Here is a 72089-nt window from a genome sequence, read left to right on the forward strand (position 1 = left end):
TATAGTAGGTCTCATTATAGTAGGTCTCATTATAGTAGGTAGTTATCATTATAGTAGGTAGTTATCATTATAGTAGGTAGGTATCATTATAGTAGGTAGTTATCATTATAGTAGGTCTCATTATAGTAGGTCTCATTATAGTAGGTAGTTCTCATTATATTAGGTAGTTATCATTATAGTAGGTAGTTATCATTATAGTAGGTAGGTATCATTATAGTAGGTAGTTATCATTATAGTAGGTAGGTATCATTATAGTAGGTAGTTATCATTATAGTAGGTCTCATTATAGTAGGTCTCATTATAGTAGGTAGTTATCATTATAGTAGGTAGGTATCATTATAGTAGGTAGTTATCATTATAGTAGGTCTCATTATAGTAGGTAGTTCTCATTATAGTAGGTCTCATTATAGTAGGTAGTTCTCATTATAGTAGGTAGTTCTCATTATAGTAGGTAGTTCTCATTATAGTAGGTAGTTCTCATTATAGTAGGTAGGTCTCATTATAGTAGGTAGATATCATTATAGTAGGTAGTTATCATTATAGTAGGTAGGTATCATTAGAGTAGGTAGTTATCATTATAGTAGGTAGTTATCATTATAGAAGGTAGATATCATTATAGTAGGTAGTTATCAGTAAAGTAGGTAGATATCATTATAGTAGGTAGATATCATTATAGTAGGTAGGTATCATTATAGTAGGTCTCATTATAGTAGGTCTCATTATAGTAGGTAGTTCTCATTATAGTAGGTAGTTCTCATTATAGTAGGTAGTTCTCATTATAGTAGGTAGATATCATTATAGTAGGTAGATATCATTATAGTAGGTAGTTATCATTATAGTAGGTAGATATCATTATAGTAGGTAGATATCATTATAGTAGGTAGTTATCATTATAGTAGGTAGTTATCATTATAGTAGGTAGATATCATTATAGTAGGTAGTTATCAGTATAGTAGGTAGATATCATTATAGTAGGTAGTTATCATTATAGTAGGTAGATATCATTATAGTAGGTAGATATCATTATAGTAGGTAGGTCTCATTATAGTAGGTAGGTCTCATTATAGTAGGTAGTTATCATTATAGTAGGTAGATATCATTATAGTAGGTAGTTATCATTATAGTAGGTAGTTATCATTATAGTAGGTAGGTATCATTATAGTAGGTAGTTATCATTATAGTAGGTAGGTATCATTATAGTAGGTAGTTATCATTATAGTAGGTCTCATTATAGTAGGTCTCATTATAGTAGGTAGTTATCATTATAGTAGGTAGGTATCATTATAGTAGGTAGTTATCATTATAGTAGGTAGGTATCATTATAGTAGGTAGTTATCATTATAGTAGGTCTCATTATAGTAGGTAGTTCTCATTATAGTAGGTAGTTCTCATTATAGTAGGTAGTTCTCATTATAGTAGGTAGGTCTCATTATAGTAGGTAGATATCATTATAGTAGGTAGTTATCATTATAGTAGGTAGGTATCATTAGAGTAGGTAGTTATCATTATAGTAGGTAGTTATCATTATAGTAGGTAGATATCATTATAGTAGGTAGTTATCAGTAAAGTAGGTAGATATCATTATAGTAGGTAGTTATCATTATAGTAGGTCTCATTATAGTAGGTAGTTCTCATTATAGTAGGTAGTTCTCATTATAGTAGGTAGTTCTCATTATAGTAGGTAGATATCATTATAGTAGGTAGATATCATTATAGAAGGCAGATATCATTATAGTAGGTAGTTCTCATTATAGAAGGTAGTTCTCATTATAGTAGGTAGATATCATTGTAGTAGGTAGTTCTCATTATAGTAGGTAGTTCTCATTATAGTAGGTAGATATCATTATAGTAGGTAGTTCTCATTATAGTAGGTAGATATCATTATAGCAGGTAGTTCTCATTATAGTAGGTAGATATCATTATAGTATGTAGTTCTCATTATAGTAGGTAGTTCTCATTATAGTAGGTAGTTATCATTATAGTAGGTAGATATCATTATAGTAGGTAGTTATCATTATAGTAGGTAGTTATCATTATAGTAGGTAGTTCTCATTATAGTAGGTAGGTCTCATTATAGTAGGTAGATATCATTATAGTAGGTAGTTATCATTATAGTAGGTAGATATCATTATAGTAGGTAGATATCATTATAGTAGGTAGTTCTCATTATAGTAGGTAGTTCTCATTATAGTAGGTAGATATCATTATAGTAGGTAGTTCTCATTATAGTAGGTAGATATCATTATAGTAGGTAGTTCTCATTATAGTAGGTAGTTCTCATTATAGTAGGTAGTTCTCATTATAGTAGGTAGATATCATTATAGTAGGTAGATATCATAGTAGGTAGGAATCATTATAGAAGGTAGGTATCATTATAGTAGGTAGGTATCATTATAGTAGGTAGTTATTTTTATAGTAGGTAGGTATCATTATAGTAGGTAGTTATCATTATAGTAGGTAGTTCTCATTATAGTAGGTAGATATCATTATAGTAGGTAGTTCTCATTATAGTAGGTAGATATCATTATAGTAGGTAGATATCATTATAGTAGGTAGTTCTCATTATAGTAGGTAGTTCTCATTATAGTAGGTAGTTATCATTATAGTAGGTAGTTATCATTATAGTAGGTAGTTCTCATTATAGTAGGTAGTTATCATTATAGTAGGAAGATATCATATCATTATAGTAGGTAGTTATCATTATAGTAGGTATATATCATTATAGTAGGTAGTTATTTTTATAGTAGGTAGGTATCATTATAGTAGGTAGTTATCATTATAGTAGGTAGGTATCATTATAGTAGTTAGGTATCATTATAGTAGGTAGATATCATTATAGTAGGTAGTTCTCATTATAGTAGGTAGTTCTCATTATTGTAGGTAGTTATCATTATAGTAGGTAGCTATCATTATAGTAGGTAGATATCATTATAGTAGGTAGATATCATTATAGTAGGTAGTTATCATGATAGTAGGTAGATATCATTATAGTAGGTAGGTATCATTATAGTAGGTAGTTATCATTATAGTAGGTAGTTATCATTATAGTAGGTAGATATCATTATAGTAGGTAGGTATCATTATAGTAGGTAGTTATCATTATAGTAGGTAGGTATCATTATAGTAGGTAGATATCATTATAGTAGGTAGTTATCATTATAGTAGGTAGTTATCATTATAGTAGGTAGTTATCATTATAGTAGGTAGGTATCATTATAGTAGGTAGATATCATTATAGTAGGTAGTTATCATTGTAGTAGGTAGTTCTCATTATAGTAGGTAGTTATCATAGTAGGTAGTTCTCGTTATAGAAGGTAGTTCTCATTATAGTAGGTAGTTCTCATTATAGTAGGTAGTTATCATTATAGTAGGTAGGTATCATTATAGTAGGTAGATATCATTATAGTAGGTAGTTATCATTATAGTAGGTAGTTCTCATTATAGTAGGTAGATATCATTATAGTAGGTAGTTCTCATTATAGTAGGTAGTTCTCATTATAGTAGGTAGATATCATTATAGTAGGTAGATATCATTATAGTAGGTAGTTCTCATTATAGTAGGTAGTTCTCATTATAGTAGGTAGTTATCATTATAGTAGGTAGTTATCATTATAGTAGGTAGGTATCATTATAGTAGGTAGTTATCATTATAGTAGGTAGATATCATTACAGTAGGTAGTTATCATTATAGTAGGTAGGTATCATTATAGTAGGTAGTTATCATTATAGTAGGTAGGTATCATTATAGTAGGTAGATATCATTATAGTAGGTAGTTCTCATTATAGAAGGTAGTTCTCATTATAGTAGGTAGATATCATTGTAGTAGGTAGTTCTCATTATAGTAGGTAGTTCTCATTATAGTAGGTAGATATCATTATAGTAGGTAGTTCTCATTATAGTAGGTAGATATCATTATAGCAGGTAGTTCTCATTATAGTAGGTAGATATCATTATAGTATGTAGTTCTCATTATAGTAGGTAGTTCTCATTATAGTAGGTAGTTATCATTATAGTAGGTAGTTATCATTATAGTAGGTAGTTATCATTATAGTAGGTAGTTCTCATTATAGTAGGTAGATATCATTATAGTAGGTAGATATCATTATAGTAGGTAGTTCTCATTATAGTAGGTAGGTCTCATTATAGTAGGTAGTTATCATTATAGTAGGTAGATATCATTATAGTAGGTAGATATCATTATAGTAGGTAGTTATCATTATAGTAGGTAGTTCTCATTATAGTAGGTAGTTCTCATTATAGTAGGTAGATATCATTATAGCAGGTAGTTCTCATTATAGTAGGTAGATATCATTATAGTATGTAGTTCTCATTATAGTAGGTAGTTCTCATTATAGTAGGTAGTTATCATTATAGTAGGTAGTTATCATTATAGTAGGTAGTTCTCATTATAGTAGGTAGTTCTCATTATAGTAGGTAGATATCATTATAGTAGGTAGTTCTCATTATAGTAGGTAGGTCTCATTATAGTAGGTAGTTATCATTATAGTAGGTAGATATCATTATAGTAGGTAGATATCATTATAGTAGGTAGTTATCATTATAGTAGGTAGTTCTCATTATAGTAGGTAGTTCTCATTATAGTAGGTAGATATCATTATAGTAGGTAGTTCTCATTATAGTAGGTAGGTCTCATTATAGTAGGTAGTTATCATTATAGTAGGTAGTTCTCATTATAGTAGGTAGTTATCATTATAGTAGGTAGTTATCATTATAGTAGGTAGATATCATTATAGTAGGTAGATATCATTATAGTAGGTAGTTATCATTAAAGTATGTAGTTATCATTATAGTAGGTAGTTCTCATTATAGTAGGTAGTTCTCATTATAGTAGGTAGTTATCATAGTAGGTAGTTATCATTATAGTAGGTAGATATCATTATAGTAGGTAGATATCATTATAGTAGGTAGTTCTCATTATAGTAGGTAGATATCATTATAATAGGTAGTTATCATTATAGTAGGTAGGTATCATTATAGTAGGTAGTTATCATTATAGTAGGTAGTTCTCATTATAGTAGGTAGGTATCATTATAGTAGGTAGTTATCATTATAGTAGGTAGTTATCATTATAGTAGGTAGATATCATTATAGTAGGTAGTTATCATTATAGTAGGTAGATATCATTATAGTAGGTAGATATCATTATAGTAGGTAGATATCATTATAGTAGGTAGATATCATTATAGTAGGTCTCATTATAGTAGTTATCATTATAGTAGGTAGTTATCATTATAGTAGGTAGTTATCATTATAGTAGGTAGATATCATTATAGTAGGTAGTTATCATTATAGTAGGTAGATATCATTATAGTAGGTAGGTCTCATTATAGTAGGTAGTTATCATTATAGTAGGTAGTTATCATTATAGTAGGTAGATATCATTATAGTAGGTAGTTATTATAGTAGGTAGGTCTCATTATAGTAGGTAGTTATCATTATAGTAGGTAGATATCATTATAGTAGGTAGATATCATTATAGTAGGTAGTTATCATTATAGTAGGTAGGTCTCATTATAGTAGGTAGTTATCATTATAGTAGGTAGTCATCATTAAAGTATGTAGTTATCATTATAGTAGGTAGTTATCATTATAGTAGGTAGTTATCATTATAGTAGGTAGTTATAATAGTAGGTAGTTATCATTATAGTAGGTAGATATCATTATAGTAGGTAGTTATCATTATAGTAGGTAGTTCTCATTATAGTAGGTAGTTATCATAGTAGGTAGTTATCATTATAGTAGGTAGTTCTCATTATAGTAGGTAGTTATCATTATAGTAGGTAGATATCATTATAGTAGATAGTTATCATTATAGTAGGTAGTTATCATTATAGTAGGTAGTTATCATTATAGTAGGTAGTTATCATTATAGTAGGTAGTTCTCATTATAGTAGGTAGATATCATTATAGTAGGTAGATATCATTATAGTAGGTAGTTATCATTATAGTAGGTAGTTCTCATTATAGTAGGTAGTTCCCATTATAGTAGGTAGATATCATTATAGTAGGTAGTTATCATTATAGTAGGTAGTTATCATTATAGTAGGTATATATCATTATAGTAGGTAGTTCTCATTATAGTAGGTAGTTATCATTATAGTAGGTAGTTCTCATTATAGTAGGTAGTTCTCATTATAGTAGGTAGTTCTCATTATAGTAGGTAGTTCTCATTATAGTAGGTAGGTCTCATTATAGTAGGTAGATATCATTATAGTAGGTAGTTATCATTATAGTAGGTAGGTATCATTAGAGTAGGTAGTTATCATTATAGTAGGTAGATATCATTATAGTAGGTAGATATCATTATAGTAGGTAGATATCATTATAGTAGGTAGTTATCATTATAGTAGGTAGTTCTCATTATAGTAGGTAGGTATTATTATAGTAGGTAGTTCTCATTATAGTAGGTAGTTCTCATTATAGTAGGTAGGTATTATTATAGTAGGTAGTTATCATTATAGTAGGTAGTTATCATTATAGTAGGTAGGTATTATTATAGTAGGTAGTTATCATTATAGTAGGTAGTTATCATTATAGTAGGTAGGTATCATTATAGTAGGTAGTTATCATTATAGTAGGTAGTTATCATTATAGTAGGTAGTTCTCATTATAGTAGGTAGGTATTATTATAGTAGGTAGTTATCATTATAGTAGGTAGTTATCATTATAGTAGGTAGATATCATTATAGTAAATATCATTATAGTAGTTATCATTATAGTAGGTCTCATTATAGTAGTTATCATTATAGTAGGTAGTTATCATTATAGTAGGTAGATATCATTATAGTAGGTAGGTCTCATTATAGTAGGTAGTTATCATTATAGTAGGTAGTTATCATTATAGTAGGTAGATATCATTATAGTAGGTAGTTATCATTATAGTAGGTAGGTCTCATTATAGTAGGTAGTTATCATTATAGTAGGTAGATATCATTATAGTAGGTAGTTATCATTATAGTAGGTAGGTCTCATTATAGTAGGTAGTTATCATTATAGTAGGTAGTTATCATTATAGTAGGTAGATATCATTATAGTAGGTAGTTATCATTAAAGTAGGTAGATATCATTATAGTAGGTAGTTATCATTATAGTAGGTAGTTATTATTATAGTAGGTAGTTATGATTATAGTAGGTAGTTCTCATTATAGTAGGTAGTTATCATAGTAGGTAGTTATCATTATAGTAGGTAGATATCATTATAGTAGGTAGATATAATTATAGTAGGTAGTTCTCATTATAGTAGGTAGTTATCATTATAGTAGGTAGTTATCATTATAGTAGGTAGGTATCATTATAGTAGATAGTTATCATTATAGTAGGTAGGTATCATTATAGTAGGTAGTTATCATTATAGTAGGTAGGTATCATTATAGTAGGTAGTTCTCATTATAGTAGGTAGATATCATTATAGTAGGTCTCATTATAGTAGGTCTCATTATAGTAGGTAGTTATCATTATAGTAGATAGGTATCATTATAGTAGGTAGTTATCATTATAGTAGGTAGGTATCATTATAGTAGGTAGTTATCATTATAGTAGGTAGGTATCATTATAGTAGGTAGTTATCATTATAGTAGGTCTCATTATAGTAGGTCTCATTATAGTAGGTAGTTATCATTATAGTAGGTAGTTATCATTATAGTAGGTAGGTATCATTATAGTAGGTAGTTATCATTATAGTAGGTCTCATTATAGTAGGTCTCATTATAGTAGGTAGTTCTCATTATATTAGGTAGTTATCATTATAGTAGGTAGTTATCATTATAGTAGGTAGGTATCATTATAGTAGGTAGTTATCATTATAGTAGGTAGGTATCATTATAGTAGGTAGTTATCATTATAGTAGGTCTCATTATAGTAGGTCTCATTATAGTAGGTAGTTATCATTATAGTAGGTAGGTATCATTATAGTAGGTAGTTATCATTATAGTAGGTAGGTATCATTATAGTAGGTAGTTATCATTATAGTAGGTCTCATTATAGTAGGTAGTTCTCATTATAGTAGGTAGTTCTCATTATAGTAGGTAGTTCTCATTATAGTAGGTAGTTCTCATTATAGTAGGTAGGTCTCATTATAGTAGGTAGATATCATTATAGTAGGTAGTTATCATTATAGAAGGTAGATATCATTATAGTAGGTAGTTATCAGTAAAGTAGGTAGATATCATTATAGTAGGTAGTTATCATTATAGTAGGTCTCATTATAGTAGGTCTCATTATAGTAGGTAGTTCTCATTATAGTAGGTAGTTCTCATTATATTAGGTAGTTCTCATTATAGTAGGTAGTTCTCATTATAGTAGGTAGATATCATTATAGCAGGTAGATATCATTATAGTAGGTAGATATCATTATAGTAGGTAGTTATCATTATAGTAGGTAGATATCATTATAGTAGGTAGATATCATTATAGTAGGTAGTTATCATTATAGTAGGTAGTTATCATTATAGTAGGTAGATATCATTATAGTAGGTAGTTATCAGTATAGTAGGTAGATATCATTATAGTAGGTAGTTATCATTATAGTAGGTAGATATCATTATAGTAGGTAGATATCATTATAGTAGGTAGGTCTCATTATAGTAGGTAGGTCTCATTATAGTAGGTAGTTATCATTATAGTAGGTAGATATCATTATAGTAGGTAGTTATCATTATAGTAGGTAGTTATCATTATAGTAGGTAGGTATCATTATAGTAGGTAGTTATCATTATAGTAAGTAGGTATCATTATAGTAGGTAGTTATCATTATAGTAGGTCTCATTATAGTAGGTCTCATTATAGTAGGTAGTTATCATTATAGTAGGTAGGTATCATTATAGTAGGTAGTTATCATTATAGTAGGTAGGTATCATTATAGTAGGTAGTTATCATTATAGTAGGTCTCATTATAGTAGGTAGTTCTCATTATAGTAGGTAGTTCTCATTATAGTAGGTAGTTCTCATTATAGTAGGTAGGTCTCATTATAGTAGGTAGATATCATTATAGTAGGTAGTTATCATTATAGTAGGTAGGTATCATTAGAGTAGGTAGTTATCATTATAGTAGGTAGTTATCATTATAGTAGGTAGATATCATTATAGTAGGTAGTTATCAGTAAAGTAGGTAGATATCATTATAGTAGGTAGTTATCATTATAGTAGGTCTCATTATAGTAGGTAGTTCTCATTATAGTAGGTAGTTCTCATTATAGCAGGTAGTTCTCATTATAGTAGGTAGATATCATTATAGTAGGTAGATATCATTATAGTAGGTAGATATCATTATAGTAGGTAGTTCTCATTATAGAAGGTAGTTCTCATTATAGTAGGTAGATATCATTGTAGTAGGTAGTTCTCATTATAGTAGGTAGTTCTCATTATAGTAGGTAGATATCATTATAGTAGGTAGTTCTCATTATAGTAGGTAGATATCATTATAGCAGGTAGTTCTCATTATAGTAGGTAGATATCATTATAGTATGTAGTTCTCATTATAGTAGGTAGATATCATTATAGTAGGTAGTTCTCATTATAGTAGGTAGTTATCATTATAGTAGGTAGATATCATTATAGTAGGTAGTTATCATTATAGTAGGTAGTTATCATTATAGTAGGTAGTTCTCATTATAGTAGGTAGGTCTCATTATAGTAGGTAGATATCATTATAGTAGGTAGTTATCATTATAGTAGGTAGATATCAATATAGTAGGTAGATATCATTATAGTAGGTAGTTCTCATTATAGTAGGTAGTTCTCATTATAGTAGGTAGATATCATTATAGTAGGTAGTTCTCATTATAGTAGGTAGATATCATTATAGTAGGTAGTTCTCATTATAGTAGGTAGTTCTCATTATAGTAGGTAGATATCATTATAGTAGGTAGATATCATAGTAGGTAGGAATCATTATAGAAGGTAGGTATCATTATAGTAGGTAGTTTTCATTATAGTAGGTAGTTATCATTATAGTAGGAAGATATCATATCATTATAGTAGGTAGTTATCATTATAGTAGGTAGATATCATTATAGTAGGTAGTTATCATTATAGTAGGTAGTTCTCATTATAGTAGGTAGATATCATTATAGTAGGTAGTTCTCATTATAGTAGGTAGATATCATTATAGTAGGTAGATATCATTATAGTAGGTAGTTCTCATTATAGTAGGTAGTTATCATTATAGTAGGTAGTTATCATTATAGTAGGTAGATATCATTATAGTAGGTAGTTCTCATTATAGTAGGTAGTTATCATTATAGTAGGAAGATATCATATCATTATAGTAGGTATATATCATTATAGTAGGTAGTTATTTTTATAGTAGGTAGGTATCATTATAGTAGGTAGTTATCATTATAGTAGGTAGGTATCATTATAGTAGTTAGGTATCATTATAGTAGGTAGATATCATTATAGTAGGTAGTTCTCATTATAGTAGGTAGTTCTCATTATTGTAGGTAGTTATCATTATAGTAGGTAGCTATCATTATAGTAGGTAGATATCATTATAGTAGGTAGATATCATTATAGTAGGTAGTTATCATGATAGTAGGTAGATATCATTATAGTAGGTAGGTATCATTATAGTAGGTAGTTATCATTATAGTAGGTAGTTATCATTATAGTAGGTAGATATCATTATAGTAGGTAGGTATCATTATAGTAGGTAGTTATCATTATAGTAGGTAGGTATCATTATAGTAGGTAGATATCATTATAGTAGGTAGTTATCATTATAGTAGGTAGTTATCATTATAGTAGGTAGTTATCATTATAGTAGGTAGGTATCATTATAGTAGGTAGATATCATTATAGTAGGTAGTTATCATTATAGTAGGTAGTTCTCATTATAGTAGGTAGTTATCATAGTAGGTAGTTCTCGTTATAGAAGGTAGTTCTCATTATAGTAGGTAGTTCTCATTATAGTAGGTAGTTATCATTATAGTAGGTAGATATCATTATAGTAGGTAGTTCTCATTATAGTAGGTAGTTATCATTATAGTAGGTAGGTATCATTATAGTAGGTAGTTCTCATTATAGTAGGTAGATATCATTATAGTAGGTAGTTCTCATTATAGTAGGTAGTTCTCATTATAGTAGGTAGATATCATTATAGTAGGTAGTTCTCATTATAGTAGGTAGTTCTCATTATAGTAGGTAGATATCATTATAGTAGGTAGATATCATTATAGTAGGTAGTTCTCATTATAGTAGGTAGTTCTCATTATAGTAGGTAGTTATCATTATAGTAGGTAGTTATCATTATAGTAGGTAGGTATCATTATAGTAGGTAGTTATCATTATAGTAGGTAGATATCATTATAGTAGGTAGTTATCATTATAGTAGGTAGGTATCATTATAGTAGGTAGTTATCATTATAGTAGGTAGGTATCATTATAGTAGGTAGATATCATTATAGTAGGTAGTTCTCATTATAGAAGGTAGTTCTCATTATAGTAGGTAGTTATCATTATAGTAGGTAGTTATCATTATAGTAGGTAGATATCATTATAGTAGGTAGTTCTCATTATAGTAGGTAGTTATCATTATAGTAGGAAGATATCATATCATTATAGTAGGTATATATCATTATAGTAGGTAGTTATTTTTATAGTAGGTAGGTATCATTATAGTAGGTAGTTATCATTATAGTAGGTAGGTATCATTATAGTAGTTAGGTATCATTATAGTAGGTAGATATCATTATAGTAGGTAGTTCTCATTATAGTAGGTAGTTCTCATTATTGTAGGTAGTTATCATTATAGTAGGTAGCTATCATTATAGTAGGTAGATATCATTATAGTAGGTAGATATCATTATAGTAGGTAGTTATCATGATAGTAGGTAGATATCATTATAGTAGGTAGGTATCATTATAGTAGGTAGTTATCATTATAGTAGGTAGTTATCATTATAGTAGGTAGATATCATTATAGTAGGTAGGTATCATTATAGTAGGTAGTTATCATTATAGTAGGTAGGTATCATTATAGTAGGTAGATATCATTATAGTAGGTAGTTATCATTATAGTAGGTAGTTATCATTATAGTAGGTAGTTATCATTATAGTAGGTAGGTATCATTATAGTAGGTAGATATCATTATAGTAGGTAGTTATCATTATAGTAGGTAGTTCTCATTATAGTAGGTAGTTATCATAGTAGGTAGTTCTCGTTATAGAAGGTAGTTCTCATTATAGTAGGTAGTTCTCATTATAGTAGGTAGTTATCATTATAGTAGGTAGATATCATTATAGTAGGTAGTTCTCATTATAGTAGGTAGTTATCATTATAGTAGGTAGGTATCATTATAGTAGGTAGTTCTCATTATAGTAGGTAGATATCATTATAGTAGGTAGTTCTCATTATAGTAGGTAGTTCTCATTATAGTAGGTAGATATCATTATAGTAGGTAGTTCTCATTATAGTAGGTAGTTCTCATTATAGTAGGTAGATATCATTATAGTAGGTAGATATCATTATAGTAGGTAGTTCTCATTATAGTAGGTAGTTCTCATTATAGTAGGTAGTTATCATTATAGTAGGTAGTTATCATTATAGTAGGTAGGTATCATTATAGTAGGTAGTTATCATTATAGTAGGTAGATATCATTATAGTAGGTAGTTATCATTATAGTAGGTAGGTATCATTATAGTAGGTAGTTATCATTATAGTAGGTAGGTATCATTATAGTAGGTAGATATCATTATAGTAGGTAGTTCTCATTATAGAAGGTAGTTCTCATTATAGTAGGTAGATATCATTGTAGTAGGTAGTTCTCATTATAGTAGGTAGTTCTCATTATAGTAGGTAGATATCATTATAGTAGGTAGTTCTCATTATAGTAGGTAGATATCATTATAGCAGGTAGTTCTCATTATAGTAGGTAGATATCATTATAGTATGTAGTTCTCATTATAGTAGGTAGTTCTCATTATAGTAGGTAGTTATCATTATAGTAGGTAGTTATCATTATAGTAGGTAGTTATCATTATAGTAGGTAGTTCTCATTATAGTAGGTAGATATCATTATAGTAGGTAGATATCATTATAGTAGGTAGTTATCATTATAGTAGGTAGTTCTCATTATAGTAGGTAGTTCTCATTATAGTAGGTAGATATCATTATAGTAGGTAGTTCTCATTATAGTAGGTAGGTCTCATTATAGTAGGTAGTTATCATTATAGTAGGTAGATATCATTATAGTAGGTAGATATCATTATAGTAGGTAGTTATCATTATAGTAGGTAGTTCTCATTATAGTAGGTAGTTCTCATTATAGTAGGTAGGTCTCATTATAGTAGGTAGTTATCATTATAGTAGGTAGTTCTCATTATAGTAGGTAGATATCATTATAGTAGGTAGTTATCATTAAAGTATGTAGTTATCATTATAGTAGGTAGTTCTCATTATAGTAGGTAGTTCTCATTATAGTAGGTAGTTATCATAGTAGGTAGTTATCATTATAGTAGGTAGATATCATTATAGTAGGTAGATATCATTATAGTAGGTAGTTCTCATTATAGTAGGTAGATATCATTATAATAGGTAGTTATCACTATAGTAGGTAGGTATCATTATAGTAGGTAGTTATCATTATAGTAGGTAGTTCTCATTATAGTAGGTAGGTATCATTATAGTAGGTAGTTATCATTATAGTAGGTAGTTATCATTATAGTAGGTAGATATCATTATAGTAGGTAGTTATCATTATAGTAGGTAGATATCATTATAGTAGGTAGATATCATTATAGTAGGTCTCATTATAGTAGTTATCATTATAGTAGGTAGTTATCATTAAAGTAGGTAGTTATCATTATAGTAGGTAGATATCATTATAGTAGGTAGTTATCATTATAGTAAGTAGATATCATTATAGTAGGTAGGTCTCATTATAGTAGGTAGTTATCATTATAGTAGGTAGTTATCATTATAGTAGGTAGATATCATTATAGTAGGTAGTTATTATAGTAGGTAGGTCTCATTATAGTAGGTAGTTATCATTATAGTAGGTAGATATCATTATAGTAGGTAGATATCATTATAGTAGGTAGTTATCATTATAGTAGGTAGGTCTCATTATAGTAGGTAGTTATCATTATAGTAGGTAGTCATCATTAAAGTATGTAGTTATCATTATAGTAGGTAGTTATCATTATAGTAGGTAGTTATCATTATAGTAGGTAGTTATCATAGTAGGTAGTTATCATTATAGTAGGTAGATATCATTATAGTAGGTAGTTATCATTATAGTAGGTAGTTCTCATTATAGTAGGTAGTTATCATAGTAGGTAGTTATCATTATAGTAGGTAGTTCTCATTATAGTAGGTAGTTATCATTATAGTAGGTAGATATCATTATAGTAGGTAGTTATCATTATAGTAGGTAGTTATCATTATAGTAGGTAGTTATCATTATAGTAGGTAGTTATCATTATAGTAGGTAGTTATCATTATAGTAGGTAGTTATCATTATAGTAGGTAGATATCATTATAGTAGGTAGATATCATTATAGTAGGTAGTTATCATTATAGTAGGTAGTTCTCATTATAGTAGGTAGTTCTCATTATAGTAGGTAGATATCATTATAGTAGGTAGTTATCATTATAGTAGGTAGTTATCATTATAATAGGTAGTTATCATTATAGTAGGTAGTTCTCATTATAGTAGGTAGTTATCATTATAGTAGGTAGTTATCATTATAGTAGGTAGTTCTCATTATAGTAGGTAGTTATCATTATAGTAGGTAGTTATCATTATAGTAGGTAGATATCATTATAGTAGGTAGTTATCATTATAGTAGGTAGATATCATTATAGTAGGTAGTTATCATTATAGTAGGTAGATATCATTATAGTAGGTAGTTATCATTATAGTAGGTAGATATCATTATAGTAGGTAGATATCATTATAGTAGGTAGATATCATTATAGTAGGTAGTTATCATTATAGTAGGTAGTTCTCATTATAGTAGGTAGGTATTATTATAGTAGGTAGTTATCATTATAGTAGGTAGTTTTCATTATAGTAGGTAGGTATTATTATAGTAGGTAGTTATCATTATAGTAGGTAGTTATCATTATAGTAGGTAGGTATTATTATAGTAGGTAGTTATCATTATAGTAGGTAGTTATCATTATAGTAAGTAGTTATCATTATAGTAGGTAGTTATCATTATAGTAGGTAGGTATCATTATAGTAGGTAGTTATCATTATAGTAGGTAGTTATCATTATAGTAGGTAGTTCTCATTATAGTAGGTAGGTATTATTATAGTAGGTAGTTATCATTATAGTAGGTAGTTATCATTATAGTAGGTAGATATCATTATAGTAGATATCATTATAGTAGTTATCATTATAGTAGGTCTCATTATAGTAGTTATCATTATAGTAGGTAGTTATCATTATAGTAGGTAGATATCATTATAGTAGGTAGGTCTCATTATAGTAGGTAGTTATCATTATAGTAGGTAGTTATCATTATAGTAGGTAGATATCATTATAGTAGGTAGTTATCATTATAGTAGGTAGGTCTCATTATAGTAGGTAGTTATCATTATAGTAGGTAGATATCATTATAGTAGGTAGTTATCATTATAGTAGGTAGGTCTCATTATAGTAGGTAGTTATCATTATAGTAGGTAGTTATCATTATAGTAGGTAGATATCATTATAGTAGGTAGTTATCATTAAAGTAGGTAGATATCATTATAGTAGGTAGTTATCATTATAGTAGGTAGTTATCATTATAGTAGGTAGTTATGATTATAGTAGGTAGTTCTCATTATAGTAGGTAGTTATCATAGTAGGTAGTTATCATTATAGTAGGTAGATATCATTATAGTAGGTAGATATCATTATAGTAGGTAGTTCTCATTATAGTAGGTAGTTATCATTATAGTAGGTAGTTATCATTATAGTAGGTAGGTATCATTATAGTAGGTAGTTATCATTATAGTAGGTAGGTATCATTATAGTAGGTAGTTATCATTATAGTAGGTAGGTATCATTATAGTAGGTAGTTCTCATTATAGTAGGTAGATATCATTATAGTAGTTCTCATTATAGTAGGTCTCATTATAGTAGGTAGTTATCATTATAGTAGATAGGTATCATTATAGTAGGTAGTTATCATTATAGTAGGTAGGTATCATTATAGTAGGTAGTTATCATTATAGTAGGTAGGTATCATTATAGTAGGTAGTTATCATTATAGTAGGTCTCATTATAGTAGGTCTCATTATAGTAGGTAGTTATCATTATAGTAGGTAGTTATCATTATAGTAGGTAGGTATCATTATAGTAGGTAGTTATCATTATAGTAGGTCTCATTATAGTAGGTGTTCTCATTATAGTAGGTAGTTATCATTATAGTAGGTAGTTATCATTATAGTAGGTAGGTATCATTATAGTAGGTAGTTATCATTATAGTAGGTAGGTATCATTATAGTAGGTAGTTATCATTATAGTAGGTCTCATTATAGTAGGTCTCATTATAGTAGGTAGTTATCATTATAGTAGGTAGGTATCATTATAGTAGGTAGTTATCATTATAGTAGGTAGTATCATTATAGTAGGTAGTTATCATTATAGTAGGTCTCATTATAGTAGGTAGTTCTCATTATAGTAGGTAGTTCTCATTATAGTAGGTAGTTCTCATTATAGTAGGTAGTTCTCATTATAGTAGGTAGGTCTCATTATAGTAGGTAGATATCATTATAGTAGGTAGTTATCATTATAGTAGGTAGGTATCATTAGAGTAGGTAGTTATCATTATAGTAGGTAGTTATCATTATAGAAGGTAGATATCATTATAGTAGGTAGTTATCAGTAAAGTAGGTAGATATCATTATAGTAGGTAGTTATCATTATAGTAGGTAGGTCTCATTATAGTAGGTCTCATTATAGTAGGTCTCATTATAGTAGGTAGTTCTCATTATAGTAGGTAGTTCTCATTATAGTAGGTAGATATCATTATAGTAGGTAGATATCATTATAGTAGGTAGTTATCATTATAGTAGGTAGATATCATTATAGTAGGTAGATATCATTATAGTAGGTAGTTATCATTATAGTAGGTAGTTATCATTATAGTAGGTAGATATCATTATAGTAGGTAGTTATCAGTATAGTAGGTAGATATCATTATAGTAGGTAGTTATCATTATAGTAGGTAGATATCATTATAGTAGGTAGATATCATTATAGTAGGTAGGTCTCATTATAGTAGGTAGGTCTCATTATAGTAGGTAGTTATCATTATAGTAGGTAGATATCATTATAGTAGGTAGTTATCATTATAGTAGGTAGTTATCATTATAGTAGGTAGGTATCATTATAGTAGGTAGTTATCATTATAGTAGGTAGGTATCATTATAGTAGGTAGTTATCATTATAGTAGGTCTCATTATAGTAGGTCTCATTATAGTAGGTAGTTATCATTATAGTAGGTAGGTATCATTATAGTAGGTAGTTATCATTATAGTAGGTAGGTATCATTATAGTAGGTAGTTATCATTATAGTAGGTCTCATTATAGTAGGTAATTCTCATTATAGTAGGTAGTTCTCATTATAGTAGGTAGTTCTCATTATAGTAGGTAGGTCTCATTATAGTAGGTAGATATCATTATAGTAGGTAGTTATCATTATAGTAGGTAGGTATCATTAGAGTAGGTAGTTATCATTATAGTAGGTAGTTATCATTATAGTAGGTAGATATCATTATAGTAGGTAGTTATCAGTAAAGTAGGTAGATATCATTATAGTAGGTAGTTATCATTATAGTAGGTCTCATTATAGTAGGTAGTTCTCATTATAGTAGGTAGTTCTCATTATAGTAGGTAGTTCTCATTATAGTAGGTAGATATCATTATAGTAGGTAGATATCATTATAGAAGGCAGATATCATTATAGTAGGTAGTTCTCATTATAGAAGGTAGTTCTCATTATAGTAGGTAGATATCATTGTAGTAGGTAGTTCTCATTATAGTAGGTAGTTCTCATTATAGTAGGTAGATATCATTATAGTAGGTAGTTCTCATTATAGTAGGTAGATATCATTATAGCAGGTAGTTCTCATTATAGTAGGTAGATATCATTATAGTATGTAGTTCTCATTATAGTAGGTAGTTCTCATTATAGTAGGTAGTTATCATTATAGTAGGTAGATATCATTATAGTATGTAGTTATCATTATAGTAGGTAGTTATCATTATAGTAGGTAGTTCTCATTATAGTAGGTAGGTCTCATTATAGTAGGTAGATATCATTATAGTAGGTAGTTATCATTATAGTAGGTAGATATCATTATAGTAGGTAGATATCATTATAGTAGGTAGTTCTCATTATAGTAGGTAGTTCTCATTATAGTAGGTAGATATCATTATAGTAGGTAGTTCTCATTATAGTAGGTAGATATCATTATAGTAGGTAGTTCTCATTATAGTAGGTAGTTCTCATTATAGTAGGTAGTTCTCATTATAGTAGGTAGATATCATTATAGTAGGTAGATATCATAGTAGGTAGGAATCATTATAGAAGGTAGGTATCATTATAGTAGGTAGTTTTCATTATACTAGGTAGTTATCATTATAGTAGGAAGATATCATATCATTATAGTAGGTAGTTATCATTATAGTAGGTAGATATCATTATAGTAGGTAGTTATCATTATAGTAGGTAGTTCTCATTATAGTAGGTAGATATCATTATAGTAGGTAGTTCTCATTATAGTAGGTAGATATCATTATAGTAGGTAGATATCATTATAGTAGGTAGTTCTCATTATAGTAGGTAGTTCTCATTATAGTAGGTAGTTATCATTATAGTAGGTAGTTATCATTATAGTAGGTAGTTCTCATTATAGTAGGTAGTTATCATTATAGTAGGAAGATATCATATCATTATAGTAGGTAGTTATCATTATAGTAGGTATATATCATTATAGTAGGTAGTTATTTTTATAGTAGGTAGGTATCATTATAGTAGGTAGTTATCATTATAGTAGGTAGGTATCATTATAGTAGTTAGGTATCATTATAGTAGGTAGATATCATTATAGTAGGTAGTTCTCATTATAGTAGGTAGTTCTCATTATTGTAGGTAGTTATCATTATAGTAGGTAGCTATCATTATAGTAGGTAGATATCATTATAGTAGGTAGATATCATTATAGTAGGTAGTTATCATGATAGTAGGTAGATATCATTATAGTAGGTAGGTATCATTATAGTAGGTAGTTATCATTATAGTAGGTAGTTATCATTATAGTAGGTAGATATCATTATAGTAGGTAGGTATCATTATAGTAGGTAGTTATCATTATAGTAGGTAGGTATCATTATAGTAGGTAGATATCATTATAGTAGGTAGTTATCATTATAGTAGGTAGTTATCATTATAGTAGGTAGTTATCATTATAGTAGGTAGGTATCATTATAGTAGGTAGATATCATTATAGTAGGTAGTTATCATTATAGTAGGTAGTTCTCATTATAGTAGGTAGTTATCATAGTAGGTAGTTCTCGTTATAGAAGGTAGTTCTCATTATAGTAGGTAGTTCTCATTATAGTAGGTAGTTATCATTATAGTAGGTAGATATCATTATAGTAGGTAGTTCTCATTATAGTAGGTAGTTATCATTATAGTAGGTAGGTATCATTATAGTAGGTAGTTCTCATTATAGTAGGTAGATATCATTATAGTAGGTAGTTCTCATTATAGTAGGTAGTTCTCATTATAGTAGGTAGATATCATTATAGTAGGTAGTTCTCATTATAGTAGGTAGTTCTCATTATAGTAGGTAGATATCATTATAGTAGGTAGATATCATTATAGTAGGTAGTTCTCATTATAGTAGGTAGTTCTCATTATAGTAGGTAGTTATCATTATAGTAGGTAGTTATCATTATAGTAGGTAGGTATCATTATAGTAGGTAGTTATCATTATAGTAGGTAGATATCATTATAGTAGGTAGTTATCATTATAGTAGGTAGGTATCATTATAGTAGGTAGTTATCATTATAGTAGGTAGGTATCATTATAGTAGGTAGATATCATTATAGTAGGTAGTTCTCATTATAGAAGGTAGTTTTCATTATAGTAGGTAGATATCATTGTAGTAGGTAGTTCTCATTATAGTAGGTAGTTCTCATTATAGTAGGTAGATATCATTATAGTAGGTAGTTCTCATTATAGTAGGTAGATATCATTATAGCAGGTAGTTCTCATTATAGTAGGTAGATATCATTATAGTATGTAGTTCTCATTATAGTAGGTAGTTCTCATTATAGTAGGTAGTTATCATTATAGTAGGTAGTTATCATTATAGTAGGTAGTTATCATTATAGTAGGTAGTTCTCATTATAGTAGGTAGATATCATTATAGTAGGTAGATATCATTATAGTAGGTAGTTCTCATTATAGTAGGTAGGTCTCATTATAGTAGGTAGTTATCATTATAGTAGGTAGATATCATTATAGTAGGTAGATATCATTATAGTAGGTAGTTATCATTATAGTAGGTAGTTCTCATTATAGTAGGTAGTTCTCATTATAGTAGGTAGATATCATTATAGCAGGTAGTTCTCATTATAGTAGGTAGATATCATTATAGTATGTAGTTCTCATTATAGTAGGTAGTTCTCATTATAGTAGGTAGTTATCATTATAGTAGGTAGTTATCATTATAGTAGGTAGTTCTCATTATAGTAGGTAGTTCTCATTATAGTAGGTAGATATCATTATAGTAGGTAGTTCTCATTATAGTAGGTAGGTCTCATTATAGTAGGTAGTTATCATTATAGTAGGTAGATATCATTATAGTAGGTAGATATCATTATAGTAGGTAGTTATCATTATAGTAGGTAGTTCTCATTATAGTAGGTAGTTCTCATTATAGTAGGTAGATATCATTATAGTAGGTAGTTCTCATTATAGTAGGTAGGTCTCATTATAGTAGGTAGTTATCATTATAGTAGGTAGTTCTCATTATAGTAGGTAGATATCATTATAGTAGGTAGTTATCATTAAAGTATGTAGTTATCATTATAGTAGGTAGTTCTCATTATAGTAGGTAGTTCTCATTATAGTAGGTAGTTATCATAGTAGGTAGTTATCATTATAGTAGGTAGATATCATTATAGTAGGTAGATATCATTATAGTAGGTAGTTCTCATTATAGTAGGTAGATATCATTATAATAGGTAGTTATCATTATAGTAGGTAGGTATCATTATAGTAGGTAGTTATCATTATAGTAGGTAGTTCTCATTATAGTAGGTAGGTATCATTATAGTAGGTAGTTATCATTATAGTAGGTAGTTATCATTATAGTAGGTAGATATCATTATAGTAGGTAGTTATCATTATAGTAGGTAGATATCATTATAGTAGGTAGATATCATTATAGTAGGTAGATATCATTATAGTAGGTCTCATTATAGTAGTTATCATTATAGTAGGTAGTTATCATTATAGTAGGTAGTTATCATTATAGTAGGTAGATATCATTATAGTAGGTAGTTATCATTATAGTAGGTAGATATCATTATAGTAGGTAGGTCTCATTATAGTAGGTAGTTATCATTATAGTAGGTAGTTATCATTATAGTAGGTAGATATCATTATAGTAGGTAGTTATTATAGTAGGTAGGTCTCATTATAGTAGGTAGTTATCATTATAGTAGGTAGATATCATTATAGTAGGTAGATATCATTATAGTAGGTAGTTATCATTATAGTAGGTAGGTCTCATTATAGTAGGTATTTATCATTATAGTAGGTAGTCATCATTAAAGTATGTAGTTATCATTATAGTAGGTAGTTATCATTATAGTAGGTAGTTATCATTATAGTAGGTAGTTATCATAGTAGGTAGTTATCATTATAGTAGGTAGATATCATTATAGTAGGTAGTTATCATTATAGTAGGTAGTTCTCATTATAGTAGGTAGTTATCATAGTAGGTAGTTATCATTATAGTAGGTAGTTCTCATTATAGTAGGTAGTTATCATTATAGTAGGTAGATATCATTATAGTAGATAGTTATCATTATAGTAGGTAGTTATCATTATAGTAGGTAGTTATCATTATAGTAGGTAGTTATCATTATAGTAGGTAGTTCTCATTATAGTAGGTAGATATCATTATAGTAGGTAGATATCATTATAGTAGGTAGTTATCATTATAGTAGGTAGTTCTCATTATAGTAGGTAGTTCTCATTATAGTAGGTAGATATCATTATAGTAGGTAGTTATCATTATAGTAGGTAGTTATCATTATAGTAGGTATATATCATTATAGTAGGTAGTTCTCATTATAGTAGGTAGTTATCATTATAGTAGGTAGTTATCATTATAGTAGGTAGTTCTCATTATAGTAGGTAGTTCTCATTATAGTAGGTAGTTCTCATTATAGTAGGTAGTTCTCATTATAGTAGGTAGGTCTCATTATAGTAGGTAGATATCATTATAGTAGGTAGTTATCATTATAGTAGGTAGGTATCATTAGAGTAGGTAGTTATCATTATAGTAGGTAGTTATCATTATAGTAGGTAGATATCATTATAGTAGGTAGTTATCAGTAAAGTAGGTAGATATCATTATAGTAGGTAGTTATCATTATAGTAGGTCTCATTATAGTAGGTCTCATTATAGTAGGTTGTTCTCATTATAGTAGGTAGTTCTCATTATAGTAGGTAGTTCTCATTATAGTAGGTAGTTCTCATTATAGTAGGTAGATATCATTATAGTAGGTAGATATCATTATAGTAGGTAGATATCATTATAGTAGGTAGTTCTCATTATAGTAGGTAGTTATCATTATAGTAGGTAGTTATCATTATAGTAGGTAGGTATCATTATAGTAGGTAGTTATCATTATAGTAGGTAGGTATCATTATAGTAGGTAGTTATCATTATAGTAGGTAGGTATCATTATAGTAGGTAGTTCTCATTATAGTAGGTAGATATCATTATAGTAGTTCTCATTATAGTAGGTCTCATTATAGTAGGTAGTTATCATTATAGTAGATAGGTATCATTATAGTAGGTAGTTATCATTATAGTAGGTAGGTATCATTATAGTAGGTAGTTATCATTATAGTAGGTAGGTATCATTATAGTAGGTAGTTATCATTATAGTAGGTCTCATTATAGTAGGTCTCATTATAGTAGGTAGTTATCATTATAGTAGGTAGTTATCATTATAGTAGGTAGGTATCATTATAGTAGGTAGTTATCATTATAGTAGGTCTCATTATAGTAGGTCTCATTATAGTAGGTAGTTCTCATTATATTAGGTAGTTATCATTATAGTAGGTAGTTATCATTATAGTAGGTAGGTATCATTATAGTAGGTAGTTATCATTATAGTAGGTAGGTATCATTATAGTAGGTAGTTATCATTATAGTAGGTCTCATTATAGTAGGTCTCATTATAGTAGGTAGTTATCATTATAGTAGGTAGGTATCATTATAGTAGGTAGTTATCATTATAGTAGGTAGGTATCATTATAGTAGGTAGTTATCATTATAGTAGGTCTCATTATAGTAGGTAGTTCTCATTATAGTAGGTAGTTCTCATTATAGTAGGTAGTTCTCATTATAGTAGGTAGTTCTCATTATAGTAGGTAGGTCTCATTATAGTAGGTAGATATCATTATAGTAGGTAGTTATCATTATAGTAGGTAGGTATCATTAGAGTAGGTAGTTATCATTATAGTAGGTAGTTATCATTATAGAAGGTAGATATCATTATAGTAGGTAGTTATCAGTAAAGTAGGTAGATATCATTATAGTAGGTAGTTATCATTATAGTAGGTCTCATTATAGTAGGTCTCATTATAGTAGGTCTCATTATAGTAGGTAGTTCTCATTATAGTAGGTAGTTCTCATTATAGTAGGTAGATATCATTATAGTAGGTAGATATCATTATAGTAGGTAGTTATCATTATAGTAGGTAGATATCATTATAGTAGGTAGATATCATTATAGTAGGTAGTTATCATTATAGTAGGTAGTTATCATTATAGTAGGTAGATATCATTATAGTAGGTAGTTATCAGTATAGTAGGTAGATATCATTATAGTAGGTAGTTATCATTATAGTAGGTAGATATCATTATAGTAGGTAGATATCATTATAGTAGGTAGGTCTCATTATAGTAGGTAGGTCTCATTATAGTAGGTAGTTATCATTATAGTAGGTAGATATCATTATAGTAGGTAGTTATCATTATAGTAGGTAGTTATCATTATAGTAGGTAGGTATCATTATAGTAGGTAGTTATCATTATAGTAGGTAGGTATCATTATAGTAGGTAGTTATCATTATAGTAGGTCTCATTATAGTAGGTCTCATTATAGTAGGTAGTTATCATTATAGTAGGTAGGTATCATTATAGTAGGTAGTTATCATTATAGTAGGTAGGTATCATTATAGTAGGTAGTTATCATTATAGTAGGTCTCATTATAGTAGGTAATTCTCATTATAGTAGGTAGTTCTCATTATAGTAGGTAGTTCTCATTATAGTAGGTAGGTCTCATTATAGTAGGTAGATATCATTATAGTAGGTAGTTATCATTATAGTAGGTAGGTATCATTAGAGTAGGTAGTTATCATTATAGTAGGTAGTTATCATTATAGTAGGTAGATATCATTATAGTAGGTAGTTATCAGTAAAGTAGGTAGATATCATTATAGTAGGTAGTTATCATTATAGTAGGTCTCATTATAGTAGGTAGTTCTCATTATAGTAGGTAGTTCTCATTATAGTAGGTAGTTCTCATTATAGTAGGTAGATATCATTATAGTAGGTAGATATCATTATAGAAGGCAGATATCATTATAGTAGGTAGTTCTCATTATAGAAGGTAGTTCTCATTATAGTAGGTAGATATCATTGTAGTAGGTAGTTCTCATTATAGTAGGTAGTTCTCATTATAGTAGGTAGATATCATTATAGTAGGTAGTTCTCATTATAGTAGGTAGATATCATTATAGCAGGTAGTTCTCATTATAGTAGGTAGATATCATTATAGTATGTAGTTCTCATTATAGTAGGTAGTTCTCATTATAGTAGGTAGTTATCATTATAGTAGGTAGATATCATTATAGTAGGTAGTTATCATTATAGTAGGTAGTTATCATTATAGTAGGTAGTTCTCATTATAGTAGGTAGGTCTCATTATAGTAGGTAGATATCATTATAGTAGGTAGTTATCATTATAGTAGGTAGATATCATTATAGTAGGTAGATATCATTATAGTAGGTAGTTCTCATTATAGTAGGTAGTTCTCATTATAGTAGGTAGATATCATTATAGTAGGTAGTTCTCATTATAGTAGGTAGATATCATTATAGTAGGTAGTTCTCATTATAGTAGGTAGTTCTCATTATAGTAGGTAGTTCTCATTATAGTAGGTAGATATCATTATAGTAGGTAGATATCATAGTAGGTAGGAATCATTATAGAAGGTAGGTATCATTATAGTAGGTAGTTTTCATTATACTAGGTAGTTATCATTATAGTAGGAAGATATCATATCATTATAGTAGGTAGTTATCATTATAGTAGGTAGATATCATTATAGTAGGTAGTTATCATTATAGTAGGTAGTTCTCATTATAGTAGGTAGATATCATTATAGTAGGTAGTTCTCATTATAGTAGGTAGATATCATTATAGTAGGTAGATATCATTATAGTAGGTAGTTCTCATTATAGTAGGTAGTTCTCATTATAGTAGGTAGTTATCATTATAGTAGGTAGTTATCATTATAGTAGGTAGTTCTCATTATAGTAGGTAGTTATCATTATAGTAGGAAGATATCATATCATTATAGTAGGTAGTTATCATTATAGTAGGTATATATCATTATAGTAGGTAGTTATTTTTATAGTAGGTAGGTATCATTATAGTAGGTAGTTATCATTATAGTAGGTAGGTATCATTATAGTAGTTAGGTATCATTATAGTAGGTAGATATCATTATAGTAGGTAGTTCTCATTATAGTAGGTAGTTCTCATTATTGTAGGTAGTTATCATTATAGTAGGTAGCTATCATTATAGTAGGTAGATATCATTATAGTAGGTAGATATCATTATAGTAGGTAGTTATCATGATAGTAGGTAGATATCATTATAGTAGGTAGGTATCATTATAGTAGGTAGTTATCATTATAGTAGGTAGTTATCATTATAGTAGGTAGATATCATTATAGTAGGTAGGTATCATTATAGTAGGTAGTTATCATTATAGTAGGTAGGTATCATTATAGTAGGTAGATATCATTATAGTAGGTAGTTATCATTATAGTAGGTAGTTATCATTATAGTAGGTAGTTATCATTATAGTAGGTAGGTATCATTATAGTAGGTAGATATCATTATAGTAGGTAGTTATCATTATAGTAGGTAGTTCTCATTATAGTAGGTAGTTATCATAGTAGGTAGTTCTCGTTATAGAAGGTAGTTCTCATTATAGTAGGTAGTTCTCATTATAGTAGGTAGTTATCATTATAGTAGGTAGATATCATTATAGTAGGTAGTTCTCATTATAGTAGGTAGTTATCATTATAGTAGGTAGGTATCATTATAGTAGGTAGTTCTCATTATAGTAGGTAGATATCATTATAGTAGGTAGTTCTCATTATAGTAGGTAGTTCTCATTATAGTAGGTAGATATCATTATAGTAGGTAGTTCTCATTATAGTAGGTAGTTCTCATTATAGTAGGTAGATATCATTATAGTAGGTAGATATCATTATAGTAGGTAGTTCTCATTATAGTAGGTAGTTCTCATTATAGTAGGTAGTTATCATTATAGTAGGTAGTTATCATTATAGTAGGTAGGTATCATTATAGTAGGTAGTTATCATTATAGTAGGTAGATATCATTATAGTAGGTAGTTATCATTATAGTAGGTAGGTATCATTATAGTAGGTAGTTATCATTATAGTAGGTAGGTATCATTATAGTAGGTAGATATCATTATAGTAGGTAGTTCTCATTATAGAAGGTAGTTCTCATTATAGTAGGTAGATATCATTGTAGTAGGTAGTTCTCATTATAGTAGGTAGTTCTCATTATAGTAGGTAGATATCATTATAGTAGGTAGTTCTCATTATAGTAGGTAGATATCATTATAGCAGGTAGTTCTCATTATAGTAGGTAGATATCATTATAGTATGTAGTTCTCATTATAGTAGGTAGTTCTCATTATAGTAGGTAGTTATCATTATAGTAGGTAGTTATCATTATAGTAGGTAGTTATCATTATAGTAGGTAGTTCTCATTATAGTAGGTAGATATCATTATAGTAGGTAGATATCATTATAGTAGGTAGTTCTCATTATAGTAGGTAGGTCTCATTATAGTAGGTAGTTATCATTATAGTAGGTAGATATCATTATAGTAGGTAGATATCATTATAGTAGGTAGTTATCATTATAGTAGGTAGTTCTCATTATAGTAGGTAGTTCTCATTATAGTAGGTAGATATCATTATAGCAGGTAGTTCTCATTATAGTAGGTAGATATCATTATAGTATGTAGTTCTCATTATAGTAGGTAGTTCTCATTATAGTAGGTAGTTATCATTATAGTAGGTAGTTATCATTATAGTAGGTAGTTCTCATTATAGTAGGTAGTTCTCATTATAGTAGGTAGATATCATTATAGTAGGTAGTTCTCATTATAGTAGGTAGGTCTCATTATAGTAGGTAGTTATCATTATAGTAGGTAGATATCATTATAGTAGGTAGATATCATTATAGTAGGTAGTTATCATTATAGTAGGTAGTTCTCATTATAGTAGGTAGTTCTCATTATAGTAGGTAGATATCATTATAGTAGGTAGTTCTCATTATAGTAGGTAGGTCTCATTATAGTAGGTAGTTATCATTATAGTAGGTAGTTCTCATTATAGTAGGTAGATATCATTATAGTAGGTAGTTATCATTAAAGTATGTAGTTATCATTATAGTAGGTAGTTCTCATTATAGTAGGTAGTTCTCATTATAGTAGGTAGTTATCATAGTAGGTAGTTATCATTATAGTAGGTAGATATCATTATAGTAGGTAGATATCATTATAGTAGGTAGTTCTCATTATAGTAGGTAGATATCATTATAATAGGTAGTTATCATTATAGTAGGTAGGTATCATTATAGTAGGTAGTTATCATTATAGTAGGTAGTTCTCATTATAGTAGGTAGGTATCATTATAGTAGGTAGTTATCATTATAGTAGGTAGTTATCATTATAGTAGGTAGATATCATTATAGTAGGTAGTTATCATTATAGTAGGTAGATATCATTATAGTAGGTAGATATCATTATAGTAGGTAGATATCATTATAGTAGGTAGATATCATTATAGTAGGTCTCATTATAGTAGTTATCATTATAGTAGGTAGTTATCATTATAGTAGGTAGTTATCATTATAGTAGGTAGATATCATTATAGTAGGTAGTTATCATTATAGTAGGTAGATATCATTATAGTAGGTAGGTCTCATTATAGTAGGTAGTTATCATTATAGTAGGTAGTTATCATTATAGTAGGTAGATATCATTATAGTAGGTAGTTATTATAGTAGGTAGGTCTCATTATAGTAGGTAGTTATCATTATAGTAGGTAGATATCATTATAGTAGGTAGATATCATTATAGTAGGTAGTTATCATTATAGTAGGTAGGTCTCATTATAGTAGGTATTTATCATTATAGTAGGTAGTCATCATTAAAGTATGTAGTTATCATTATAGTAGGTAGTTATCATTATAGTAGGTAGTTATCATTATAGTAGGTAGTTATCATAGTAGGTAGTTATCATTATAGTAGGTAGATATCATTATAGTAGGTAGTTATCATTATAGTAGGTAGTTCTCATTATAGTAGGTAGTTATCATAGTAGGTAGTTATCATTATAGTAGGTAGTTCTCATTATAGTAGGTAGTTATCATTATAGTAGGTAGATATCATTATAGTAGATAGTTATCATTATAGTAGGTAGTTATCATTATAGTAGGTAGTTATCATTATAGTAGGTAGTTATCATTATAGTAGGTAGTTCTCATTATAGTAGGTAGATATCATTATAGTAGGTAGATATCATTATAGTAGGTAGTTATCATTATAGTAGGTAGTTCTCATTATAGTAGGTAGTTCTCATTATAGTAGGTAGATATCATTATAGTAGGTAGTTATCATTATAGTAGGTAGTTATCATTATAGTAGGTATATATCATTATAGTAGGTAGTTCTCATTATAGTAGGTAGTTATCATTATAGTAGGTAGTTATCATTATAGTAGGTAGTTCTCATTATAGTAGGTAGTTCTCATTATAGTAGGTAGTTCTCATTATAGTAGGTAGTTCTCATTATAGTAGGTAGGTCTCATTATAGTAGGTAGATATCATTATAGTAGGTAGTTATCATTATAGTAGGTAGGTATCATTAGAGTAGGTAGTTATCATTATAGTAGGTAGTTATCATTATAGTAGGTAGATATCATTATAGTAGGTAGTTATCAGTAAAGTAGGTAGATATCATTATAGTAGGTAGTTATCATTATAGTAGGTCTCATTATAGTAGGTCTCATTATAGTAGGTTGTTCTCATTATAGTAGGTAGTTCTCATTATAGTAGGTAGTTCTCATTATAGTAGGTAGTTCTCATTATAGTAGGTAGATATCATTATAGTAGGTAGATATCATTATAGTAGGTAGATATCATTATAGTAGGTAGTTATCATTATAGTAGGTAGATATCATTATAGTAGGTAGATATCAATATAGTAGGTAGTTATCATTATAGTAGGTAGTTATCATTATAGTAGGTAGATATCATTATAGTAGGTAGTTATCAGTATAGTAGGTAGATATCATTATAGTAGGTAGTTATCATTATAGTAGGTAGATATCATTATAGTAGGTAGATATCATTATAGTAGGTAGGTCTCATTATAGTAGGTAGGTCTCATTATAGTAGGTAGTTATCATTATAGTAGGTAGATATCATTATAGTAGGTAGTTATCATTATAGTAGGTAGTTATCATTATAGTAGGTAGGTATCATTATAGTAGGTAGTTATCATTATAGTAGGTAGGTATCATTATAGTAGGTAGTTATCATTATAGTAGGTCTCATTATAGTAGGTCTCATTATAGTAGGTAGTTATCATTATAGTAGGTAGGTATCATTATAGTAGGTAGTTATCATTATAGTAGGTAGGTATCATTATAGTAGGTAGTTATCATTATAGTAGGTCTCATTATAGTAGGTAGTTCTCATTATAGTAGGTAGTTCTCATTATAGTAGGTAGTTCTCATTATAGTAGGTAGGTCTCATTATAGTAGGTAGATATCATTATAGTAGGTAGTTATCATTATAGTAGGTAGGTATCATTAGAGTAGGTAGTTATCATTATAGTAGGTAGTTATCATTATAGTAGGTAGATATCATTATAGTAGGTAGTTATCAGTAAAGTAGGTAGATATCATTATAGTAGGTAGTTATCATTATAGTAGGTCTCATTATAGTAGGTAGTTCTCATTATAGTAGGTAGTTCTCATTATAGTAGGTAGTTCTCATTATAGTAGGTAGATATCATTATAGTAGGTAGATATCATTATAGTAGGTAGATATCATTATAGTAGGTAGTTATCATTATAGTAGGTAGATATCATTATAGTAGGTAGTTATCATTATAGTAGGTAGTTATCATTATAGTAGGTAGATATCATTATAGTAGGTAGTTATCAGTATAGTAGGTAGATATCATTATAGTAGGTAGTTATCATTATAGTAGGTAGGTATCATTATAGTAGGTAGTTATCATTATAGTAGGTAGTTATCATTATAGTAGGTAGATATCATTATAGTAGGTAGATATCATTATAGTAGGTAGGTCTCATTATAGTAGATAGATATCATTATAGTAGGTAGTTATCATTATAGTAGGTAGTTATCATTATAGTAGGTAGGTCTCATTATAGTAGGTAGATATCATTATAGTAGGTAGATATCATTATAGTAGGTAGTTCTCATTATAGTAGGTAGTTCTCATTATAGTAGGTAGTTATCATTATAGTAGGTAGATATCATTATAGTAGGTAGTTATCATTATAGTAGGTAGTTATCATTATAGTAGGTAGTTATCATTATAGTAGGTAGGTATCATTATAGTAGGTAGTTATCATTATAGTAGGTAGATATCATTATAGTAGGTAGATATCATTATAGTAGGTAGTTATCATTATAGTAGGTAGATATCATTATAGTAGGTAGGTCTCATTATAGTAGGTAGATATCATTATAGTAGGTAGTTATCATTATAGTAGGTAGATATCATTATAGTAGGTAGTTATCATTATAGTAGGTAGTTATCATTATAGTAGGTAGGTATCATTATAGTAGGTAGTTATGGCTATTATAGTAGGTAGATATCATTATAGTATGTAAATATCATTATAGTAGGTAGGTATCATTATAGTAGGTAGTTATCATTATAGTAGGTAGTTCTCATTATAGTAGGTAGTTCTCATTATAGTAGGTAGTTATCATTATAGTAGGTAGATATCATTATAGTAGGTAGTTATCATTATAGTAGGTAGGTATCATTATAGTAGGTAGTTATCATTATAGTAGGTAGGTATCATTATAGTAGGTAGTTATCATTATAGTAGGTCTCATTATAGTAGATCTCATTATAGTAGGTAGTTATCATTATAGTAGGTAGTTCTCATTATAGTAGGTAGTTCTCATTATAGTAGGTAGTTCTCATTATAGTAGGTAGTTATCATTATAGTAGGTAGATATCATTATAGTAGGTAGTTATGGCTATTATAGTAGGTAGATATCATTATAGTAGGTAGGTATCAATATAGTAGGTAGGTTTCATTATAGTAGGTAGTTATCATTATAGTAGGTAGTTATCATTATAGTAGGTAGGTATCAATATAGTAGGTAGGTTTCAATATAGTAGGTAGTTATCATTATAGTAGGTAGTTATCATTATAGTAGGTAGGTATCATTATAGTAGGTAGATATCATTATAGTAGGTAGTTATCATTATAGTAGGTAGATATCATTATAGTAGGTAGTTATCATTATAGTAGGTAGTTATCATTATAGTAGGTAGATATCATTATAGTAGGTAGATATCATTATAGTAGGTAGTTATCATTATAGTAGGTAGTTATCATTATAGTAGGTAGATATCATTATAGTAGGTAGTTCTCATAATAGTAGGTAGATATCATTATAGTAGGTAGTTCTCATTATTAGTGTTGAGCAGCATAGGCCATATTCGAATTCGCGAATATTCGCGAATATATGGACGAATATTCGTCATATATTCGCGAATATTCGCATATTCGTTATATTCGTTTTATTTTCGCATATGCGAACATTCGCATATGCGAAAATTAGCATATGCTAATTTTCGCATGTGCGAATTTTCGCAAATGCGAATTTTTGCGCGCCAGTCTCACACAGTAGTATTAGAGCCTTCTTTACACCACACAAGCTGGAAGCAGAGAGGGGTGATCACTGTGATGTGTACTGTGAAAAAAAAAAAAAAAAAAAGAATATTCGTAATTACGAATATATAGCGCTATATTCGCGAAATTCGCGAATTCGCGAATATGCGATATTCGCGAATAATATTCGAATTGCGAATATTCGTGAGCAACACTACTCATTATAGTAGGTAGGTCTCATTATAGTAGGTAGTTATCATTATAGTAGGTAGTTATCATTAGAGTAGGTAGTTATCATTATAGTAGGTAGATATCATTATAGTAGGTAGATATCATTATAGTAGGTAGATATCATTATAGTAGGTAGATATCATTATAGTAGGTAGTTATCATTATAGTAGGTAGTTATCATTATAGTAGGTAGTTATCATTATAGTAGGTAGGTATCATTATAGTAGGTAGTTATCATTATAGTAGGTAGGTATCATTATAGTAGGTAGTTATCATTATAGTAGGTAGGTATCATTATAGTAGGTAGTTATCATTATAGTAGGTAGGTATCATTATAGTAGGTAGATATCATTATAGTAGGTAGATATCATTATAGTAGGTAGATATCATTATAGTAGGTAGTTATCATTATAGTAGGTAGTTATCATTATAGTAGGTAGATATCATTATAGCAGGTAGTTATCATTATAGTAGGTAGTTATCATTATAGTAGGTAGGTATCATTATAGTAGGTAGTTATCATTATAGTAGGTAGATATCATTATAGTAGGTAGATATCATTATAGTAGGTAGTTATCATTATAGTAGGTAGTTATCATTATAGTAGGTAGTTATCATTATAGTAGGTAGGTATCATTATAGTAGGTAGTTATCATTATAGTAGGTAGTTATCATTATAGTAGGTAGTTATCATTATAGTAGGTAGATATCATTATAGTAGGTAGGTATCATTATAGTAGGTAGGTATCATTATAGTAGGTAGTTATCATTATAGTAGGTAGTTATCATTATAGTAGGTAGTTATCATTATAGTAGGTAGATATCATTATAGTAGGTAGGTATCATTATAGTAGGTAGATATCATTATAGTAGGTAGGTATCATTATAGTAGGTAGATATCATTATAGTAGGTAGATATCATTATAGTAGGTAGTTATCATTATAGTAGGTAGGTATTAATATAGTAGGTAGGTTTCATTATAGTAGGTAGTTATCATTATAGTAGGTAGTTATCATTATAGTAGGTAGGTATCATTATAGTAGGTAGGTATCATTATAGTAGGTAGTTATCATTATAGTAGGTAGTTATCATTATAGTAGGTAGATATCATTATAGTAGGTAGGTATCATTATAGTAGGTAGGTATCATTATAGTAGGTAGTTATGGCTATTATAGGGCGAGGAGGAAAAAATTAGAGTGTAAAAGCGAAAATTGGCCGAACAAGAGGATCGTCAGGAGGGACAAGTAGATTTTGCTCCATTTTAGTCCCGTGGACAAGTAGTTTTTTATAAAATTTCCAAACCCCTGAGATGACTCTCCTGACCCCGCCCACTAATGATAAAATGATGTTACTCTGTCTCAGCATATACTGCACAGCTGACAAGAATGCAGCAGAGAATGGTTAAAGGGGTACTCCACCGAAAAATATCTTATCCCCTATCCATGGTGCCTTTACTGTCATCTTCAGGGATTAATGTTCGTGCCCCCACTCCACCCCAGTCATCTGTGCACAGAGTGGGGGCATGGCGTGACGTCACGAACATGGAATCTCCAAGCTTCCTAGTTCCTGATGCTGCCGCGGAGATCGTGGGGGTCCCCAGCGGCAGGACCCCGCCATCAGACATCTTATCCCTTATACTTTGGATAGGGGAGAAGATGTTTTTCGGCGGAGTTTCCCATTTAATGTCAGCCTATTGTTTTCAGTATCTGATTACCCTTCATGGTTTGTGCGGTGGATGTGGGGTCTCTCTCGGATCTGTGCAGATTAGTCAGTAACTATTTAGGTACCGGACCGCCATGACACCTCGTAAAAACTTTAAACCCAAAACAAAGGAAACTCAGGATTCCTCAAAATTCAGTTTATTGCACAAAAAATAACATTATAATCACAAGGTTCATGGGAGGCGGGAGACAGGAGAGAGGACGGAACATGAAGCTGCAATAAAGAGGAACCCCACTAAAAAAAGATCGAGAGGAGAGGAGATCTCATTGGTCCTTACTGTCTTCATCATACTCCACCTAAAAAGCACCAACAATCCCAGCACTCTATGGATGAAGAGTGGTGGAGCTCATAGACTGCACTACTGACATCTCACAACCATTGATGACCTGGCAGAATGTCCTCTATTGTTGTTTTTCACTTCAACACAATCTGCAGTACAGGAATCACCAGAGGTTCTCAGTCTACTGCAAGGTCACGTGGGAAGATACATTCATTTTACACCAAATAAATATTATAAAAAATTTCACCCACTGTGTTTCTCTGGTTACTTCCCTTAAGCAGAGTCGGCCCCAGCAGGGCCGCCCTCTCTGGGGTCTGTGAGGGACACCGGAATCATCTCTACTCATTGCAGTAGGTAGGTGGGTACACTACACGGCAGCTAGTAACGTAGCCGGTATCTGAACTGGACATCGCGGGTGGGCTGCATGGTGCCAAATCCCCAGCGGTTTGGATCGATGCCTGGAATCTCTTCATTGGGGTTCACCAGCTCAAACTCAAAGTAGCCCAACATCAGGAAGACAAACTGCTTGAGTTCATTGACTGCAAAGAACCGCCCGGGGCAGATGGTGGTGCCGGCACCCCAGGGCATGGTGAAATACTTCAGCCGCTTCCCGTTCTTGAAGAACTCAGTCTTTTTGGTGCCATCTTCATTCAGGAATCGATTGTATTTAAACTTTTCGGGTTCTGGATGAACCTCTGGATCCATCTGAACCGCTGTGTACGGGAAGAGGGCGATACGGTCTCCTTTACGAATGGCAAACTCCTTTCCACTTGACATTTTAAGGTTCATGTCCTCCTTGACGGCTCTGATCAGCACCGGAGCAGCGGTCAACCGTAAGGTTTCTTCTACAGCACTGTCCAGGACGGGCGTCTTCAGCAGCATCTCTCGGGTGAGGTTGATCAGGGCCCCTCCAGGTTTTACCTCTTGATTATTTTCCTTGAGAACCTTTTCGACTTCTTCGTGGACGGCCTTCATGGCTTCCGGATGCTTCATTAGGTAGAGAAGAAGCCAGAAACAAGCGGGTCCAGTGTTACCCTGAGAGGCCCACAGGAGCAGGAACATGAATCGGTCTTGCATGTATTCTGGCATCCCGTTCTCTGCTCGGTATTGGAACTGGTCCATAATCCAACCACTGATGTTCTCTTTCTGGAGGGTTCTCTTTATAGACAACATGTTCCAGAACAGTCTCTTCAGCCTCTCAGCCTCCATCTTGTCTTTTGGTGGGAGGACAGCATAGGCCAGGCGTGGGAAGAGCTTATCATACTTCCTGAACTCCGCAAACAGCTCCTCCGAGTGATCCCGATCAAATTTCTTGGCTTTGTTTGGGCTCCCTTGACTCTTTGCTGGCTCGTTCCCAAACAAGGCCAGATACCCAGCCCGGAAGACTATGTTGTAGCTGTAGTTGAAGAGTCCATCCTGCTGCCACCTTTTTTCCCCATCTCCAGAGCCAACGTTATGAAGCATCAAGTTCTGGAGGTTCTCCATCATGGCTTGGGTCATGAGCACCAGGCCGTCTCCCATAAGATGTTTCGTACTTGCCTTCTCCAGCAACTTGTGATCATTGGTTCCAGAATGGTACCCAAAAACTCTGGCCACCAACTCCATGGCAAACTGTTCAAAGTCCAGCTTGGACTTGGATTCCTTCACGATGGGACCGAACGATAGCGGGTCAGTGACAAAGGTGAAGTAATAGCCTCCTATCTGGACGGTGAAGATGTCACCATGTTTTTGTTGCATCTTCTTCAAGAACACTGAGGAGTCTTTCCTGAAGTCAAGAGCGTATCCCAGCCATGGTATGGCGCCTTTGTCTAGAGGAGGTTCATTAGGCCTTTGCCTCCGGAACATACCCAACATGTAGAGACCTCCAAGGACGGAAGCCAAGACGGCCAGGAGAATAGGGAGCAACAGAGCCATCTCCAACCCTACAACGAGAAAGGTGAGAAGATGAGAACACAAAACATCCGAATATCTGTGCGAAGTAAGATGGGGGTCGTCAAGGACAGAGGTCTCCGCTCCCTCCTCACATCTCAGTTATACAACATTATGCTTAGATACACGTGATACATATCCTACATGTTCTATTGCTCAGAAACATCTAAATTGCATACTTTTTTTTCCCCATGGAGCTTTGCCTTAAAATCAGTCTCCATACACTAGAATAGAATGACCCTGCCCCCCCCCCCACCAGAAATCCTCTGATCATCATTCAGCATTAATAAGGACAAATTCCCCCCAAACTGTGTGCTTCCCCTTTGAGAGTTCAAGAGGAAGGAAGCTTCTCCTATAAACTGGAAACAAATATCTACCCCCCATATCCGCCCCCTGATCCCCCCCCCCCACACACATTCCACACACAGATTGTTTAGATTTATCTCTGTAGGGAGTGGAGACCTGACCGAACACCAGGAAGAGAAAAGATACACAACGAACTGCAAACCTCTATGAGAAGACCACCCACAATCCCCACCCAGAGGTGGTCTTCTCCTAGAAAATAGTCAATGTATGGAGGGTCTGGTCTGGATAAGGAGGTTGTCTGTATTATACACATGTGAAGCAATTAGCAGTCGGCACTGCAAGTCTATACCTGCAAGTGTAGGAGTCTGGTCACACTGCTTTATTACTATCCTCCGCTGTTCTGTGTGGTGCTCAGTCCTTTCGTAACATAGATAATTCCATAGCAAGCAGAAAGACACTGGTAGACGGCACTCACAGGTAAAAACTTGCGGTTCCTTTATTGGGACAAGCTGGATACAAAGCAACGTGTAGTCAAGCGGCCGGTTTCGCGCTGCACAGAGCGCTTAGACGTGACCTCTGACCTTAACACTCCCCTCCTCCATTAAATACAAACAACTTTAATGACATCATGTGGTGTGTACCTCAGGGATGTCATAAGTGTGGTCATTGTAATCTATGCCGACATATGATACAAACTAGTATGCATAATGTTAAAATCCAGGACTTTATTACATGTAAAACTCCCTATGTGGTATATGCCCTATTATGCACATGGCCCATACTACATAGGAAAAACTATAAGGCCATTCCATAAGAGAATAAGAGAAGACTTCCGTTCACTAAACACGGGCAAGGGTTTTCCAAGAATTAGATATCATATGAAAAATGCACATAGTAACAATATTGAGGACCTTAAATTCCTAGGACTCTATGTGTTAGCCCCTAGTAATCATGGAGGTGATCGCCATAAATATCTTTCGCAAAAAGAAACAGAGCTTATTATACGCACGGACGCACTAGGACCACTCGGTCTGAACCAGCGCGAGGATTTGAATGTGTTTCCGTAGTAATTACGGTGCACGCCCTGTGCTGGCTCACATTGCATGTTATCAAAAGTATCTGTTTCGTAATACATTGTAACTATTAAGTACTTGTAGTATCTCCTATAATATGGTAACTAATTGTGTTTTTAACCCTTTCTTTTTCTTTATGCATTATTATAGTTATTGATTTTATTATAGGTGTGTACACACCACATGATGTCATTAAAGTTGTTTGTATTTAAGGGAGGAGGGGAGTGTTAAGGTCAGAGGTCACGTCTAAGTGCTCTGTGCAGTGCGAAACCGGCTGCTTGACTACACGTTGCTTTGTATCCAGCTTGTCCCAATAAAGGAACTGCAAGTTTTTACCTGTGAGTGCCGTCTACCAGTGTATTTCTGCTTGCTATGTCTGTATTATACTACTGCAAATAATGCACTACATGCCCCATATACATAATATACACATATACTGTTCATAACATTTACATATTGGCCGGCATTTATCATTGTAGTGAACGTGAAGCATTTATCATTGTAGGCGTAAGTGAAGCATTTATCATTGTAGTGTAAGTGAAGCATTTATCATTGTAGGTGTACGTGAAGCATTTATCATTGTAGTGTACGTGAAGCATTTATCATTGTAGTGTAAGTGAAGTATTTATCATTGTAGGTGTAAGTGAAGCATTTATCATTGTAGTGTAAGTGAAGCATTTATCATTGTAGGTGTACGTGAAGCATTTATCATTGTAGTGTACGTGAAGCATTTATCATTGTAGGTGTACGTGAAGCATTTATCATTGTAGGTGTAAGTGAAGCATTTATCATTGTAGGTGTAAGTGAAGCATTTATCATTGTAGGTGTAAGTGAAGCATTTATCATTGTAGGAGTAAGTGAAGCATTTATCATTGTAGGTGTAAGTGAAGCATTTATCATTGTAGGTGTATGTAAAGCATTTATCATTGTAGTGTAAGTGAAGCATTTATCATTGTAGTGTACGTGAAGCATTTATGATTGTAGTGTAAGTGAAGCATTTATCATTGTAGTGTAAGTGAAGCATTTATCATTGTAGTGTAAGTGAAGCATTTATCATTGTAGGTGTACGTGAAGCATTTATCATTGTAGGTGTAAGTGAAGCATTTATCATTGTAGATGTACGTGAAGCATTTATCATTGTAGTGTAAGTGAAGTATTTATCATTGTAGGTGTAAGTGAAGCATTTATCATTGTAGTGTAAGTGAAGCATTTATCATTGTAGGTGTACGTGAAGCATTTATCATTGTAGTGTACGTGAAGCATTTATCATTGTAGTGTAAGTGAAGTATTTATCATTGTAGTGTACGTGAAGCATTTATCATTGTAGTGTACGTGAAGCATTTATCATTGTAGTGTACGTGAAGCATTTATCATTGTAGTGTACGTGAAGCATTTATCATTGTAGATGTACGTGAAGCATTTATCATTGTAGGTGTACGTGAAGCATTTATCATTGTAGTGTACGGGAAGCATTTATCATTGTAGGTGTAAGTGAAGCATTTATCATTGTAGGTGTAAGTGAAGCATTTATCATTGTAGGTGTAAGTGAAGCATTTATCATTGTAGGTGTACGTGAAGCATTTATCATTGTAGTGTACGTGAAGCATTTATCATTGTAGTGTACGTGAAGCATTTATCATTGTAGGAGTAAGTGAAGCATTTATCATTGTAGGTGTAAGTGAAGCATTTATCATTGTAGGTGTATGTAAAGCATTTATCATTGTAGTGTAAGTGAAGCATTTATCATTGTAGTGTACGTGAAGCATTTATGATTGTAGTGTAAGTGAAGCATTTATCATTGTAGGTGTAAGTGGAGCATTTATCATTGTAGGTGTAAGTGAAGCATTTATCATTGTAGTGTAAGTGAAGCATTTATCATTGTAGTGTAAGTGAAGCATTTATCATTGTAGGTGTAAGTGAAGCATTTATCATTGGAGGTATAAGTGAAGCATTTATCATTGTAGTGTACGTGAAGCATTTATGATTGTAGTGTAAGTGAAGTATTTATCATTGTAGTGTACGTGAAGCATTAATCATTGTAGTGTACGTGAAGCATTTATCATTGTAGTGTAAGTGAAGCATTTATCATTGTAGGTGTAAGTGAAGCATTTATCATTGTAGTGTAAGTGAAGCATTTATCATTGTAGTGTAAGTGAAGCATTTATCATTGTAGTGTACGTGAAGCATTTATCATTGTATTGTACGTGAAGCATTTATCATTGTAGTGTACGTGAAGCATTTATCATTGTAGTGTACGTGAAGCATTTATCATTGTAGATGTACGTGAAGCATTTATCATTGTAGGTGTACGTGAAGAATTTATCATTGTAGTGTACGTGAAGCATTTATCATTGTAGGTGTAAGTGAAGCATTTATCATTGTAGGTGTAAGTGAAGCATTTATCATTGTAGTGTACGTGAAGCATTTATCATTGTAGGTGTAAGTGAAGCATTTATCATTGTAGGTGTACGTGAAGCATTTATCATTGTAGGTGTAAGTGAAGCATTTATCATTGTAGGTGTAAGTGAAGCATTTATCATTGTAGGTGTAAGTGAAGCATTTATCATTGTAGGAGTAAGTGAAGCATTTATCATTGTAGGTGTAAGTGAAGCATTTATCATTGTAGGTGTATGTAAAGCATTTATCATTGTAGTGTAAGTGAAGCATTTATGATTGTAGTGTACGTGAAGCATTTATGATTGTAGTGTAAGTGAAGCATTTATCATTGTAGTGTAAGTGAAGCATTTATCATTGTAGTGTAAGTGAAGCATTTATCATTGTAGGTGTAAGTGAAGCATTTATCATTGGAGGTGTAGGTGAAGCATTTATCATTGTAGTGTACGTGAAGCATTTATGATTGTAGTGTAAGTGAAGTATTTATCATTGTAGTGTACGTGAAGCATTTATCATTGTAGTGTACGTGAAGCATTTATCATTGTAGTGTGAGTGAAGCATTTATCATTGTAGGTGTAAGTGAAGCATTTATCATTGTAGTGTAAGTGAAGCATTTATCATTGTAGTGTAAGTGAAGCATTTATCATTGTAGTGTACGTGAAGAATTTATCATTGTAGTGTACGTGAAGCATTTATCATTGTAGTGTACGTGAAGCATTTATCATTGTAGTGTACGTGAAGCATTTATCATTGGAGATGTACGTGAAGCATTTATCATTGTAGGTGTACGTGAAGCATTTATCATTGTAGTGTACGTGAAGCATTTATCATTGTAGGTGTAAGTGAAGCATTTATCATTGTAGGTGTAAGTGAAGCATTTATCATTGTAGTGTACGTGAAGCATTTATCATTGTAGGTGTAAGTGAAGCATTTATCATTGTAGTGTAAGTGAAGCATTTATCATTGTAGTGTAAGTGAAGTATTTATCATTGTAGGTGTACGTGAAGCATTTATCATTGTAGTGTACGTGAAGCATTTATCATTGTAGTTTACGTGAAGCATTTATCATTGTAGATGTACGTGAAGCATTTATCATTGTAGGTGTACGTGAAGAATTTATCATTGTAGATGTACGTGAAGCATTTATCATTGTAGGTGTAAGTGAAGCATTTATCATTGTAGGTGTAAGTGAAGCATTTATCATTGTAGGTGTACAAGAAGCATTTATCATTGTAGGTGTAAGTGAAGCATTCATCATTGTAGGTGTAAGTGAAGCATTTATCATTGTAGGTGTAAGTGAAGCATTTATCATTGTAGGAGTAAGTGAAGCATTTATCATTGTAGGTGTAAGTGAAGCATTTATCATTGTAGTGTAAGTGAAGCATTTATCATTGTAGGTGTAAGTGAAGCATTTATCATTGTAGGTGTAAGTGAAGCATTTATCATTGTAGTGTAAGTGAAGCATTTATCATTGTAGGTGTACGTGAAGCATTTATCATTGTAGGTGTAAGTGAAGCATTTATCATTGTAGGTGTAAGTGAAGCATTTATCATTGTAGGTGTAAGTGAAGCATTTATCATTGTAGGAGTAAGTGAAGCATTTATCATTGTAGGTGTAAGTGAAGCATTTATCATTGTAGCTGTATGTAAAGCATTTATCATTGTAGTGTAAGTGAAGTATTTATCATTGTAGTGTACGTGAAGCATTTATGATTGTAGTGTAAGTGAAGCATTTATCATTGTAGGTGTAAGTGAAGCATTTATCATTGTAGTGTACGTGAAGCATTTATCATTGTAGTGTACGTGAAGCATTTATCATTGTAGTGTAAGTGAAGTATTTATCATTGTAGTGTACGTGAAGCATTTATCATTGTAGGTGTAAGTGAAGCATTTATCATTGTAGGTGTAAGTGAAGCATTTATCATTGTAGTGTACGTGAAGCATTTATCATTGTAGTGTAAGTGAAGCATTTATCATTGTAGTTGTAAGTGAAGCATTTATCATTGTAGGTGTAAGTGAAGCATTTATCAGTGTAGTGTAAGTGAAGCATTTATCATTGTAGTGTACGTGAAGCATTTATCATTGTAGGTGTAAGTGAAGCATTTATCATTGTAGGAGTAAGTGAAGCATTTATCATTGTAGTGTACGTGAAGCATTTATCATTGTAGTGTACGTGAAGCATTTATCATTGTAGGTGTATGTGAAGCATTTATCATTGTAGGAGTAAGTGAAGCATTTATCATTGTAGTGTACGTGAAGCATTTATCATTGTAGTGTAAGTCAAGCATTTATCATTGTAGTTGTAAGTGAAGCATTTATCATTGTAGGTGTAAGTGAAGCATTTATCAGTGTAGTGTAAGTGAAGCATTTATCATTGGAGGTGTAGGTGAAGCATTTATCATTGTAGGTGTAAGTGAAGCATTTATCATTGTAGATGTACGTGAAGCATTTATCATTGTAGTGTACGTGAAGCATTTATCATTGTAGGTGTAAGTGAAGCATTTATCATTGTAGGTGTATGTAAAGCATTTATCATTGTAGTGTAAGTGAAGTATTTATCCTTGTAGTGTACGTGAAGCATTTATGATTGTAGTGTAAGTGAAGCATTTATCATTGTAGTGTACGTGAAGCATTTATCATTGTAGGTGTAAGTGAAGCATTTATCATTGTAGTGTACGTGAAGTGTACGGGAAGCATTTATCATTGTAGGTGTAAGTGAAGCATTTATCATTGTAGTGTAAGTGAAGCATTTATCATTGTAGTGTAAGTGAAGCATTTATCATTGTAGTGTACGTGAAGCATTTATCATTGTATTGTACGTGAAGCATTTATCATTGTAGTGTACGTGAAGCATTTATCATTGTAGTGTACGTGAAGCATTTATCATTGTAGATGTACGTGAAGCATTTATCATTGTAGGTGTACGTGAAGAATTTATCATTGTAGTGTACGTGAAGCATTTATCATTGTAGGTGTAAGTGAAGCATTTATCATTGTAGGTGTAAGTGAAGCATTTATCATTGTAGTGTACGTGAAGCATTTATCATTGTAGGTGTAAGTGAAGCATTTATCATTGTAGGTGTACGTGAAGCATTTATCATTGTAGGTGTAAGTGAAGCATTTATCATTGTAGGTGTAAGTGAAGCATTTATCATTGTAGGTGTAAGTGAAGCATTTATCATTGTAGGAGTAAGTGAAGCATTTATCATTGTAGGTGTAAGTGAAGCATTTATCATTGTAGGTGTATGTAAAGCATTTATCATTGTAGTGTAAGTGAAGCATTTATGATTGTAGTGTACGTGAAGCATTTATGATTGTAGTGTAAGTGAAGCATTTATCATTGTAGTGTAAGTGAAGCATTTATCATTGTAGTGTAAGTGAAGCATTTATCATTGTAGGTGTAAGTGAAGCATTTATCATTGGAGGTGTAGGTGAAGCATTTATCATTGTAGTGTACGTGAAGCATTTATGATTGTAGTGTAAGTGAAGTATTTATCATTGTAGTGTACGTGAAGCATTTATCATTGTAGTGTACGTGAAGCATTTATCATTGTAGTGTAAGTGAAGCATTTATCATTGTAGTTGTAAGTGAAGCATTTATCATTGTAGTGTAAGTGAAGCATTTATCATTGTAGTGTAAGTGAAGCATTTATCATTGTAGTGTACGTGAAGAATTTATCATTGTAGTGTACGTGAAGCATTTATCATTGTAGTGTACGTGAAGCATTTATCATTGTAGTGTACGTGAAGCATTTATCATTGGAGATGTACGTGAAGCATTTATCATTGTAGGTGTACGTGAAGCATTTATCATTGTAGTGTACGTGAAGCATTTATCATTGTAGGTGTAAGTGAAGCATTTATCATTGTAGGTGTAAGTGAAGCATTTATCATTGTAGTGTACGTGAAGCATTTATCATTGTAGGTGTAAGTGAAGCATTTATCATTGTAGTGTAAGTGAAGCATTTATCATTGTAGTGTATGTGAAGCATTTATCATTGTAGTGTAAGTGAAGCATTTATCATTGTAGTGTAAGTGAAGTATTTATCATTGTAGGTGTACGTGAAGCATTTATCATTGTAGTGTACGTGAAGCATTTATCATTGTAGTTTACGTGAAGCATTTATCATTGTAGATGTACGTGAAGCATTTATCATTGTAGGTGTACGTGAAGAATTTATCATTGTAGATGTACGTGAAGCATTTATCATTGTAGGTGTAAGTGAAGCATTTATCATTGTAGGTGTACAAGAAGCATTTATCATTGTAGGTGTAAGTGAAGCATTCATCATTGTAGGTGTAAGTGAAGCATTTATCATTGTAGGTGTAAGTGAAGCATTTATCATTGTAGGAGTAAGTGAAGCATTTATCATTGTAGGTGTAAGTGAAGCATTTATCATTGTAGTGTAAGTGAAGCATTTATCATTGTAGGTGTAAGTGAAGCATTTATCATTGTAGGTGTAAGTGAAGCATTTATCATTGTAGTGTAAGTGAAGCATTTATCATTGTAGGTGTACGTGAAGCATTTATCATTGTAGGTGTAAGTGAAGCATTTATCATTGTAGGTGTAAGTGAAGCATTTATCATTGTAGGTGTAAGTGAAGCATTTATCATTGTAGGAGTAAGTGAAGCATTTATCATTGTAGGTGTAAGTGAAGCATTTATCATTGTAGCTGTATGTAAAGCATTTATCATTGTAGTGTAAGTGAAGTATTTATCATTGTAGTGTACGTGAAGCATTTATGATTGTAGTGTAAGTGAAGCATTTATCATTGTAGGTGTAAGTGAAGCATTTATCATTGTAGTGTACGTGAAGCATTTATCATTGTAGTGTACGTGAAGCATTTATCATTGTAGTGTAAGTGAAGTATTTATCATTGTAGTGTACGTGAAGCATTTATCATTGTAGGTGTAAGTGAAGCATTTATCATTGTAGGTGTAAGTGAAGCATTTATCATTGTAGTGTACGTGAAGCATTTATCATTGTAGTGTAAGTGAAGCATTTATCATTGTAGTTGTAAGTGAAGCATTTATCATTGTAGGTGTAAGTGAAGCATTTATCAGTGTAGTGTAAGTGAAGCATTTATCATTGTAGTGTACGTGAAGCATTTATCATTGTAGGTGTAAGTGAAGCATTTATCATTGTAGGAGTAAGTGAAGCATTTATCATTGTAGTGTACGTGAAGCATTTATCATTGTAGTGTACGTGAAGCATTTATCATTGTAGGAGTATGTGAAGCATTTATCATTGTAGGTGTATGTGAAGCATTTATCATTGTAGTGTACATGAAGCATTTATCATTGTAGGTGTAAGTGAAGCATTTATCATTGTAGTGTACGTGAAGCATTTATCATTGTAGGAGTATGTGAAGCATTTATCATTGTAGGTGTATGTGAAGCATTTATCATTGTAGTGTACATGAAGCATTTATCATTGTAGTGTACGTGAAGCATTTTTCTACCCCTTTTTTTTGTGCGCTGTAATGTGTAGGACCAAATTTAATAAATGGTCGCAGAGCATTTGATACATTTTGTGGAGGTCACATTTTCTGAAATTTCTCTCTTCACATTCACCAAAAAGCTAAGTCTGGGCTGGTGAAGTTTTAGAGACTTTTCAGTGGCTTTGCGCCTTATTTGCGCCTTTTCACAAAAAGTCACAGTTCATAAAACCCGTCCATATCATGTGTATTTCCAAAATCAGTGGATTACAACTCAAAATCAGCAGAAATTTGTAAACCAAAAGGTGCAAAAAAGGCGTAAATAAACCCTGCTTGTGCCTTTTTTTGCACCTTTTCTAGACAAAAACCAGTCTAAAGACAATGATAAATGTGATGTATACACATATACAGATAGTCACATATACATAACATACACATATACAGATAGTCACATATACATAACATACACATATACAGATAGTCACATATACATAACATACACATATACAGATAGTCACATATACATAACATACACATATACAGATAGTCACATATACATAACATACACATATACAGATAGTCACATATACATAACATACACATATACAGATAGTCACATATACATAACATACACATATACAGATAGTCACATATACATAACATACACATATACAGATAGTCACATATACATAACATACACATATACAGATAGTCACATATACATAACATACACATATACATAATATACACATAACATACACATATACAGATAGTCACATATACATAACATACACATATACAGATAGTCACATATACATAACATACACATATACAGATAGTCACATATACATAACATACACATATACAGATAGTCACATATACATAACATACACATATACAGATAGTCACATATACATAACATACACATATACAGATAGTCACATATACATAACATACACATATACAGATAGTCACATATACATAACATACACATATACAGATAGTCACATATACATAACATACACATATACAGATAGTCACATATACATAACATACACATATACAGATAGTCACATATACATAACATACACATATACAGATAGTCACATAACATACACATATACAGATAGTCACATATACATAACATACACATATACAGATAGTCACATATACATAACATACACATATACATAACATACACATAACATACACATATACATAATATACACATATACATAATATACACATATACATAATATACACATATACACATATACATAACATACACATATACAGATAGTCACATATACATAACATACACATATACAGATAGTCACATATACATAACATACACATATACAGATAGTCACATATACATAACATACACATATACAGATAGTCACATATACATAACATACACATATACATAACATACACATAACATACACATATACATAATATACACATATACATAATATACACATATACACATATACATAACATACACATATACAGATAGTCACATATACATAACATACACATATACAGATAGTCACATATACATAACATACACATATACAGATAGTCACATATACATAACATACACATATACAGATAGTCACATAACATACACATATACAGATAGTCACATATACATAACATACACATATACAGATAGTCACATATACATAACATACACATATACATAACATACACATAACATACACATATACATAATATACACATATACATAATATACACATATACATAACATACACATATACATAATATACACATATACATAATATACACATATACATAATATACACATATACATAATATACACATATACACATATACATAACATACACATATACAGATAGTCACATATACATAACATACACATATACAGATAGTCACATATACATAACCTACACATATACAGATAGTCACATATACATAACATACACATATACAGATAGTCACATATACATAACATACACATATACAGATAGTCACATATACATAACATACACATATACAGATAGTCACATATACATAACATACACATATACAGATAGTCACATATACATAACATACACATATACAGATAGTCACATATACATAACATACACATATACAGATAGTCACATATACATAACATACACATATACAGATAGTCACATAACATACACATATACATAACATACACATATACATAACATACACATATACATAACATACACATATACAGATAGTCACATATACATAACATACACATATACATAACATACACATATACATAACATACACATATACAGATAGTCACATATACATAACATACACATATACAGATAGTCACATATACATAACATACACATATACAGATAGTCACATATACATAACATACACATATACAGATAGTCACATATACATAACATACACATATACAGATAGTCACATATACATAACATACACATATACAGATAGTCACATATACATAACATACACATATACAGATAGTCACATAACATACACATATACATAATATACACATATACATAACATACACATATACATAATATACACATATACATAACATACACATATACATAATATACACATATACATAACATACACATATACATAATATACACATAACATACACATATACATAATATACACATATACATAATATACACATATACATAATATACACATACATAACATACACATATACATAACATATACATAATATACACATATACATAATATACACATATACATAACATACACATATACAGATAGTCACATATACATAACAAACACATATACAGATAGTCACATATACATAACATACACATATACAGATAGTCACATATACATAACATACACATATACAGATAGTCACATATACATAACATACACATATACATAACATACACATATACATAACATATACATAATATACACATATACATAACATACACATATACATAACATACACATATACAGATAGTCACATATACATAACATACACATATAAAGATAGTCACATATACATAACATACACATATAAAGATAGTCACATATACATAACATACACATATACATAACATACACATACATAACATACACATATACATAATATACACATATACATAATATACACATAACATACAAATATACATAATATACACATAACATACACATATACATAATATACACATATACATAATATACACATATACATAACATACACATATACATAACATACACATATACATAATATACACATATACATAACATACACATATACATAATATACACATATACATAACATACACATATACATAATATACACATAACATACACATATACATAATATACACATAACATACACATATACATAATATACACATATACATAATATACACATATACATAACATATACATAACATACACATATACATAATATACACATATACATAACATACACATATACATAACATACACATATACATAATATACACATATACATAACATACACATATACATAATATACACATATACATAACATACACATATACATAATATACACATATACATAACATACACATATACATAATATACACATATACATAATATACACATATACATAATATACACATATACATAATATACACATATACATAACATACACATAATATACACATATACATAACATACACATATACATAATATACACATATACATAACATACACATATACATAATATACACATAACATACACATATACATAATATACACATATACATAATATACACATATACATAATATACACATATACATAACATACACATATACATAATATACACATATACATAACATACACATATACATAACATACACATATACATAATATACACATAACATACACATATACATAATATACACATAATATACACATATACATAATATACACATATACATAATATACACATATACATAACATATACATAGTATACACATATACATAATATACACATATACATAACATATACATATACATAACATACACATACACATAACATACACATATACATAACATACACATATACATAATATACACATATACATAACATACAAATAACATACACATATACATAATATACACATAACATACACATATACATAATATACACATATACATAATATACACATATACATAACATACACATATACATAATATACACATATACATAATATACACATATACATAACATACACATATACATAATATACACATATACATAATATACACATATACATAACATACACATAACATAACATATACATAATATACACATATACATAATATACACATATACATAATATTCACATATACATAATATACACATATACATAATATACACATAACATAACATACACAAATACATAACATACACATATACATAATATACACATACATAATATACACATATACATAATATGCACATATACATAATATACACATATACATAACATACACATATACATAACATACACATATACATAATATACACATATACATAATATACACATAACATACACATATACATAATATACACATATACATAATATACACATATACATAACATACACATATACATAACATACACATATACATAATATACACATATACATTACATACACATATACATAACATATACATATACATAATATACACATAACATACACATATACATAATATACACATATACATAACATACACATATACATAACATACACATATACATAATATACACATAACATACACATATACATAATATACACATATACATAACATACACATATACATAACATACACATATACATAATATACACATATACATAACATATACATATACATAACATACACATATACATAACATATACATATACATAATATACACATATACATAACATACACATATACACAATATACACATATACATAATATACACATATACATAATATACACATAATATACACATATACATAATATACACATATACATAATATACACATATACATAATATACACATATACATAACATACACATATACATAATATACACATATACATAATATACACATATACATAACATATACATATTCATAATATACACATATACATAACATACACATATACATAACATATACATAATATACACATATACATAATATACACATAACATACACATATACATAATATACACATATACATAATATACACATAACATACACATATACATAATATACACATATACATAACATACACATATACATAACATACACATATACATAATATACACATATACATAACATACACATATACATAATATACACATATACATAATATACACATAATATACACATATACATAATATACACATATACATAATATACACATATACATAACATACACATATACATAATATACACATATACATAACATACACATATACATAATATACACATAATATACACATATACATAATATACACATATACATAATATACACATATACATAACATACACATATACATAATATACACATATACATAACATACACATATACATAACATATACATAATATACACATATACATAATATACACATATACATAATATACACATATACATAACATACACATATACATAATATACACATATACATAATATACACATATACATAACATACACATATACATAATATACACATATACATAATATACACATATACATAATATACACATATACATAATATACACATAATATACACATATACATAATATACACATATACATAATATACACATATACATAATATATACATATACATAACATACACATATACATAATATACACATAACATACACATATACATAATATACACATATACATAACATACACATATACATAACATACACATATACATAACATACACATATACATAATATACACATATACATAACATACACATATACATAACATACACATATACATAACATATACATAATATACACATATACATAATATACACATATACATAACATACACATACACATAATATACACATATACACAATATACACATATACATAACATACACATACACATAATATACACATATACACAATATACACATATACATAATATACACATACACATAATATACACATATACACAATATACACATATACATAATATACACATATACATAACATACACATAACATAACATATACATAATATACACATATACATAATATACACATAACATACACATATACATAATATACACATATACACAATATACACATATACATAATATACACATATACATAACATATACACATATACATAATATACACATATACATAATATACACATATACATAATATACACATATACACATATACATAATATACACATATACATAACATATACATAATATACACATATACATAATATACACATATACATAATATACACATATACATAACATATACATAATATACACATATACATAATATACACATACACATAACATACACATATACATAACATACACATATACATAATATACACATACACATAACATACACATATACATAACATACACATAATATACACATATACATAACATACACATATACATAATATACACATATACATAACATATACATAATATACACATATACATAACATACACATATACATAATATACACATATACATAATATACACATATACATAATATACACATATACATAACATACACATACACATAACATACACATATACATAACATACACATATACATAACATACACATATACATAACATACACATATACATAATATACACATATACATAATATACACATATACATAACATACACATATACATAACATACACATATACATAATATACACATATACACAATATACACATAATATACACATAACATACACATATACATAACATACACATATACATAATATACACATATACATAATATACACATACACATAATATACACATATACATAATATACACATATACACAATATACACATATACATAATATACACATAACATACACATATACATAATATACACATATACATAATATACACATAATATACACATATACATAACATACACATATACATAATATACACATATACATAACATATACATATACATAATATACACATATACATAATATACACATATACATAACATACACATATACATAATATACACATATACATAATATACACATATACATAATATACACATATACATAATATACACATATACATAATATACACATATACATAACATACACATATACATAATATACACATATACATAATATACACATATACATAATATACACATATACATAATATACACATATACATAACATACACATATACATAATATACACATATACATAACATACACATATACATAATATACACATATACATAACATACACATATACATAATATACACATATACATAATATACACATACACATAATATACACATATACATAATATACACATATACATAACATACACATATACATAATATACACATATACATAATATACACATATACATAATATACACATATACATAATATACACATATACATAACATACACATATACATAATATACACATATACATAATATACACATATACATAACATACACATATACATAATATACACATATACATAATATACACATATACATAATATACACATATACATAATATACACATATACATAACATACACATATACATAATATATACATATACATAACATACACATAATATACACATATACATAACATACACATATACATAATATGCACATAACATACACATAATATACACATATACATAACATATACATATTCATAATATACACATATACATAACATACACATATACATAACATACACATATACATAATATACACATATACATAACATATACATAATATACACATATACATAATATACACATATACATAATATACACATAATATACACATATACATAACATACACATATACATAATATACACATATACATAACATACACATAATATACACATATACACAATATACACATACACATAATATACACATAATATACACATACTCCTGTTGTTACAGTGTGTCGGTGCAGTGTGTAGCAGAGCTGTCTGTGCTCCTGTTGTTACAGTGCGTCGGTGCAGTGTGTAGCAGAGCTGACTGTGCTCCTGTTGTTACAGTGTGTCGGTGCAGTGTGTGGCAGAGCTGACTGTTCTCCTGTTGTTACAGTGTGTCGGTGCAGTGTGTAGCAGAGCTGACTGTGCTCCTGTTGTTACAGTGTGTCGGTGCAGTGTGTAGCAGAGCTGACTGTTCTCCTGTTGTTACAATGTGTCGGTGCAGTGTGTAGCAGAGCTGTCTGTTCTCATGTTGTTACAGTGTGTCGGTGCAGTGTGTAGCAGAGCTGTCTGTGCTCCTGTTGTTACAGTGTGTCGGGGCAGTGTGTAGCAGAGCTGACTGTGCTCCTGTTGTTACAGTGTGTCGGTGCAGTGTGTAGCAGAGCTGTCTGTGCTCATGTTGTTACAGTATGTTGGTGCAGTGTGTAGCAGAGCTGTCTGTGCTCCTGTTGTTACAGTGTGTTGGTGCAGTGTGTAGCAGAGCTGTCTGTTTTCCTGTTGTTACAGTGTGTCGGTGCAGTGTGTAGCAGAGCTGTCTGTGCTCCTGTTGTTACAGTGTGTCGGTGCAGTGTGTAGCAGAGCTGTCTGTGCTCCTGTTGTTACAGTGTATCGGTGCAGTGTATAGCAGAGCTGTCTGTTCTCCTGTTGTTACAGTGTGTCGGTGCAGTGTATAGCAGAGCTGTCTGTGCTCCTGTTGTTACAGTGTGTCGGTGCAGTGTGTAGCAGAGCTGACTGTGCTCCTGTTGTTACAGTGTATCAGTGCAGTGTATAGCAGAGCTGTCTGTTCTCCTGTTGTTACAGTATGTTGGTGCAGTGTGTAGCAGAGCTGTCTGTTCTCCTGTTGTTACAGTATGTTGGTGCAGTGTGTAGCAGAGCTGTCTGTGCTCATGTTGTTACAGTATGTTGGTGCAGTGTGTAGCAGAGCTGTCTGTGCTCCTGTTGTTACAGTGTGTCGGTGCAGTGTGTAGCAGAGCTGTCTGTTTTCCTGTTGTTACAGTGTGTCGGTGCAGTGTGTAGCAGAGCTGACTGTGCTCCTGTTGTTACAGTGTATCAGTGCAGTGTATAGCAGAGCTGTCTGTTCTCCTGTTGTTACAGTGTGTCGGTCCTTACCTCTCCTCTCAGGACTCTTCCCCTGCACTGAGGCTCTGGGGTTGGGGCTCCTGTTATTCAGCTCAGTCCCGCCCCAGTGACTCCTCTTATCTCGGCTGTAAGGATTAACCCTGCACTGCCCGGAGTTCACTGCGCTGTCACACTGTGACGATCCCTCCTGCAGATCACATGTATATACTGGTTATTTATTCTCTCAGTTCTGTGTTTACTATTTGTGACAGAGACTGAAACCAAAGAGCTGCGGGAGACTAACCGTACTGCTACCCCTGGGTGACCGCTGCCAGACACTGGGACGAGTGACCACTGCCAGACACTAGGACGAGTGACCGCTACAAAACACAATGCTGGGTGACCGCTGCCAGACACTGGGACGAGTGACCACTGCCAGACACTAGGACGAGTGACCACTGCCAGACACTAGGACGAGTGACCGCTACAAAACACAATGCTGGGTGACCGCTGCCAGACACAATGCTGGGTGACCATTGCCAGACACAAGGCCGGGTGACCGCTGCCAGATACAAGGACAAGTGACCGCTGCCAGACATAATTCTGGGTGACTGCTCCCAGACACAATGCCGGGTGACCGTTGCCAGACACAAGGACGAGTGACCACTGCCAGACACAATGCCGGGTGACTGCTGCCAGACACAATGCTGGGTGACCACTGCCAGAAACAATGCTGGGTGACCGCTGCCAGACACAATGCTGGGTGACTGCTGCCAGAAACAATGCTGAGTGACCGCTGCCAGACACAATGCTGGGTGACCGCTACAAGACACAATGCTGGGTGACCGCTACAAGACACAATGCTGGGTGACCGCTGCCAGACACAATGCTGGGTGACCGCTGCCTGACACAATGCTGGGTGACCACTGCTAGACACAAGGAAAAGTGACCGCTGCCAGACACAAGGACGAGTGACCGCTGCCAGACACAATGCTGGGTGACCGCTGTCAGACACAAGAACGAGTGACCGCTACAAGACACAATGCTGGGTGACCGCTGCCAGACACAATGCTGGGTGACCGCTACAAGACACAATGATGGGTGACCACTGCCAGACACAATGCTGGGTGACTGCTGCCAGAAACAATGCTGAGTGACCGCTGCCAGACATAATGCTGGGTGACCACTGCCAGACACAAGGAAAAGTGACCGCTGCCAGACACAAGGACGAGTTACCGCTGCCAGACACAAGGACGAGTTACCGCTGCCAGACACAATGCTGGGTGACCGCTGCCAGACACAATGCTGGGTGACCGCTACAAGACACAATGCTGGGTGACCGCTGCCAGCCACAATGCTGGGTGACCGATGCCAGACACAATGCTGGGTGACCCCTGCCAGACACAATGCTGGGTGACCGCTAAAAGACACAATGCTGGGTGACTGCTGCCAGACACAATTCTGGGTGATCGCTGCCAGACACAATGCTGGGTGACCGCTGCCAGACACAATTCTGGGTCACTGCTGCCAGAAACAATGCTGAGTGACCGCTGCCAGACACAATGCTAGGTGACCTCTGCCAGACACAATGCTGGGTGACCGCTGCCAGACACAATGCTGGGTGACCGCTGCCAGAAACAATGCTGGGTGACCGCTGCCAGACACAATGCTGGGTGACCGCTGCCAGAAACAATGCTGGGTGACCGCTGCCAGAAACAATGCTGAGTGACCACTGCCAGACACAAGTACGAATGACCGCTACAAGACACAATGCTGAGTGACCGCTGCCAGACACAATGCTGGGTGACAGCTACAAGACACAATGCTGGGTGACCGCTGCCAGACACAATGCTGGGTGACCGCTACAAGACACAATGCTGGGTGACCGCTGCCAGCCACAATGCTGGGTGACCGATGCCAGACACAATGCTGGGTGACCCCTGCCAGACACAATGCTGGGTGACCGCTAAAAGACACAATGCTGGGTGACTGCTGCCAGACACAATTCTGGGTGACCGCTGCCAGACACAATTCTGGGTCACTGCTGCCAGAAACAATGCTGAGTGACCGCTGCCAGACACAATGCTAGGTGACCTCTGCCAGACACAATGCTGGGTGACCGCTGCCAGACACAATGCTGGGTGACCGCTGCCAGAAACAATGCTGGGTGACCGCTGCCAGACACAATGCTGGGTGACCGCTGCCAGAAACAATGCTGGGTGACCGCTGCCAGAAACAATGCTGAGTGACCACTGCCAGACACAAGTACGAATGACCGCTACAAGACACAATGCTGAGTGACCGCTGCCAGACACAATGCTGGGTGACAGCTACAAGACACAATGCTGGGTGACCGCTGCCAGAAACAATGCTGGGTGACCGCTGCCAGACACAATGCTGGGTGACCGCTGCCAGACACAATGCTGCGTGACCGCTGCCAGACACAATGCTGGGTGACCGCTACAAGACACAATGCTGGGTGACCCCTGCCAGACACAATGCTGGGTGACCGCTGCCAGACACAATGCTGGGTGACCGCTGCCAGAAACAATGCTGGGCGACCGCTGCCAGACACAATGCTGGGTGACCGCAACAAGATACAATGCTAGGTGACCGCTGCCAGACACAATGCTGGGTGACCCCTGCCAGACACAATGCTGGGTGACCGCTGCCAGACACAATGCTGGGTGACCGCTGCCAGACACAATGCTGGGTGACCGCTGCTAGACACAATGCTGGGTGACCGCTGCCAGACACAATGCTGGGTGACCGCTGCCAGACACAATGCTGGGTGACCCCTGCCAGACACAATGCTGGGTGACCGCTACAAGACACAATGCTGGGTGACCGCTGCCAGACACAATGCTGGGTGACCGCTGCCAGACACAATGCTGGTTGACCCCTGCCAGACACAATGCTGGGTGACCGCTGCCAGACACAATGCTGGGTGACCCCTGCCAGACACAATGCTGGGTGACCCCTGCCAGACACAATGCTGGGTGACCGCTGCCAGACACAATGCTGGGTGACCCCTGCCAGACACAATGCTGGGTGACCCCTGCCAGACACAATGCTGGGTGACCAACTATATCCAACTGTATCTCACTGTATCCAACTGTATCTCACTGTATCCAACTGTATCCAACTGTATCTCACTGTATCTCACTGTATCCAAATATATCCAACTGTATCCAACTGTATCCAACTGTATCTCACTGTATCCAAATATATCCAACTGTATCCAACTGTATCTCACTGTATCTCACTGTATCCAAATATATCCAACTGTATCCAACTGTATCTCACTGTATCCAACTGTATCCAACTGTATCCAAATATATCCAACTGTATCCAAATATATCCAACTGTATCTCACTGTATCCAAGCATGAGTGATGTGACATCAGCAGATGCAGCTGTAAGGCTGAGGGGGTTCCCGGAATGTTTCTCCTGTTGACTTCTATGGGATCCCCCGATTATCTTCACAGAGAAATTTCCACCACGGATCCAAATTAGCCCAAAATATTCAATTATTGAGGAATCTGGGAGCAAAGTCCCAAAAGTCACTGAGACTCCATAATAAGAGCGCGGGGCGGGTATCCCCACCGGAATAATGATAGTGCCGAGCCCCGGACTCTGGATGAAACAATATTTACCCAGAATTCATAGAAGAGACGGAAAGGATCCCTGATGAAGCCGGAAGAGTTCTCTGAAACATGTTGGGCAGTGAGGATCCGCTCAACATATCAGCAGTGAGTGACGGTACAGACCTGTCTGTATGATCAAGGGTTATAATGATGAGTATATACATGATATATATATATATACACAGTCATCAACTTCATATACAGTCATATAGGTGTAATATACAGTCATATAGGTAATATATACAGTCATATAGGTGTAATATACAGTCATATAGGTGTAATATACAGTCATCACCTTCATATACAGTCATATAGGTGTAATATACAGTCATATAGGTGTAATATACAGTCATATAGGTGTAATATACAGTCATATAGGTGTAATATACAGTCATATAGGTGTTATATACAGTCATATAGGTGTAATATACAGTCATCACCTTCATATACAGTCATATAGGTGTAATATACAGTCATATAGGTGTAATATACAGTCATATAGGTGTTATATACAGTCATATAGGTGTTATATACAGTCATATAGGTGTTATATACAGTCATATAGGGGTTATATACAGTCATATAGGTGTAATATACAGTCATATAGGTGTTATATACAGTCATATAGGTGTAATATACAGTCATATAGGTGTTATATACAGTCATATAGGGGTTATATACAGTCATATAGGTGTTATATACAGTCATATAGGTGTAATATACAGTCATATAGGTGTTATATACAGTCATATAGGTAATATATACAGTCATATAGGTGTAATATACAGTCATATAGGTGAAATATACAGTCATATAGGTGTAATATATGGTCATATAGGTGTAATATACAGTCATATAGGTGTAATATACAGTCATATAGGTGTAATATACAGTCATATAGGTGTTATATACAGTCATATAGGTGTTATATACAGTCATATAGGGGTTATATACAGTCATATAGGTGTAATATACAGTCATATAGGTAATATATACAGTCATATAGGTGTTATATACAGTCATATAGGTGTAATATACAGTCATATAGGTAATATATACAGTCATATAGGTGTAATATACAGTCATATAGGTGTAATATACAGTCATATAGGTGTTATATACAGTCATATAGGTGTAATATACAGTCATATAGGTATTATATACAGTCATATAGGTGTTATATACAGTCATATAGGTGTAATATACAGTCATATAGGTGAAATATACAGTCATATAGGTGAAATATACAGTCATATAGGTGTTATATACAGTCATATAGGTGTTATATACAGTCATATAGGTGTTATATACAGTCATATAGGTGTAATATATAGTCATATAGGTGTCATATAGGTGTAATATACAGTCATATAGGTGCTATATACAGTCATATAGGTGTAATTTACAGTCATATAGGTGTTATATACAGTCATATAGGTGTAATATACAGTCATATAGGTGTCATATACAGTCATATAGGTGTCATATACAGTCATATAGGTGTAATATACAGTCATATAGGTGTAATATACAGTCATATAGGTGTAATATACAGTGATATAGGTGTTATATACAGTCATATTGGTGTTATTTACAGTCATATAGGTGTAATATACAGTCATATAGGTGTAATATACAGTCATATAGGTGTTATATACAGTCATATAGGTGTTATATACAGTCATATAGGGGTTATATACAGTCATATAGGTGTAATATACAGTCATATAGGTGTAATATACAGTCATATAGGTGTTATATACAGTCATATAGGGGTTATATACAGTCATATAGGTGTTATATACAGTCATATAGGTGTAATATACAGTCATATAGGTGTTATATACAGTCATATAGGTAATATATACAGTCATATAGGTGTAATATACAGTCATATAGGTGAAATATACAGTCATATAGGTGTAATATATGGTCATATAGGTGTAATATACAGTCATATAGGTGTAATATACAGTCATATAGGTGTAATATACAGTCATATAGGTGTTATATACAGTCATATAGGTGTAATATACAGTCATATAGGTGTTATATACAGTCATATAGGGGTTATATACAGTCATATAGGTGTAATATACAGTCATATAGGTAATATATACAGTCATATAGGTGTTATATACAGTCATATAGGTGTAATATGCAGTCATATAGGTAATATATACAGTCATATAGGTGTAATATACAGTCATATAGGTGTAATATACAGTCATATAGGTGTTATATACAGTCATATAGGTGTAATATACAGTCATATAGGTATTATATACAGTCATATAGGTGTTATATACAGTCATATAGGTGTAATATACAGTCATATAGGTGAAATATACAGTCATATAGGTGAAATATACAGTCATATAGGTGTTATATACAGTCATATAGGTGTTATATACAGTCATATAGGTGTTATATACAGTCATATAGGTGTTATATACAGTCATATAGGTGTAATATATAGTCATATAGGTGTCATATAGGTGTAATATACAGTCATATAGGTGCTATATACAGTCATATAGGTGTAATTTACAGTCATATAGGTGTTATATACAGTCATATAGGTGTAATATACAGTCATATAGGTGTCATATACAGTCATATAGGTGTCATATACAGTCATATAGGTGTAATATACAGTCATATAGGTGTAATATACAGTCATATAGGTGTAATATACAGTGATATAGGTGTTATATACAGTCATATTGGTGTTATTTACAGTCATATAGGTGTAATATACAGTCATATAGGTGTAATATACAGTCATATAGGTGTAATATACAGTGATATAGGTGTTATATACAGTCATATAGGTGTTATATACAGTCATATATGTGTTATATACAGTGATATAGGTGTAATATACAGTCATATAGGTGTAATATACAGTCATATAGGTGTTATATACAGTGATATAGGTGTTAAATACAGTGATATAGGTGTAATATACAGTCATATAGGTGTTATATACAGTCATACAGGTGTAATTTACAGTCATATAGGTGTAATATACAGTCATATAGGTGTAATATACAGTCATATAGGTGTAATATACAGTGATATAGGTGTTATATACAGTCATATAGGTGTTATATACAGTCATATATGTGTTATATACAGTGATATAGGTGTAATATACAGTCATATAGGTGTTATATACAGTCATATAGGTGTAATATACAGTCATATAGGTGTTATATACAGTCATATAGGTGTAATATACAGTCATATAGGTGTAATATACAGTCATATAGGTGTAATATACAGTGATATAGGTCATATATACAGTGATATAGGTGTAATATACAGTCATATAGGTGCTATATACAGTCATATAGGTGTTATATACAGTCATATAGGTGTAATATACAGTCATATAGGTGTAATATACAGTCATATAGGTGTTATATACAGTCATATAGGTGTAATATACAGTCATATAGGTATTATATACAGTCATATAGGTGTTATATACAGTCATATAGGTGTAATATACAGTCATATAGGTGAAATATACAGTCATATAGGTGAAATATACAGTCATATAGGTGTTATATACAGTCATATAGGTGTTATATACAGTCATATAGGTGTTATATACAGTCATATAGGTGTAATATATAGTCATATAGGTGTCATATAGGTGTAATATACAGTCATATAGGTGCTATATACAGTCATATAGGTGTAATTTACAGTCATATAGGTGTTATATACAGTCATATAGGTGTAATATACAGTCATATAGGTGTCATATACAGTCATATAGGTGTCATATACAGTCATATAGGTGTAATATACAGTCATATAGGTGTAATATACAGTCATATAGGTGTAATATACAGTGATATAGGTGTTATATACAGTCATATTGGTGTTATTTACAGTCATATAGGTGTAATATACAGTCATATAGGTGTAATATACAGTCATATAGGTGTTATATACAGTCATATAGGTGTTATATACAGTCATATAGGGGTTATATACAGTCATATAGGTGTAATATACAGTCATATAGGTGTTATATACAGTCATATAGGTGTAATATACAGTCATATAGGTGTTATATACAGTCATATAGGGGTTATATACAGTCATATAGGTGTTATATACAGTCATATAGGTGTAATATACAGTCATATAGGTGTTATATACAGTGATATAGGTGTTAAATACAGTGATATAGGTGTAATATACAGTCATATAGGTGTTATATACAGTCATACAGGTGTAATTTACAGTCATATAGGTGTTATATACAGTCATATAGGTGTCATATACAGTCATATAGGTGTTATATACAGTGATATAGGTGTTAAATACAGTGATATAGGTGTAATATACAGTCATATAGGTGTTATATACAGTCATACAGGTGTAATTTACAGTCATATAGGTGTTATATACAGTCATATAGGTGTCATATACAGTCATATAGGTGTAATATAAAGTCATATAGGTGTCATATAGGTGTAATATACAGTCATATAGGTGTAATATACACTTATATTGGTGTTATTTACAGTCATATAGGTGTAATATACAGTCATATATGTGTTATATACAGTGATATAGGTGTTATATACAGTCATATAGGTGTAATATACAGTCATATAGGTGTAATATACAGTCATATAGGTGTAATATACAGTGATATAGGTCATATATACAGTCATATAGGTGTTATATACAGTCATATAGGTGTTATATACAGTCATATATGTGCTATATACAGTGATATAGGTGTAATATACAGTCATATAGGTGTTATATACAGTCATATAGGTGTCATATACAGTCATATAGGTGTAATATACAGTGATATAGGTCATATATACAGTCATATAGGTGTAATATACAGTCATATAGGTGTTATATACAGTGATATAGGTGTTATATACAGTCATATAGGTGTCATATAGGTGTAATATACAGTCATATAGGTGTAATATACAGTCATATATGTGTTATATACAGTGATATAGGTGTAATATACAGTCATATAGGTGTAATATACAGTCATATAGGTGTTATATACAGTCATATAGGTGTTATATACAGTCATATAGGGGTTATATACAGTTATATAGGTGTAATATACAGTCATATAGGTGTTATATACAGTCATATAGGTGTAATATACAGTCATATAGGTGTTATATACAGTCATATAGGGGTTATATACAGTCATATAGGTGTTATATACAGTCATATAGGTGTAATATACAGTCATATAGGTGTTATATACAGTCATATAGGTAATATATACAGTCATATAGGTGTAATATACAGTCATATAGGTGAAATATACAGTCATATAGGTGTAATATATGGTCATATAGGTGTAATATACAGTCATATAGGTGTAATATACAGTCATATAGGTGTAATATACAGTCATATAGGTGTTATATACAGTCATATAGGTGTAATATACAGTCATATAGGTGTTATATACAGTCATATAGGGGTTATATACAGTCATATAGGTGTAATATACAGTCATATAGGTAATATATACAGTCATATAGGTGTTATATACAGTCATATAGGTGTAATATACAGTCATATAGGTAATATATACAGTCATATAGGTGTAATATACAGTCATATAGGTGTAATATACAGTCATATAGGTGTTATATACAGTCATATAGGTGTAATATACAGTCATATAGGTATTATATACAGTCATATAGGTGTTATATACAGTCATATAGGTGTAATATACAGTCATATAGGTGAAATATACAGTCATATAGGTGAAATATACAGTCATATAGGTGTTATATACAGTCATATAGGTGTTATATACAGTCATATAGGTGTTATATACAGTCATATAGGTGTAATATATAGTCATATAGGTGTCATATAGGTGTAATATACAGTCATATAGGTGCTATATACAGTCATATAGGTGTAATTTACAGTCATATAGGTGTTATATACAGTCATATAGGTGTAATATACAGTCATATAGGTGTCATATACAGTCATATAGGTGTCATATACAGTCATATAGGTGTTATATACAGTCATATAGGTGTAATATACAGTCATATAGGTATTATATACAGTCATATAGGTGTTATATACAGTCATATAGGTGTAATATACAGTCATATAGGTGAAATATACAGTCATATAGGTGAAATATACAGTCATATAGGTGTTATATACAGTCATATAGGTGTTATATACAGTCATATAGGTGTTATATACAGTCATATAGGTGTAATATATAGTCATATAGGTGTCATATAGGTGTAATATACAGTCATATAGGTGCTATATACAGTCATATAGGTGTAATATACAGTCATATAGGTGTTATATACAGTCATATAGGTGTAATATACAGTCATATAGGTGTAATATACAGTCATATAGGTGTAATATACAGTGATATAGGTCATATATACAGTGATATAGGTGTAATATACAGTCATATAGGTGCTATATACAGTCATATAGGTGTTATATACAGTCATATAGGTGTAATATACAGTCATATAGGTGTTATATACAGTGATATAGGTGTTAAATACAGTGATATAGGTGTAATATACAGTCATATAGGTGTTATATACAGTCATACAGGTGTAATTTACAGTCATATAGGTGTTATATACAGTCATATATGTGTTATATACAGTGATATAGGTGTAATATACAGTCATATAGGTGTAATATACAGTCATATAGGTGTTATATACAGTCATATAGGTGTTATATACAGTCATATAGGGGTTATATACAGTCATATAGGTGTAATATACAGTCATATAGGTGTTATATACAGTCATATAGGTGTAATATACAGTCATATAGGTGTTATATACAGTCATATAGGGGTTATATACAGTCATATAGGTGTTATATACAGTCATATAGGTGTAATATACAGTCATATAGGTGTTATATACAGTCATATAGGTAATATATACAGTCATATAGGTGTAATATACAGTCATATAGGTGAAATATACAGTCATATAGGTGTAATATATGGTCATATAGGTGTAATATACAGTCATATAGGTGTAATATACAGTCATATAGGTGTAATATACAGTCATATAGGTGTTATATACAGTCATATAGGTGTAATATACAGTCATATAGGTGTTATATACAGTCATATAGGGGTTATATACAGTCATATAGGTGTAATATACAGTCATATAGGTAATATATACAGTCATATAGGTGTTATATACAGTCATATAGGTGTAATATACAGTCATATAGGTAATATATACAGTCATATAGGTGTAATATACAGTCATATAGGTGTAATATACAGTCATATAGGTGTTATATACAGTCATATAGGTGTAATATACAGTCATATAGGTATTATATACAGTCATATAGGTGTTATATACAGTCATATAGGTGTAATATACAGTCATATAGGTGAAATATACAGTCATATAGGTGAAATATACAGTCATATAGGTGTTATATACAGTCATATAGGTGTTATATACAGTCATATAGGTGTTATATACAGTCATATAGGTGTAATATATAGTCATATAGGTGTCATATAGGTGTAATATACAGTCATATAGGTGCTATATACAGTCATATAGGTGTAATTTACAGTCATATAGGTGTTATATACAGTCATATAGGTGTAATATACAGTCATATAGGTGTCATATACAGTCATATAGGTGTCATATACAGTCATATAGGTGTAATATACAGTCATATAGGTGTAATATACAGTCATATAGGTGTAATATACAGTGATATAGGTGTTATATACAGTCATATTGGTGTTATTTACAGTCATATAGGTGTAATATACAGTCATATAGGTGTAATATACAGTCATATAGGTGTTATATACAGTCATATAGGTGTTATATACAGTCATATAGGGGTTATATACAGTCATATAGGTGTAATATACAGTCATATAGGTGTTATATACAGTCATATAGGTGTAATATACAGTCATATAGGTGTTATATACAGTCATATAGGGGTTATATACAGTCATATAGGTGTTATATACAGTCATATAGGTGTAATATACAGTCATATAGGTGTTATATACAGTCATATAGGTAATATATACAGTCATATAGGTGTAATATACAGTCATATAGGTGAAATATACAGTCATATAGGTGTAATATATGGTCATATAGGTGTAATATACAGTCATATAGGTGTAATATACAGTCATATAGGTGTAATATACAGTCATATAGGTGTTATATACAGTCATATAGGTGTAATATACAGTCATATAGGTGTTATATACAGTCATATAGGGGTTATATACAGTCATATAGGTGTAATATACAGTCATATAGGTAATATATACAGTCATATAGGTGTTATATACAGTCATATAGGTGTAATATACAGTCATATAGGTAATATATACAGTCATATAGGTGTAATATACAGTCATATAGGTGTAATATACAGTCATATAGGTGTTATATACAGTCATATAGGTGTAATATACAGTCATATAGGTATTATATACAGTCATATAGGTGTTATATACAGTCATATAGGTGTAATATACAGTCATATAGGTGAAATATACAGTCATATAGGTGAAATATACAGTCATATAGGTGTTATATACAGTCATATAGGTGTTATATACAGTCATATAGGTGTTATATACAGTCATATAGGTGTAATATATAGTCATATAGGTGTCATATAGGTGTAATATACAGTCATATAGGTGCTATATACAGTCATATAGGTGTAATTTACAGTCATATAGGTGTTATATACAGTCATATAGGTGTAATATACAGTCATATAGGTGTCATATACAGTCATATAGGTGTCATATACAGTCATATAGGTGTAATATACAGTCATATAGGTGTAATATACAGTCATATAGGTGTAATATACAGTGATATAGGTGTTATATACAGTCATATTGGTGTTATTTACAGTCATATAGGTGTAATATACAGTCATATAGGTGTAATATACAGTGATATAGGTGTTATATACAGTCATATAGGTGTTATATACAGTCATATATGTGTTATATACAGTGATATAGGTGTAATATACAGTCATATAGGTGTAATATACAGTCATATAGGTGTTATATACAGTGATATAGGTGTTAAATACAGTGATATAGGTGTAATATACAGTCATATAGGTGTTATATACAGTCATACAGGTGTAATTTACAGTCATATAGGTGTAATATACAGTCATATAGGTGTAATATACAGTCATATAGGTGTAATATACAGTGATATAGGTGTTATATACAGTCATATAGGTGTTATATACAGTCATATATGTGTTATATACAGTGATATAGGTGTAATATACAGTCATATAGGTGTTATATACAGTCATATAGGTGTAATATACAGTCATATAGGTGTTATATACAGTCATATAGGTGTAATATACAGTCATATAGGTGTAATATACAGTCATATAGGTGTAATATACAGTGATATAGGTCATATATACAGTGATATAGGTGTAATATACAGTCATATAGGTGCTATATACAGTCATATAGGTGTTATATACAGTCATATAGGTGTAATATACAGTCATATAGGTGTTATATACAGTGATATAGGTGTTAAATACAGTGATATAGGTGTAATATACAGTCATATAGGTGTTATATACAGTCATACAGGTGTAATTTACAGTCATATAGGTGTTATATACAGTCATATAGGTGTCATATACAGTCATATAGGTGTAATATAAAGTCATATAGGTGTCATATAGGTGTAATATACAGTCATATAGGTGTAATATACACTTATATTGGTGTTATTTACAGTCATATAGGTGTAATATACAGTCATATATGTGTTATATACAGTGATATAGGTGTTATATACAGTCATATAGGTGTAATATACAGTCATATAGGTGTAATATACAGTCATATAGGTGTAATATACAGTGATATAGGTCATATATACAGTCATATAGGTGTTATATACAGTCATATAGGTGTTATATACAGTCATATATGTGCTATATACAGTGATATAGGTGTAATATACAGTCATATAGGTGTTATATACAGTCATATAGGTGTCATATACAGTCATATAGGTGTAATATACAGTGATATAGGTCATATATACAGTCATATAGGTGTAATATACAGTCATATAGGTGTTATATACAGTGATATAGGTGTTATATACAGTCATATAGGTGTCATATAGGTGTAATATACAGTCATATAGGTGTAATATACAGTCATATATGTGTTATATACAGTGATATAGGTGTAATATACAGTCATATAGGTGTAATATACAGTCATATAGGTGTAATATACAGTCATATAGGTCATATATACAGTCATATAGGTGTTATATACAGTCATATAGGTGTTATATACAGTCATATAGGTGTCATATACAGTCATATAGGTGTAATATACAGTCATATAGGTGTTATATACAGTCATATAGGTGTCATATAGGTGTAATATACAGTCATATATGTGTTATATACAGTCATATAGGTGTTATATACAGTCATATAGGTGTAATAAACAGTCATATAGGTGTTATATACAGTGATATAGGTGTAATATACAGTCATATAGGTGTAATATACAGTCATATAGGTGTTATATACAGTCATATAGGTGTAATATACAGTCATATATGTGTTATATACAGTGATATAGGTGTTATATACAGTCATATAGGTGTAATATACAGTCATATAGGTGTTATATACAGTGATATAGGTGTTATATACAGTGATATAGGTGTAATATACAGTCATATAGGTGTTATATACAGTCATACAGGTGTAATTTACAGTCATATAGGTGTTATATACAGTCATATAGGTGTCATATACAGTCATATAGGTGTAATATACAGTCATATAGGTGTTATATACAGTCATATAGGTGTCATATAGGTGTAATATACAGTCATATAGGTGTAATATACAGTCATATATGTGTTATATACAGTGATATAGGTGTAATATACAGTCATATAGGTGTAATATACAGTCATATAGGTGTAATATACAGTCATATAGGTGTAATATACAGTCATATAGGTCATATATACAGTCATATAGGTGTTATATACAGTCATATAGGTGTTATATACAGTCATATAGGTGTCATATACAGTCATATAGGTGTAATATACAGTCATATAGGTGTTATATACAGTCATATAGGTGTCATATAGGTGTAATATACAGTCATATATGTGTTATATACAGTCATATAGGTGTTATATACAGTCATATAGGTGTAATAAACAGTCATATAGGTGTTATATACAGTGATATAGGTGTAATATACAGTCATATAGGTGTAATATACAGTCATATAGGTGTTATATACAGTCATATAGGTGTAATATACAGTCATATATGTGTTATATACAGTGATATAGGTGTTATATACAGTCATATAGGTGTAATATACAGTCATATAGGTGTTATATACAGTCATATAGGTGTCATATACAGTCATATAGGTGTAATATACAGTCATATAGGTGTTATATACAGTCATATAGGTGTCATATAGGTGTAATATACAGTCATATAGGTGTAATATACAGTCATATATGTGTTATATACAGTGATATAGGTGTAATATACAGTCATATAGGTGTAATATACAGTCATATAGGTGTAATATACAGTCATATAGGTGTAATATACAGTCATATAGGTCATATATACAGTCATATAGGTGTTATATACAGTCATATAGGTGTTATATACAGTCATATAGGTGTCATATACAGTCATATAGGTGTAATATACAGTCATATAGGTGTTATATACAGTCATATAGGTGTCATATAGGTGTAATATACAGTCATATAGGTGTAATATACAGTCATATAGGTGTAATATACAGTGATATAGGTCATATATACAGTGATATAGGTGTAATATACAGTCATATAGGTGCTATATACAGTCATATAGGTGTTATATACAGTCATATAGGTGTAATATACAGTCATATAGGTGTTATATACAGTGATATAGGTGTTATATATAGTGATATAGGTGTTATATACAGTGATATAGGTGTTATATACAGTCATATAGGCGTTATATACAGTCATATAGGTGTTATATACAGTCATATGGGTGTTATATACAGTGATATAGGTGTTATATACAGTCATATAGGTGTAATATACAGTCATATAGGTGTTATATACAGTCATATAGGTGTAATATACAGTCATATAGGTGTTATATACAGTCATATAGGTGTTATATACAGTCATATGTGTTATATACCGTCATATAGGTGCAATATACAGTCATATAGGTGTTATATACAGTGATATAGGTGTTATATACAGTCATATAGGTGTAATATACAGTCATATAGGTGTAATATACAGTCATATGGGTGTAATATACCGTCATATAGGTGTTATATACAGTCATATAGGTGTAATATACAGTCATATAGGTGTTATATACAGTCATATGGGTGTTATATACAGTGATATAGGTGTTATATACAGTCATATAGGTGTAATATACAGTCATATAGGTGTTATATACTGTCATATAGGTGTTATATACAGTCATATAGGTGTAATATACAGTCATATAGGTGTTATATACAGTCATCACCTTCATATACAGTCATATAGGTGTAATATACAGTCATATAGGTGTAATATACAGTCATATAGGTGTAATATACAGTCATATATGAGTTATATACAGTCATATAGGTGTAATATACAGTCATATAGGTGTAATATACAGTCATATAGGTGTAATATACAGTCATATAAGTGTTATATACAGTCATATAGGTGTAATATACAGTGATATAGGTAATATATACAGTCATATAGGTGTAATATATAGTCATATAGGTGTCATATAGGTGTAATATACAGTCATATAGGTGTAATATACAATCATATAGGTGCTATATACAGTCATATAGGTGTAATATAAAGTCATATAGGTGTAATATAAAGTCATATAGGTGTAATATACAGTCATATAGGTGTAATATACAGTGATATAGGTCATATATACAGTCATATAGGTGTAATATACAGTCATATATGTGTTATATACAGTCATATAGGTGTTATATACAGTCATATAGGTGTTATATACAATCATATAGGTGTTATATACAGTCATATAGGTGTAATATACAGTCA

The 72089-nt window shown here is 31.3% G+C and overlaps 1 protein-coding gene across 1 annotated transcript; it reads right to left on the bottom strand.

The window, feature by feature from the left end:
- Positions 1-34588: 34588 nt before the first annotated feature.
- LOC130338808 (5-beta-cholestane-3-alpha,7-alpha-diol 12-alpha-hydroxylase) lies at positions 34589-55318 on the bottom strand. Its single transcript, XM_056554017.1, has 2 exons — positions 55278-55318; positions 34589-36660 (listed from the first exon to the last, which is right to left on the bottom strand). Exon 2 carries the CDS (start codon positions 36650-36652, stop codon positions 35117-35119), a length of 1536 nt encoding a protein of 511 aa, XP_056409992.1. The 5' UTR covers positions 36653-36660; positions 55278-55318; the 3' UTR covers positions 34589-35116.
- Positions 55319-72089: the final 16771 nt, after the last annotated feature.

This window comes from Hyla sarda, unplaced genomic scaffold (assembly GCF_029499605.1).
Source record: "Hyla sarda isolate aHylSar1 unplaced genomic scaffold, aHylSar1.hap1 scaffold_529, whole genome shotgun sequence".
Lineage (NCBI taxonomy): Eukaryota > Metazoa > Chordata > Amphibia > Anura > Hylidae > Hyla > Hyla sarda.

Excerpts from the sequence above, each read along its gene's own strand:
- LOC130338808 (XM_056554017.1), bottom strand. The coding sequence starts at position 36,652 with ATGGCTCTGTTGCTCCCTATTCTCCTGGCCGTCTTGGCTTCCGTCCTT.